The 71811-nt window shown below is 29.9% G+C and overlaps 7 protein-coding genes across 13 annotated transcripts; 1 reads left to right on the top strand and 6 right to left on the bottom strand.

The window, feature by feature from the left end:
• Positions 1-3738: 3738 nt before the first annotated feature.
• Positions 3739-5562, bottom strand: LOC114167168 (ethylene-responsive transcription factor ERF061). Its single transcript, XM_028052162.1, has one exon. It carries the CDS (start codon positions 4987-4989, stop codon positions 4003-4005), a length of 987 nt encoding a protein of 328 aa, XP_027907963.1. The 5' UTR covers positions 4990-5562; the 3' UTR covers positions 3739-4002.
• Positions 5563-17867: 12305 nt separating this feature from the next.
• On the bottom strand, positions 17868-19474 carry LOC114173083 (probable protein phosphatase 2C 8). The gene is made up of 3 exons (XM_028057303.1): positions 18652-19474; positions 18423-18528; positions 17868-18341 (listed from the first exon to the last, which is right to left on the bottom strand). Exons 1-3 carry the CDS (start codon positions 19285-19287, stop codon positions 18034-18036), a joined length of 1050 nt encoding a protein of 349 aa, XP_027913104.1. The 5' UTR covers positions 19288-19474; the 3' UTR covers positions 17868-18033.
• A 1139-nt stretch (positions 19475-20613) lies between these two features.
• On the bottom strand, positions 20614-30137 carry LOC114173082 (long chain acyl-CoA synthetase 4-like). Its single transcript, XM_028057302.1, has 19 exons — positions 29716-30137; positions 28938-29001; positions 28740-28829; positions 27435-27491; positions 27047-27095; positions 26328-26404; positions 26166-26205; positions 25986-26080; positions 25431-25598; positions 25179-25289; positions 24991-25078; positions 24704-24770; positions 24354-24429; positions 24151-24268; positions 23329-23574; positions 23088-23227; positions 22299-22481; positions 21921-22040; positions 20614-20860 (listed from the first exon to the last, which is right to left on the bottom strand). The coding sequence occupies exons 1-19, from the start codon at positions 29865-29867 to the stop codon at positions 20825-20827; spliced, it is 1977 nt and encodes a 658-aa protein (XP_027913103.1). The 5' UTR covers positions 29868-30137; the 3' UTR covers positions 20614-20824.
• A 7399-nt stretch (positions 30138-37536) lies between these two features.
• Positions 37537-41337, bottom strand: LOC114173319. Of its 2 annotated transcripts, none has more exons than XM_028057617.1 (7): positions 41133-41337; positions 40474-40546; positions 40324-40379; positions 40131-40220; positions 39898-40037; positions 38136-38190; positions 37537-38012 (listed from the first exon to the last, which is right to left on the bottom strand). In XM_028057617.1, exons 2-7 carry the CDS (start codon positions 40538-40540, stop codon positions 37815-37817), a joined length of 606 nt encoding a protein of 201 aa, XP_027913418.1. In that variant the 5' UTR covers positions 40541-40546; positions 41133-41337; the 3' UTR covers positions 37537-37814. The 2 variants fall into 2 exon arrangements, with proteins under 2 accessions (XP_027913418.1, XP_027913417.1); XM_028057616.1 differs by having other exon boundaries at positions 37537-38015.
• A 2803-nt stretch (positions 41338-44140) lies between these two features.
• On the bottom strand, positions 44141-47015 carry LOC114169888. 6 transcript variants are annotated; one of them, XM_028055297.1, is made up of 8 exons: positions 46812-47006; positions 45968-46037; positions 45739-45847; positions 45567-45649; positions 45049-45112; positions 44824-44941; positions 44454-44608; positions 44141-44359 (listed from the first exon to the last, which is right to left on the bottom strand). In XM_028055297.1, the coding sequence occupies exons 3-8, from the start codon at positions 45799-45801 to the stop codon at positions 44276-44278; spliced, it is 567 nt and encodes a 188-aa protein (XP_027911098.1). In that variant the 5' UTR covers positions 45802-45847; positions 45968-46037; positions 46812-47006; the 3' UTR covers positions 44141-44275. The 6 variants fall into 6 exon arrangements, with proteins under 6 accessions (XP_027911098.1, XP_027911089.1, XP_027911115.1 ...); XM_028055288.1 differs by lacking the exon at positions 46812-47006 and adding an exon at positions 46578-46764; XM_028055314.1 differs by lacking the exon at positions 46812-47006 and adding an exon at positions 46112-46554.
• A 12232-nt stretch (positions 47016-59247) lies between these two features.
• On the top strand, positions 59248-59655 carry LOC114174644. Its single transcript, XM_028059472.1, has 2 exons — positions 59248-59547; positions 59635-59655. Exons 1-2 carry the CDS (start codon positions 59248-59250, stop codon positions 59653-59655), a joined length of 321 nt encoding a protein of 106 aa, XP_027915273.1.
• An 8394-nt stretch (positions 59656-68049) lies between these two features.
• LOC114174041 (putative E3 ubiquitin-protein ligase UBR7) lies at positions 68050-71689 on the bottom strand. The gene is made up of 6 exons (XM_028058782.1): positions 71474-71689; positions 71156-71284; positions 70265-70423; positions 69530-69790; positions 68478-69143; positions 68050-68311 (listed from the first exon to the last, which is right to left on the bottom strand). Exons 2-6 carry the CDS (start codon positions 71234-71236, stop codon positions 68222-68224), a joined length of 1257 nt encoding a protein of 418 aa, XP_027914583.1. The 5' UTR covers positions 71237-71284; positions 71474-71689; the 3' UTR covers positions 68050-68221.
• Between the last annotated feature and the right edge of the window lie 122 nt (positions 71690-71811).

The raw sequence follows: 71811 nt of genomic DNA on the forward strand, positions 1-71811 counted from the left end.
CTGTTTCTATATCTCGAATTCGTGAGACTGAATCTTCAAGTTTCGTTTGTTGAAGAATCGCCATGACTACATTCTTCGCCATTATCTTCCTTTCTTCCTTCTTCTTCTTCTTCAGCAGCTTCTCAGACGCTCGTGTTCCCTTCCACATTCACTTTCACCGCACCAACTCCAATCCACTCTCAAACAATCCCAATTCTCACCAAAACCAATGGCACCCCAAAAACTCCAACCCCAAACCTCAACCCCAAAATCCCAACCCAAACCCAAACCCAAACCCTAACCCTAACCCAATGCAAAATTCTAAACCTCTTCCCTTCACAGTTTTCAATTTTGACCCTCGCAATCCCAGAAACCCGTTGGCGCAGTCCTCACGCATGGACTCGCGAAAGTCGCGTCAACGCCCCCAGAACCCACTGCCACGTGCCGGAGTGAGACACGTGGCACGCGGCTGGACCAGATTCGGGGTGGTGGAACCCACCTTGTTTCGCCAGCGTGGCATGGGCATGGAGAGGAGGTTTTCTCCCCGTGACCAACGCATCAACGACTCTCACACCGGCTTCGTCAGAAGGATCCGCAAGTTCTTGAATCGCTTCTAGTTTTTATTCATCATATACATTCTAAACACCTACGTATTTCTAGACCCTATACGTTACGTAGTCATGTATTTATTTACGTATGTATCTCTTCACTTTTCATTTTATCTCTTCTTTTCTAAACCTTAATTAATCATTCCTATTTTATACATATATATATATATATTTATATATAACACAGAGGATTACGTTAGCTCTTCCTCATCGCACTTTTATGCTTTCGGATTCTTCAACTCTGTAATTTCAGGATGTATTTCAGTGAAGTTAAAAAAATAAAATGATAGTATAGTTGTAATTTCATATTCTTTAATTTTTTGAAATATATTCACGTCTTCAAAATATAAACTTAATTTTTTGTGTAATTAATCATCAAATAATTATATACATTTCAAAATTTATAGTTTTTGTAGTTAAGGATAACGTATTTATCTCACTAATTCTGAGTAATAAAGTAGAGAATCAATTATCTCATCTCTATTATTATTCCTCTACGTTATCACTAAAAGAAAAAACAAGTTGAATGTTTCTACTTTCAGATTTAGTAGGAGCAGTTTTAAATAGCTAACTCAGTATCGATCGGTATATATTTAAAACATGAAATTGATAAAAAAAAAAAAATTTACTCTCACCTCACTTAAAAATAATAAATATATGAGAAAACTATTATAGGTTTGGGCTGAAACTTTTAGAAGAATACAAAATGCAATTAAATTTTTGGGCCGTGAGCCCATGGAAGTGTAAGTAATAGGGCACTCAATGCCCATTTTATTGAACCCGTGACACAAAAGTTCAGAAGATGGCTCAAGTACGAGAGCAAGACCTAATTTAAAAAAGACCCAAACATATTTGAACTTAAAATCTGGATGTTAAAAGAAAGAAAGAAAAAAAAAAAAAAAACACTCTCCATTTTATATATGTATAATTAAATTATCATAACTCTTATTTAAGAGGGAAACATTATTATTAGGTGTCTGTTTGCGCTAGTTTTTAAAAAAATCATGTCAATAATCAACCATGTGCATGCACAAACAAACATGAAGAGCTTAAATTCGTAATAGTTTTATATTTGAAGTATTTAATTATTTTAAATAAAAGTTTGTCTAATAGTTTTCAACTGTCAACTTTGAAATTTTGTGTACCGAAGAATTTGTTGATATAAATCAGCTCCAGACTCGGATTTGTACGAGCAAAAGTATTTGTTGTAAGAAAATACAAAATCGTGATTGCTTCAGATGCGGTATTCAGTCTCTGGTATTCAATTCTGCATCAGAAAATAAAATGATAGGATTGCATTTGGTGTGACTAAATATGAATAAATAAAAAATAAATATTATTAGTTTTATGATATGGTATGATACATGGATGCTCCTGATTCAAGACATGATGCGTTATAGAATTCGTTCTTCGAAAACATGTTCCACATCCAAGACATGTTCCACAATAGCCCCAACCTGCGAAAAACACGTGCTCCACTCCAAACATTCCGTACAACACATCACTCTCTGTCTTTCTTCCTTCCCTCATTGGTTTAAACAAATTCCATCCTGTCAAATTAAATAAACTTTGTTTTAAAAGTAAAGTTCCTTATTTCTAGCATAATACCAGTAGAAAAAAACTAATTTTTTTTTCTTAGTTATATATCACTAAATTACAACATACAATGAAAGACAAAATCATTTTATAAAGTAAAATTAAACTTAAATTTCACTACCGATATTATAATGATTAATATTATAGTTTGAATTTAAATCTATTATATAACAAGGTATTCAAGTTTTTCTTTTTATCTCTCTTTTCAATGTCCTCATGCATGATGTCATTAGTGTAAAAAAGTGTATTCGACATATCACATTAACTGAAAACAATTAAATTACAATTTAACTTGGACTTAAATTCCAATAATTTATTGTCAAGGATCACCATTTATTGAGATGCATTAAATAATACATAATACCCACGCAATTTTTGTGATTAGTACAAATTTTCAATTAACAAAAAAAAGTGTGTGAAAAATATGATTGTAAACATTCTTTAGTGATTGTTATAAGAAAGTGTTCTATATGACGATTTCAAATAGGCATGAAAGATTGTATAATTGCAGAGAAATAAGAAGAATTTTATTATATCATCTTGGGTGCTAAAGATATTAAATCACTTGTTTCTGTGAAACATATAATAACACGTCAAATTTATAAACTCCAACGAAATTCAACTTTAATACCAAAGTTCTTAATAGAATTTATAACTTAATTTTGTAAACAAACAAGTAAACCATTATTGTATAATAATCTAGTTTCATTTACTCCAATAGAAAAAAAAAATCAGAGAAAACTTTAAGATCTAGTAAAAATTGAATTAATCAACTCTTAACTTATGCTATTTTTTATAGAGTTATTATTCATCTAAATTTGTTGGACATAACAATAAAACATGAACTAAATTTGGATAAAAAATTGACATCACCTTGGATTTGAAATTTGGAAGAACCATGAGACATGGATATTTCTTTACATGTGTTACTCTTTCATGTTTATTCAATATCAAACTCACATATAACTTTTTAAGAATCTTCACCTCAAGTGTGAATCTCTTTTTATATGTTAAGAAACATTATAATCACAAATATTTTACTATCGGTCTTTATTTATACACACATTTATGTGAATTTGTCATATAAAACTTACCTAGAAAACCATATCCTTTGAGCCACTAGAAAAGATTTATCACAGAAAGATTTTGGTGATCAATGTTACTTAAAAGAAAGATCACGAAGAGTGCGAACTAAAGTTTGTTCAATAGAAGTAACCCACGATCATTTTGTATAGAATTTGTACTTTGAAGATAAGTACGAGAAGGGGAAAAAAAACAAAACAAAACAGCAGTGAAGTGAAGCATAGGTTTCGCACATGGACAGACACAAGGTGTTTGTTAGGGAAGAGACTCATAGTTAACTACGATAATTTCCAACATGTTATAATCTTTCGGAAAGAGCAAGGATTTTCATATGAACGATGAACCTGTAAGCAATTAATGTTATGAAATTAGTAAAATATGTTATCATGATACAAGTTTAACATTATTAATCAGAACTGAAGTGAAATTGTGCAGTATGAATCATGGAGGGAGAAGAAGAGAAGAGAAGAAGTGGTATGAATAGGAAAATTTATAATGCAGGAAGAGCCGTATCACAAGAACTGCAAAAGGAAAACTCCTGAAGCGAGCCTTTGAGCAAAAAACCAAGGCCCAAACTGCAGCCATAGCAATTCCACTCAAAACGCTAAGAAACCCCTCTCTCACCGGACAAAAACCAAAACAAAACCACACAACACTAATATTTTCGTTTTCGTTTTCGTTTTCGTTTTCATATTATACACATCAACGTTCCACTGCTAATCTAACAAACACTCTATCAAACGGCCAGAACTTCCCAAATCAACTCGGGATCGAACGAAGGTAACCTTGCCAGAGAACAACCTTCGAACTCTGTCTCGTCCGTTACCATCATTGGATACTCCATCGAAACCGAGGTCGGCGAGTTCTCCCCCTTCCAAATCCCGTCCTCCGAAACGGTCGGCGAAAACAACTCGTTCGCCCAATTATCGCAAAAAATCGACGGCGGCGACAGCGGCAGCGACGATGACGAGGAGGAAGCAGAGGAGTTGATCTTCTCGCTCTCCTTGCGGTTGGCGTGAGCGGCGGCAGAACTGAGCTTCTTGGCGGCGATCTTTTTGGCTCTCTCCCTTTTCACCTTCTGGCATATGGCCTGGATTTTGGCGTCGACGGAGCTCTTCAAGGCGTTCAATCTGGCGGAATCTCCGAACCCTAACTTGGTTGGGTCTTTCAAATTGGGGAAATTCAAACGCGCGTACTCTCCACGTAGTTTATACGCGGCGCGGTCGTAGGCATATGCGGCTGCTTCGGCGGTGTCGTACGTGCCCAGCCACACTCTCATCCTGTTCTGGGGAAGTCTAATTTCGGCGACCCATTTGCCCCAGTGTCTCTGTCTCACTCCTCTGTAGAGCTTTTTCTTGCAAGGGTTGGTCAAAGAAGAAGTCAACGAAGCAGTGTAAACAGAGTTTATAGACGGGTTTGACAAGGAAGTGGGAAGAAGAGACCCGTTGCCGTTGCCGTTCCCGTTCCCTCGGCTTTCTTGGTAGAACTTTTGGAGGATGTCCCTCTGGCGAAGGTAAACGGAAGAGCCCAAAGGCTCAAACCCCGAAGACCCGAAGGGTTCTAAATAGTCCAACACGGAGTTGTTGCTGCTGGTAGCGTTTGTTTGGGTACAATCTGAGAAGATTGAATCAAGGGTGTTTGAGCCACTTGTTAGTATCAGCTTTGATAAGGAGGAACCAATATCAGTTCCAAGCTGTGAGTTTCTTTCTTGCATTCCGTCCATGGTTTTGGCCAAACCTTAATCTCCAGTGTCCTTTTACCGGAACAGTGGCAAGCCAAAAGAGGAGGGTTCTGCAACTGATGTAACAATGTATACGAAGAAGGTCACTGAAAAAAAAAACTGGCCCCGCTTCGTAACTGTATAAGGAAAAACAAAAAATAGTTTCTGCAAGTTCTGAAGGGAGGTTTATGAGGAGAAGAGAAGAGCAGTGAGAGAAGAGGAAGATGAAGATGATAATTAATATAGATAAGGGGTTGCGGTGGGGTTTGGAACAGTATGCTATGGTTGGAGTGTTGGTAATTACCATTGGGCAGCGATTATTTATAGAAACAGGAAGCACTTTCCTACAGATTTTTTCAAACCAATCCCTGTTCACACAACGTGATCGTTTCATTCGTCTCAAATTGTCTCTGTGACCACCTTCTCTCCCAAGCTAAATTACTTCACTGCCCTCGCTTAGCTACAGGTACTTCTCTATCGCTACATCATTAACCATTGATTTGGATAATTATTGCAGCTCAGTAGTGCAAACTTCAAATTCAAAACCTAGTACCATCCTTGGAGCAAAAGGTACATGAGATACTTTTTTCCCCAAAGTTGTAGGAAAATTTTAGTTTAAATTAAACACACTTTAGAATCTTTTTTTTTTTTTTGCTTTCACTGCTGAGATTTATTTTTATAAGTTTCATATTTTTTGCGGTTATTTTAAAAATTATTTAAGTACGTTTATATTGTTGAATGATTGTTTAAAGCGTGTGTGAAGAAATAACATGTTAACTTTTCTTTATTGAGTTAATTTTGTCACATGATATGATTTGAGTGAAATGTATGATTTATAAATTACCTCAACCTTGCATAGGAGATAGCTTTTGGTGTAACTAATTAACAGAATTTGTGCACTAATTATTTTTGATGATGAGAGAAAGGGGAAGAGCATAGGAAATTGGCAAAAGTCAAAGGCAATAAAGAGAGGAGAGCAGTGGAAGCAACAGTGTTGTTCATTTAATTTAATCAAAGACAGGTATTAAAGACTCAAAAGAATTGCACTTGATCTTCACAAAAAGAGAATTTGCTGGAAAAGAAGAGGGGGCAAGAATTTTTATTGTATGGTTTATTAAGGGTTCGGATTTGACACCTTCGTGGTCCATGTACATATACAACAACAACAGAGGGTCCATGTCGATGACCTCTGCACTGCATCATCACCCAACGAGAAAAGCCTACTTTTGCAATTTATTGCAGCGATATATGAGAACGTGATGAGAGAGAGAGAGAGAAGAAGATACAAGTAGTTTCACAGGTCAGAAGATGTCATTCCAAAAAGGTCCTTTTCTGCGTCAGAACCACGCGTTTCCTACACCAACACGTATCATTGCCCTTCTCTTACCAGTAACATTTAATTCCCTCTTACTAAATCAAACTCACCTTTTTCTATCTTTCTACTGAATCAATATCACTGTAAAAAAATAACCATATTCATCTTCGATTTATCATCGCTGTAAATTTATCATCATCATTTCGATTTATCTCAGTGTGAGGAGCTAGAAACGATAAAAATATATTGATATATTTGTTATGGTTTGATGATAGGGGATGAAGAGCGGGTAATGTTATGTTGACTTTCAACGGTGCCAGCGAAAACAGCAACGTGTCTATGCCACCTATCTCGAAATGGAACGGTAGCATTGAATGTGAAAGCGATACTTTTGAAGTAATTTCCGGTTGAAGAGAGAAGAAGTGAATTAGTGAATGGTGACAAAATATTTTCCCAGAAAAAGGAAAAAAGAAGCAATCATGCATTTGTACAAGTAATAGAGGGTTTTTGTGAAAGACACACATGGGGAATCCAGGCATTACACACTGATGGGTGTCAGCCTCGAAGAAAGTTTGGTTACTCTTGGTGCCCACTATGAATCGTGTGTGGTGTAAGAAAGAGTACGTTAAAATCAAACTCAAATTGTGCGCATGCATTTCCAACCAAAGTTGTTGAATACTTAGTCACGACGAGGTAAAGTGAGTGGTATGGGGAGCACATGGTCATTGCCAAAGCCTCTTCATTTTTTCTTCTCCTAGAGTTTAGCTTCTCATCTCAACCAAGCTTTTAGACCCTAATTTTTCCTCTTTTTCAACTCAACAGCAAACCCTATGTTTATCCATATGTAAAAAATAATGTCTATATACGTGTCAACGCCAGGAGTGGACAAGAGAGCTCTATTTTATGTTTTTTCAAGAAAAAGGCCATGAATTTCCTCTTTTATAATATAAACTTTTGCAAGCTTCAAATCTTATCTTATATATCAGTCTTACAAGGTCGGATTAGACTTAAAATCCAACTTTTAATATGATATTATACATAATTTCAAAATTGTTTAGGTTAAAACATATAATTGTAAAATTTGACGTTAATTCGATTTATTATTTCACCTGTTAGGTTTATAGAGGAGTTTCATTGAGGAGATACAAACATCAATGAGACTTGAGTCTAACTACATAAGATATTGATACCACTCTCAACCAAAAATCTTAAGGTAATGAAATTTTAGGTCTTTATTGTTATGTAATACTCTGTTTAAATTCACACTTGAATTTTTAATATGGCCTGTTATTAGATTAGTATTGGATAATTCACATGATAAACTTTTGTAATTTAGTTATGGAAAAGATAAGGGGAGGATTATGAATTGAGCGGAAGGCACGGATTGATGATTGAATGGAGAGAGAGAGATTGTTGGAAGTGTGTGATGATTAGTGTTGATTGGTGTGTGATGATGAGGATGATGAGGATGATGATGGATGATAGTAAAGAAATTGAGAAAGGGAGAAAGTGAAAGAAGAATGGAAGGCATGAAGGTGGGGACAAGAGAGAGCAATGAATGGGCATGGCATTAAAGGCGTAAAGGTGTTTGTGAAAAGGCGTGGTATGGGATGGTAGGCCTTTCTTTGAAATGTGAGGGACAGCACTCGTGAAAGCTCCCAAACCCTTCCTTCTCTTCAATTTATTTTTCTGTACCTGCATGTGACTCTTCTCACTCTCTCAACCCTTTCTTCAACTCTTATCAGATCATGGATCACCGTACGCGTGGCAGATAATCCATGAAGGGCAATTGCGTAAATGCGGGAGCAGCAGAGAATAGAAAGGGAACGCGTGGTATTGACTGCGAAAAAGGTGTGTTTTGGCAGTATACGATTTTATGTACCTTTTTCTCATTTCCTTTCATTAAATGCAAAACATGGCTGTATACGGCGGAAAGTTGGGCCGCGCCGCGCCACTCTCTTTTCTCACTTCCTTTTCTTTTTCTTTTTCTTTTTCTTTCACACCCTTATCTCCTCCACTCTTCCATATCCATAACCACACACAAAAAAAAAAACATCCTCAATTTTTTTCTCAGATTAAAACAAACAAAAACCTCCTCCGTCTAACATTTTTTGACTCTCCTCTCTGTATTGTCTTATCCAAAAAGGCATTTTCCGTTTTGTGTACCATGGTTGCTTTTTCCTTTCGTCACAAAGGAAAATTAGGATAGAGAAAAAAAAAAGAAAAAGAAATCGTTAATATATTGAAAATCATGTTTTTCAAAACAGTTGACTGATTGTGTTTAATGAAAATCCATATTTGGAGTGAAAATATTGGTTGTGTTGAAACTGTCGTTGTCGATTTAGCTTGGGAATTTAAAAAGAAAAAAAAAAAGTGTTATTGGAGTATTTTATTTAGATTGGATAAAATATTAAATGTAGAGATATGTTATTTTATGTATTTGAAGGAGAAGAATATAGTTGTGTGTGGATGAAAATGAGTTAGGGAGAGAATTTCAAAGAGGTAGGTGCCGTTGGGAGAGTGAAAGCATGGCACGTCGAAGGGTGTGGATAAGATGAAGAGAAGAAGGGTCCAAACTGAGTGAGTTAGGTGACTCGGTCACAGGTCTCCACCTCCAACTCAATAATACAATCCACCTCTCTTTTTCTGTTCACATCATAAATCTTTATCACTTTTACCAATTAATACCAAAATGTTTACCCAAACTAACTTTTTAAGCTTTCACCTGTTAAGTATAAATTACATCCCTTTCTTAATAAACTGAACAACTTGTAGGAATATCATTTTAATATTTTCATTTGAATTATAGTTTTGTTTATAATATAACATTTTAATATTTTCATTTAAAATATTGGTTATATTAAGATATAATATAACTTTTAAAAATTATTATAATTGAAATATTTAAACTTTCTTGGCGAATCATCTTACTTAGTAGTAGAAAGTTTTTTTTTTTCTCAAAAAACATCTAGTATTCTTTTTCTCGTTTTTTAGACTTTCTTTTTGAATTTAGTCACAGTTGAATCATACAAACAAACAAATAAAGGTTTAAAGACTAAGTCTTGTCACTCAAAGACTTAAAAGTTGTGTGGTGGTAAGTACCTTAAAAATAAGTTTTCTCAATGAAACCTAAGAAATTACTTAATCAGAGAAAAATATATGATGCATTTAGGATTAGATTTATCATTTAAGATTAATTAAAAATATAACAATACAAATATTAACAAATAAATAAATGAGAACTTATTCACGCCAATATAGAAAGATTTTATGATAGTTAAACAAAAATAAATGCCATCTTTAAATAATATAACACATCCTAATACAATTAGGTATAATCAAATATTGAAAAAAATAAATGATAAACACAAAAGCAAATAATTAAGAACAAAAAAATTATTTTAGTATATAAATCCACAAGAAAATTCAAACATAAGAGAAACTAATCAAAACTTAAAAAAAAAAAAAAACAAATATTGAGTACTTTAACTAAAAAAACGATCACAATATTCTTTTACTAACCAAAAAAATTCATCCCGAAATTTTGAAGTCCCGCATTAATGCCAACGGTTCAAAGAAGAATAAACAAACCGAAGAAAACACACACAACAGAATATATGATCTTCATTACATATACAAAATTTTAATATAGATCATTATTTTAACTCTATTTATTACTTGCCCAAATAAAGAAAATGTTGAAAACAAAAACAGTGAAGGATAGTTTGATTGTTTTTTAATTCCATGTATCCGAACAATTTTTTTCTTCAAAAATATTATTATTCAGACATGTAACAAACTTTTACTCATATTTCATATATTTCTTTTTTAATTTGAAAAATTAAAACAAAATACTCTTGAAAATATTTAATAACCGATAGAAACAATGTAAAAAAAACCATTTTCTTTTATTTTATAAGTTCTTCTATCATTATATCATTATAATTCTTTCCTTTCGTTTAATTTAGTTTTATTTAGTTTGATGGTACCCATTTTTGTTCGAATATGTTAGTTTGATACTCACTTTTAAAAAAGTGTCGATTGAGTAATAACTTCTAAAAAAATACTTAAATTAGGTTCTTTTCAGAACAAGATTATTAATGTCGTTAACGGTGTTGATATTTAAAATAACTTACAAAATTAAGTATTGATATTTATATTAAAATTTAGTGGTAAAAGGATAAAAGTCATGAATAAAATTAACGATGTTAATAATTTTTGTCTGAATTAAGATATTTCTTCAAAAATTAAAATTTGATTAATATCTTTTTAGAAACAAATATCAAACTAATACATCTAAAACGTCAATAGATATCATCGACTAATTAAACTTTTAATTTATAATCATAAGACTTAGGGTGACGTGCGTGAGAATAGTAGTTGGTGAATGTCAAACGTGTCGTTGGGCTCTGTTTATCGTTCCCAAGAAGGCATGGTGGTGTCCAAAAATAGTATAGGTGCTTTCCATGTGTACCAAAATTATTGGAAGCATTATCAAACATTGAAAATTCAATAAATCTAACTAAATATTCAAATATTGTTTTTTAATATGATAAACTAATATCTTTCGTTGCACTCAACCCAGTCAGTTAATAAACGTCATTTAAAAGTATCCTTCGATCTTATTTTGTATATTTTTATATCGTGAAGTTCACACATTCATTTAATAAAAATTAACTATGTATTTTTTTTCTTCTAAAATTTATGTTCTTCCAACTTTTAAGTTCTTAAAGATGATATTATCATATTTTAAGGTATTATTCGTTTCAGATTTATTTTTTTAGAAGGTATTTTGGAGTTTTAAAGAATAAAATATATTTAAATTGTCATTAATCTAAATACTTAGATAACATGAAATTATTTCGTGTTCCAAATCAATAGTTAAGATCTAAAAAAATGTGTGTTTATCTTTGATGGAGGGTAAAGAAACTAGAATTCATGTTTAAAATTTTATTTTTTGTTTATAAATCTTTCAATCTATTTTAATAATTTAAATATGTTTATAAATTATGTTTTAACGTTGGAAGTCTCGTGTGTGTGTATATATATATATATATATATATATATATATATATATATATATATATATATATATATATATATATATATATATATATATATATATATAAAAGTGACTGTAATTCTCACCTTACAAGCTGATTTTGTCAGAGTCAGGTTAAAGTCTATCCTAACGATATTTTTTGGACATGCTGTTATATTCGTTATCGGACCGCTAACGGACCGTTGGTTTTGTGAGATTGAGTTAGGCTTAAAATTCACTTCTAACATTTAAAGTCTAAAAATTTTAATTTTATCTTTAAAATTTGTTTCAAATATTAAAAAAAGAAAACATATTTAAATTATTTATGATTATGTATAAAGACATTAAAATATTAACGGAAAAAAATATATTTGAATTGTAATTATCTTGACTCTTTTAAAAGTTTATAAGGGAATTAAGGTGAAGTTGGAAGTGATGATAAACGAAAATAAGTGAATTAATTTGAAAGAGAATTTAGTTTGAAGGATATAGTGAAGTAGGAACGAGTGGTCCATGGCGGTTTGACCTTTGTTTCCATGCAGCTATGAGCTGTGTGTGTTTATACCATTTTTTTCAAACCTTCTTCTCTCATTACTGTCTTTTCAACTCTGACTTGGTCGGTTTGACAAAATAAACTCCTCTCTCTACTTTTCTTAATCCATTTCTTTCAATTAACTTAGATATCATTTTATAATTCTCTGTCAACTATGAGAATTAAATGGAAGAACACAACGTTTCTTTTCTTCACCAAAGTCAACTACAACAAGACCTGGTCATCTCGTCGACTCCATTTTTTTCCATTTTTTCTTTTAATTTTGGGACATGCAATGCAACTTTTATAGATCTCATCATGTTGTCAACGAAAGCTTACTAAGAAAATGCAAGATAAACTATAATTAATGTTAGGTTTAGAGAAGAAAAGGTTTACTGAGATATACAAGATATACAACATTAATGAGACATGATTTCAATGAATTTATGGGTCTTTATTTTTATATAACGCTACACTTTCTCAATTTTATTTCTCCGTAAGATATTATTAATTTAGAAGGCACAAAATTATCATCACAACCAACTTAACATACTTTTTAAATACAAATATAGGTATAAACAAGTGATTTTTTTAAAAAATTACCATAAACTTATTTAAGTTAATGCAAAGATGAATTGAAGATGTAAGGGCTTCTATTTAATTGGAGAGGCTATCTGGTAGTAAGTCGTAGTTCATAAAGTCGTCGTTAAATTGAAATCATTTGATTTAATAACAAAATAAGTGATAAAAGATTCTAAAGTTTTTTTTTTTAAATGAAAAAAAAAAATATATATATATATATATAATAATAATAATAATAATATAATTTTAGTTGTTGTGATCTGATAGAAGTCCCAAATCGAGATACGTTGACTTTTGAAGCTTGAAGAAATCATGTGGCCTACGATCAGCGCCGACATCACGTGGTCTGTTCATAAAAACATTATTTTCCAACAACCTTTTGTTTTTTGAAGGTTCGTTTTTAACAAAAAAATTCGTTCAATAATTATTAATGTCCTGTTATGCACTATAAATTGCCGCCTTAAGTCAATGGGTAACTAACTATTTTCTACAAAAAATAATGTATACATATTTTTTCCCACTTTTTATTTTCTTATTTAACAATTCTAAATGTGTACACAATCTTTTTTTCTCGTCAATTCCCTTGTTAGTAAAAACATTGCGTATTCATTTTATTCAATCCTGGTCCAAGTAAAGTTCTGTCTATGAATTTGGCATCTGAACCTGTGAATCACGTATAACAAACATTGAGTAAATCATTTTTCATTTTCTAACATTGTTTCAATTGGTTACATTAGTTTTTAAAATCAACAAAATAGTAATTTCATTCATATAACGATAAACTATTAATTAATTTAGTTTTTTAAAATGAGATTAATATATCTATTAAAAAGCCTAATTCACGCATTTTAGTATATAAAGTGATATGAATTAGGAACACATGTGAGTCTCATGTCTCATGGACAATTGTTTTTGATTCCTTAAATCTAACTATTGAAGAAGGAAGAATCATGACCAGAACAAAATTGTAACTATGAATGGTGCTTCTTAACAATGGAATCTAAAATTTTAAGTTGGAAAAATACTTTTAAAAGAGTACAAGACCTCATCATGTTACATGTGACATTAATAATTTGATGGCAGAGATTAAGTGAGGTAGATCACAATTAAATTATGATATTTACATTGTTTTATTCTTAGGTCATAATTGAATCGTGATATTTGAATTGTTATACTTTTAAATAAAAAAAGTTATATCCTAATTAATAAATATAAGTTTTGATAAATGTTTTATCCAAACACATTAATAAAACATTCAAAGACATTAATATGTTATTTATGGTTTTCAACATACCTAACTCTATTAAGAAGAAATTTGAAAAGATGAGAAACATTGGAAACTAAATCAAAGCTCGTGATAAAACCAAAGATCAGATGAATTTGTATTGTGCCAAATTATCATAATTCCTAACAAAAAAGATCACTTCACCAAACAAAGTCCTTAATACGAGGTTATGATAAATTTAAGCAAGTTTATCGGTGTATTTAATTGAAAATTAATTTTATAAAACAAGTAGTTCTATAAATATGTCACTTTTTATAATAGTTTTATTAATAATAATTACTTCAGAGACATATTCAAGATTCAAAAACATTTTTTTTGAAAATTACGAATATTAATCAATTTTTTCAACGGCTAAACTTGAAGTCGTTTTGATTAATAACATGTTTTATTGGTTGTCTGATAACATTTCTTTGACGGGTACATTGAAAGACTAGTGAATAGTGATTGCTGCAGAGGTGACAAACAAAGAGAGAACATTTTAAGAGAAAAGGAAAAAAAAAAAAACATAACATTTCGCTAATATAGGACTTACTTTTGTTCTTACGAGGTTACAAAAACAAACGAACCTAGTTATTTCAACGCAGACACTTGAATCTATAGTTATTATTTTGTGAACGGATATTCACTGTTTTTTTTTTTTAAATGTGAACTTATTAGAATCATTAGATATGTTAATATTGTTACAAATTGATGAAGCTTTTACCTATGCGGAATTCAATGTATCTTATTTAAAAGTTTTGTTTACTTTGAATGCTGATTGAACTGTCTAGGCACTTGGATTTCCAACGAACTATTTAGGTATTTGATTTCTTAACTAACTTGATTTCATGATTGAATGGTAAGAAGAAGACAATTTAGTAGTGAAGTAAAGTATTTAGGTTTAGACAATTCTGTGTCCAAAATGGTTGTTGACCTATTTTCAAAAGATACATTACACTATGTTATTTATTTTATTGTATTTTTTTTTTCTTTTCTCTCCTTGGTTTATAACAGGCACAGAAAAAACCAAAGTTTCGTTCTTTTACCAAACATCTTCTTCTTTACATTTTTTTTTCTATCAAAGTGGGCCAAAGCCCAAACTTCAATTAAACAATTAAATTGTTAATTTATGTTTACTTTGGATTAGAAAACGGGAAAATACAGGCCTTCAAAACTGGGATCCAATCACAGGATACTGTTGTCCAGTTTTAAGAAGCAGCGGAATCGATCCACATAAATATTGATTTTACAAAACGCACAAAAAAAAGTTGATTGGACACAGGTGAGGTCTTTCTTTCTACACCTCCAAGCATTTCTTCTGCACCTCCAAATTTTTTTTAAATTCTCAAAATACTCTTTGACTATTTAAGGAAATTCACGGACATCACACCCCCAAAAATATTTCCGAAAGTCAAAATATATGATTCCGAAAATCGACTTCCGGAAGTCAAAAATCATTATCGGAAGTTGACTTCTGAAAATCAAAAAACATTACTGAAAATCGACTTCCGAAAATAAAAAAAATTACGGAAGTCAACTTCCGTAAGTAAAATTAAATCAATTTTTAAACATTTTTAATTTTTTTAAAATCTATATTTTCTAACTTATTTTATTTCAATTTTTAAAAAACACGTATTAAAAATTATAAAACATATAAATTTTAGAAAAATTACTTTAAACAATAAATAAAATATTAAATAAAAAATTGAAAAACAATTTAAATTAAAATAAGAAAATTTAAAGTTAAAAAAAATGAAAAAAAATATATATATATATATAAACGAAAGTCGGACTTCCGTGTGTATATATATATATATATATATATATATATATATATATATATATATATATATATATATATATATATATATATATATATATATATATTTATTTATTTATTTATTTATTTTCTTTAACTTTAAAGTTTTGTTATTTTAAAATTTTTAAAATTTTTTCAATTATATATTTTTTATATTTTTAAATTTGAATTTATTTTTATATAATTTATTAAAATTTTAACAAAAATAAAAAACAATTAAAAAATCATATTTAAAATAATAAATATAAATAATATATAAATAATGACATTTAAAATTAAAAAAAACGAATATATATATATATATATATATATATATATTTATTTATTTTTGTATATATATTTTCTTTTTTATTTTTTTAATTTAAAGTTTTATTATTTTGAAATGAATTTAAATATTAAATAATATTAAATGAAGCAATTTTTTTTATTTTTTTGTTTTTTTAATTTAAAGTTTAATATTATTTTAATTTTACTTATTTTTATATTTATATTTATTTTTCATTATATTAAATAAAAATAAAATTATATATATAGATATTAATATTTTTTATATTTTAAGAAATATGAAAACATAAAAAATAAATATAATAATAAACTAAAAAGTTCATTAAAAGTTAAAAATATAAGTTTTAAAAAGAATTAAAAATATTCAAAAAAAAAAAAATTACCTTACGGAAGTCGGAGAATTTTTCTTTGACTTCCTGGAAGTCAAATATTTTTTGAATTCTAGAAGTCGACTTCCGGTGATACATTTTGACTTCCGGAAGTCATTTTTGACTTTCAAAAATTGACTTCCGATGATATATTTTGACTTTCGGAAGTCATATATTTTGACTTTCGAAAGTCGACATAATTTTGGAGGTGTGGTATCTGTGAATTTTCTTAAATGGTCAAAGAGTTTTTTGAGAATTTAAAAAAAGTTTGGAAGTGTAGAAGAAATTTTGGAGGTGCAGGAAGAAAGACCCACACAGGTGTTGTTGAATGATTAACAAGATGGGCCATTTCCCAACCACTTGAGCATAATGTTTACGGATCCCTTCAAGGCTATTACTTCCTACAGCCCCAATAACTATTAACTGCACCACCCGCACAAGTATTAACTGCATACCAACATTATTAGTGAAAGACTACTTATCTTGCCTCATCCACTGCTTACAGGAAGAAGAGAGGGAGAACATTACACACAGAGAACGTGAAAAAGTTCATTTCAGAACATATTTTATGTGTTTTGGAAAATTCTTTCCAAGAACACATGTCCAGAACACATTTCATGTGAGGATATTTTGAAAAACTTGTTCTAAAAGATATTATATACGTTTTGGAAAGTTTATTTCAAAAATTGTACTTCGCATCCTGAAAATATTATTGAAAAGTTTTGAATAACTTATTTAAAAGTTTTCCGATAGTCATTTTACGTAAAATGGTCATTTTGAAAATTTTCGGGGGCTGGGCAAAGATATTGTGGGGGTGTAGGAAGGAAAAGTCTCCCTTCAATCCTGTTTGCAATTTGTTGTTGTTGTTCTTAGATTTAATACAGGCTTTCTTTTCATTTTGGGCTTTAGCCTGCCTATTTACAAAATATTACATCGAACGAAAAAACAAAGAAAAGAAGAAGTATCCAGTACAATATGATTTTTACTTTTCTTCAAAATTGAATAATCAAATTTATAATTTTTTTCAATTTTTAGTTTCGGATTTGAACCTTTACTGTTAACATTGTTGTATATTATTAAATCTTAGATCTAACATTATAATATATTTAATTCAAATAGTAAAAATAAAACGATTAAGTTAAAGAAACTGATTGATGAGTTTTTATATGTTTTTATGATTAGGAGGGTAGCCACGTCGTGCGTTTGTGCGTGCTTGATTTTTTCTGTAGAATCCTACGAGGAAAGTAACGTATTCTTCTTCGTACTCTCATTCAGATAAATTTCTGGCGTAAAAGAATAATTAAGAAAAAAAATACCTCAAAGAATATGCACACAGAAAACCAGGCAAATAGGAAAGAAATAATTTGAAGTAAAAAGATTAACACCAAAATACATATATTATATTAATTGAATCTGATAAATAAATAATTATTTATGGTTTTTAAAAATTAACCAGCTGTACTATAAGATTTAACAGGCACAACACACATTGCTGTAAACCAGAACAATCACGGTTGACTTTGGTGTGTTGATCGGTATTTAAGTCAACACATTATATAACAGACATGCAATTACACCATAAGTAATTGTAAAATTTCTATATAATGCTTTTGTAAATGATAAAAATAATGTAAATAAATTCTAAACTATCTCCCCATATGTTATTCATTCTTCATTTAGAAACTAATATAAAATTTATTTGTAGAAAATGAATTGCTTTGAAGAAACAACTGTGTAGTGATGAAGATGAAGAGAGAAAGTGTTTTGAGAATGATTGATAGGTTTGAAAAATTAGAAGTAAGAAGTTAAAAAGAGAGAAGTGATTGAGTATTACATGGAGTTCAGGATGAAGTGATGTTGTTGAGTTGGATGACTATGACACTGATGTTGTCTTTGCTTCCACGAGCCATGGCCAACTCTGCCAACAACGAAGCAGCTTCTGTTGCATTGCTTACAACAACACTCTCCTCTTTCAAATTCCTCTTGATTTGCCCATGGAGGCAGCTTCGTACCACCTCACAAACAAACTTGTTAGAAACCACATCCCATAACCCATCACTTGCCACCACCACAAACTCATCACACTCTGTTCTCTCGTACACCATCGTCTCTGGTTCAGATATCACAAAAGGTTTCATCGAATGATCCCCTGCACACAAACACACAGCATATCAAAAATTCAAATGAAAAAATGAAAAAAAAAAAAAAGTTCGTTTCAGAAGCTTATTACCTATGGATCTGGAAGTAGCAAGAACTCCCAAGACACGACTTCCGTTCCAATTAATCACTCTTCCACCAGCAGCTTCTATTCTCTCTCGTTCATCTGGACGATCAGGCTGATTTGATTATGCGTACACACATTCCACAAAGTTAAACAAACTATTCACTATCTTAACGTGCAACAGCAACAGCAACAGCAACAACAACCAGTAACTAACTAATAATTACTAAATAACCACCTTATGATCACGCGAAAGTGGTACAGCTACACCGCCACGGCACAGCACCGCCCTCGAGTCACCGCAATTCGCCACCACGATCTCCTTCTTCCCAACAACAACCACCGCCGCCGTTGAGCCTGTGGTGTTTCCGCCACCGTCATCGTGCGCCTCACCTCCAACTCCGATCTCCTTGTCCATCTTCATGAAACACGAACACATCACCTCGTACCAATCCAATCCCTTCTTCGCGTTCTCCTTCACCTCATCCGCCAACAGCAGGTGCAGCCTGTCGCGGCAGGCGTTCGCCACCAACGTCCCGCCGTGTCCGTCGTAAACCGCGAAGAAATCGTAACCGCCACACCACTGCCCCGCCGCCACCAAACCGGGAACCACCACGACGGCGTCCTCCATTGCGCGCCGCCTCCCGATCACTGATATGGAACCGTGTGTTGCGGGGGAGGAGGAGGCGGCGGCGGCCTTGGATTCTTCCATGGTGGGAATAACCACCGCTACTTGGCATGGACGCTTTCTCTTCTTGGGATAGTCATCGTAACATCGTTCAATTTCTTTAGATTTTTTGTTCATACTGCTATCTGTCGAATCCATTTCACTACTGATTAATTCTGTTGTGAATTTGTCTTTGAAACAGTGCATGTGTTCACAGTGGTAACGTACTTATGGCTCGTTCGTGTTATTTTATGGGCTTGTTCGTGTTATCGTAATCTCATACACTGAAGGCACCGGCTTATTTTCTTTTCTTTTCTTTTGAAGTTCTCTTCCTCTTCTACGAGGAAACTATGGGTTTTGTATATATGATTGAGTTTACCGTGACACGAATCAGGTCGCTCGCCAAAGCTGAACACATTATAGAAAATGAAATCTGGGGACTACACGTGTGCTTGAAAGTTGAATTATACAAGTAAAACGTGAAGGGATAAGATTTCTTATGTGATCCAATCACAGTTACAAACCTTAGAATGATAAAGGTTGTTAACGTTTTATTATTTATTTTACATTAGTACAATATAATTATTAATTGTTTATGACTTAGCTTAATCTTATTTATCTACTAAAATTTGTCTTTTAAAGTACAAATATTAGCAAATACCAGTAAAAGAGTATAAATACATATTTTTCATCAACAAAATTAAAGTAAATTTTGAAGAAGTTAATGTTAAAGAGTTTCCATAATTAATGTTAATTTTTCATTTTTTTCTTAAATACTTTGTATGAAAAATATCTGACACCTGAAATATTTCTTTTTAGAAATTAGCCAGTTCCTTGAACCAGCCGATGTACAATCATTTATTGGAATTTGCGACAAAAGAAATTATAGATTAATTGCATAAAGACATGTAAAGTGAATAGTGAAGGGAGGGGTGTACTGTGGGCAAAAGAAAAAGAAAAATATGGACAGAAAGACGGTTGTCTGTCTGGTTTTAGGGAAGTGAATGTGATACAAAAAGTGGGAATTGCTTTGGAAAAAGATGCATCAAAAGATGGAGATTGAAGTTAGCATTACCTTAACGTGGCTGTTTCAGCAGGTGCCACTTATTCATAGCTACAGTTTCATGGGCGTGCAAGAAACAAATATCCAGACTCATTGATTTCTCGAGAAGCATCGTCTCATTTTACAAGACGTTTGGTTTAGGAATTACATTACACTTTCCAAAATCAATCAGATTTTTATAATCATGAAAGTTATTATTTAATATATTGACAGCGTTTAATTATTTACTTATTTTATAAGATTTTATTAAAAACTGATTTAAATGTCATTGTATCGACGTGTAGAGGAAATACAGTTGCAAACAGTGTTTTCCTATAAAGAAAGTGCTGCTGCAGAGTAATGGTCTAATAAAGCCAATAATTTGCATAAAATAGTTTTAAATTCCGTGTCAGTAGTTGAACAAAAGCTACGCATGGCGTGTTATCAGCCATTTGTAAATGAATAACCATATATGTAAAAGGATCCGTGAATACTCAAAAGTGCACGTCTAGAGAGAAAAAAAGAAATGTATGGGTGTGAAGAAATTATAAATTATAAATACAAATACATTTATACCATTGGGGTATCCGTATATTCATCGTATATACAGTCACCTAAGGGAAACAATCGAAGGAAGAGAATAACTTGCTGAAAATAAATTCTCCGTGACATAAACTCCCAAAGCACCCTCTGAGCCACGACTTACTTTGCACTCTTGTACATGTTGTCAATAGCACTCTGCGCACAAAATAAAAATGGTGCTGTCAGTACTTTTATCACCCTCCCCCATAAAGAGCCTCATAAAGTTAAAATGTTGACTCTGAAACCCTGAGATGGTGTGCCAGAAAACTACATTTGAAAGAACAGCGATAGCACAAGCAACTAACTATATGCTAAGCACTCAATTTAAATGACCTATTCATTTCCAGAGAAGGCCTACACAGATACACCAGCATGCATGTATCCAATACGCGTTTGTGTGTCTTTAAACAGACGCACAACACACTCAAAATTCCGTAGGATTCAGCTACGGTATGCTGTCAGATTTCACATCTGCTTGCTTGTACACAATAACCATGAGTAAACATCTGAGTAGAAGCAATGTGAGTGTGGACATAAATTGCAAGTTAGATAAGAATATTTTAACTTCTAGAACCTGCATGTGTAGCTTAGTCGTATCACACGATTACATAATCTAATCAATGTTCCACAAAATCCCACAAAATCGGTTTGAAAGGTGAGGTTTGCAACCACACATATATACTTTAAATTAAGTTGAGGTGTTTGCACACGAGACTCTAAGTACTCTAATATGTTAAAGGGTGAGATTTAAGCCTAACTCAAACCCCACAAACCGGCTTATAAGGTGAGGTTTGCACCTTACTTATATATTATGAAATTGTCTTATTATTAATCGATGTGGGACTTCCAACACAGATTTTCTCATAAATTGTGTACATAACATTTTAAACTATGACATTTAAGTATTAGTAAGTAGGCCAAAGTAACATCCATCCCGACACAGTTATACTTGAGTTTCCACAGGCAGGTGAAAAAACACTATACAACCACAAGACCATATTGCTTAGATCACACTGACTAATAGCCCATACAGCCAACAAAATAGGAATTGATTGAGATTTCTCAACCTTTTCTATTTGTTGTTCGGTTATGAGTAAAGAAAGGAAGAGGAGGAGGGGGGTGGTGGGGGAATAACCTTCAATTTATGAAGGCTGTTCCACTTTAAGACTATTCAATATGAAGTGAAATGAAATCCTGAGAATTTGACAACTTGTACCTGATAAAATTTAAGCAACTGTGGCCTCTTCTTCTTATATGTTGGAGTGATAAGGTCACGTTCCATGTCAAATGGAATCGGGTCAAGATGAACTCCTTTTATAAACTCGAAACCTTTCAACTGCCAAATATATTTCATCATCCCACAAAACTTCAGTACATCAATACATGTACTTGTAGAAACATGTTTACACATGAGACAAGATCATTTAAAACAAGTGCAAGACCAAACAAAATATTTCATGTTAAATATTATTACTACCCAAAAATAGTTATTAAACAACTTTAGATTGATGTGAAATTTTATCATACACACAAATACTCCAAATACAAAATATGATGATAAGAAAAGCGAAATAAAAAATAAAAATAAAAATACCTTTTTTTCCTTTGCGATCTTTGAGAGCTCTTCAAGTATGTAACTTTTTGCTCTAGCATCTTCACAGAGAGAATTGAAGTCCTTGGATATAGCATTTTCTTGTGCCCATTGTTCAAGTGCTTCCTTTCTGGGATTAACAACAGCAACAAGGAAGGCTTCAAAACTGTTTCCATAAACCCATATCTGAAATAGAGGAGAAAAAGGTTTATATCTTCATGGAATAGAACATTTTCACCTCATTCAATGAAAAAGATAATTTAGAACCTTGTTTCTTTTTTGCACTGGACTAAACCTTTTGACATCATTATTCATTTGTATGTCCAGATGTTTGAACAAATAGTAGCACAGATACATGCTCCAGTAGTTGTCTTACCTCTTTAGAAAAATATCACACTGAACTACAGTGCACACTAATATACATCAACATGCACCAATACCAGGTCAACATACAAGGGTACTTGCTGATGTGAAAATTTATATACTGTTAAAAAGAAATATTTCTAACAATAAGCTACAATTTGAATGTGTCTAGCGATGAAAGAAAAATATCCAAGCCTATTTAGTTTAAACGTCATGATAAAAAATATCAACCTGAGCAAGAGGGTTAGTAGGCCATGATTGGTCCCAAAGTTTTGTAATTCTATCATCAACAACTGAGGTTATCAGCTCTAGCAGTATGAGTAACATTTCCTACTCTTCTACATATTTTTCCAACTGGATATAAGCAATAAATTCGCTACAAATAAGGACAGAAAAACCATTGGAAGGAATAGGGTTCTCAGGACTTACAGATTCGATACAGGAAACTTGACCATAAATGTTCTCCAGGTTTTCGACAGCAACATATTCTCCTTGTGAAAGTTTGAATATATTCTTTTTCCTATCAATAATTTTCATGCTTCCATTAGGTTGCCACTCTCCAATATCCCCTGTTGAAGGTATCATTTGTGAATAAAAGAAAATTTGTAGCCTCATAGCTAATATAAGAAATTATCTATAAACCTCAATTTTGGAAAACATAATAAATAACCTGTATGGAACCATTCATCGATCAGAACCTCTTTGGTGAGATCTTCACGTTTGTAGTAACCTGAAAACAAGGTTTTACCCTTTACACAAATCTCTCCCCTTGGTGTGCTTGCTAGGGCATCATATCCCATTTCAGGAACAGATTCCAGGCAAACATCAACATTTGGTACTGGAGGGCCCACTGTTCCAAGCATTTCCATTTCATTTGGTAATGAGACAAAGGTTCCCGCACAGGTTTCAGTCAGGCCTGTTCGTATTTTAACAGGACCACCGAGTAAATAAGCACAGTAGTAAACGTATTCAAATATGCAACTTTAATAGCTATTTGACAAATATAAAATGGCTATAAATGTTCTGAATTGAAAGTAGTACAAAATTTTTACGTAATTGAAATTCACTTGAAGTAAATCTTTCAACATTTACAAGTTCAAGATCAAATGAACTAAAGGGTAAAGAAGTAAAATAAGAAACTCTTCCTTTAAAAATATACAGTTAATTGATTTTCTTTTCAACTCCCATTACTACGCTATCAAATGCTATCTGCTTTCTCAAATTTTACTTGATTACAACAAGGGAACAAGTATAAAACTGGTTCCATTCTACCTAGTGTTATTTTGAACTGTGACAAACACTCCTTAAAATATTATTAACATATGTAATCCTCGGATAAAAATAAAATACTACTATCTTCTGATAAAAAATCAATTTCAACTAAGAGCATATGCTTTTGTGTCACCATCACATGGAAATCAAATTAATGACATTTTTCTTGAGAAGTGATAGCATGGTATAAGTTTGATTTTCATATTTAAAAGGAACACACCATATCCTTGTAGGACATGACAACAAGTCACCACCCGTAAGTAACCTTCCACATGTGCAGATAAAGGTGCTGCTCCAGACAAAATAAGACGAACTCTACCTCCTAAACCCTGTTTTACCTGATCATGTAGCAAAGCCATGATTAGGAATAAAGATCCAGTAATACTGAGTGGCCGGAAAGTTTAGATTTATAAATTTCACTACCTTATCAAATACAATTTTATCACAAATAGGGGATGCCTCTCCATGTGTAAACCCTTTCTTCATGTTATTCAGCTTGCTGAAATCAAATTTCGGAATTTGCATTGTCAGAGTATAGCAGAACTGATTATAAAAAATAAATAAATAAAATATTGAAGTGTCCACTAAGAGACCAAAAGAGATTTAAACACATACATAGTAAAAACGAATATTAATCTAACATGAATTTGTAAGCGAAATCAATCATGAACAATCTTAGTGCCATAACAATCATACAGAGAATCCACGACAGTTTTTTGCATGTTCACGATGTCACGCAGACTCAAGTATTTATTTACAAAAACAGCACTTACTATGAATAAGCACAGTTGAATAATGTCTTCTTCAAGAAGCCCCCAGAAGCAATCTTCTGTGTCAAACCTGTGTTCCAGATCGGGGTTAAGAGTCATAATCCAATTTTCTCCATGTTGGGAGGGGTGGGAAGAAAAATGTAAAAGAAAAGCAAGAAAAATGCTACTCCTATATTAAAAAATTGTAGAGTAGCTTTCTCTACGGAAATAAAAGTTTGACCATCAACACTGTATGATCATGGGAAGATCATCAAACATGTCAGCAATCACAAGAATTTTCAAGAGTTTACCTGAGTACACTCTATCGAGCACACGGGGAACAGCACAGAAAACAGTTGGTTTTAGTTCCCCAATATCTTCAATTAGCAATTTGACATCCTAAAGTAATTGTGTAAATGATGGTCATATTCCAAATCCAGAGTTCAATTATGATATTAAATCTCCATTCTGTAATGACAGATATACTACATATACTCACCCCACGCCAAAAACCTATTGAAGCACCATGCCATATGAATGTTTCCTCAATGACCCTATCAAAGATATGTGCAAGAGGCAGGTATGATATGTATACATCCTTCTCACTCAACTGCAAAGAAGGCAAGAGGAGGGAGACTATGAGAGTCAAAGAAAGGATAGCTATGCATTCAGTATCCTAAAACGTAAAATGAAATTGCATATTCATGTATCTCCGAGTATAGTGCAGGAGTTGTGAAAGAAAACAACATACTTGTTCATTGACACTCTCCAACAGTCGCTTAACACCAGCTAAGAGAGTAATAATACTCTCATTTGATATCAACACTCCCTTGGGGTCACCAGTAGTTCCACTAGTATACATTATTGTACAGATGTCACTCCTTTTCTTAATTGGAAGATCATAACTCTGATCTTGACCCTGTGGCATATATTAAAAATTGAATTAGGAACAGGAACCACAAAATACCAAAGAGGTGAAAGATATGATTACTTCCTACAGGAGTGACTGAAATTAACCAGAAAAATAAATTTGGATGTATTTGTAACTACATAAATTGGCCCAGTCAAATGCTCCCCAAATTTCCATTTACAATATCATCCTTGTTTTTTCATTTCCAGTGCACAAAAAGTTATATTCATTAATTGTTTTATATAAGTATTATGCCAACTGTAGGTGGATAAAGCTTGTGATACAATTTTTTCTCTGTGTAGTAATTACAAATGTAATTGTGGAAGGAATGCTTTTATTTCTATGTTAAAACTTTCAGAAAAGAAAGAGTAATAGTGTACGAAATGAATAACCCACCACTTGTAAAAATTCATCCCACGAATATATTACCAACCCAAACTTCTCAACTTCTTGCCTTTGTTCAGGTGTAACCTTTCCGAAGCTTACAATAGCTGTAACAAAGATGTAAAAGTGAAATGATTCTTCCTAAAGCATAAGCACTTTAGTAAATAAAGGAGAGAATCAACAAAAACTTACTCTTGAGATACTTTGTTGCATTTGGAAATGTCTTCAGTAGCTAAAATTTTCAAAACAAATATATGGGTCAGATTGACTGCTTGCATGATAAGATTGTACAAAACTCTCTAATCTTTCCTAAAAGTTAAACTAATTTAAAACAAAGGATTTCAATAGAAGAACCTCGGGTATCTTCTTTTCTTCCGCAAATGCAATTGAGACCTCTGCGTGGCTTATAATAAATTCTACAGCTCCAGCACCTATTTCATTCCGAGGAGAATGTCAAAGCAAATGATAATTACAAGTTTAGAAATTGAAAAACAAATAACTGTAAAATGGGATATTGTTTTTGTAAAATTGGATATTGTTTATGCACTATTTTAATTTGCCGAATTGCAGTAAATTTTTATGAAAATACTTTCTTTTGATAGAAAAGTTATAAGAATTTAGTTAAGGGACGAGTTTCAGTGAAAGTTCTTTACTTGCATCATTTTTCAAAAGGAATTTATTCATAAACTAGGTGAGATTTCAAAAGGTATAGATTAATGAATTTATTTGTTCAGAAAAATTACAAAATATAATAAAAAAAAATAGACACAAAAGGTTTTGATAAATGTTTGCATTTAGAACTTATATAACTTTTTAAGATGTAATATTGTACATAAGTTTCTAAAAAGTTCATAAATTAGGAAAGTTTTTATTTGTTGGAAAAAGTTACAGAAAAAAATGCTACATGACCACCAAAGTTGCAACTTTTCACACAACATCAAAGCTTTTGAGATTACAGTTCCTAGATAGTAGCAACTCTTTGTACAATTATAGATGACAAAAGCAAATTTTAATTGCATTTGAGTATAAGCGTCAACATGGAGTAGAAACAAGATAACGAAGCGGTGACATACCCAAGGTATCATATAAAGGTACACAATAGAGTCCATGAGCATTGCAGGCCTGCGATTTTTTGCCAATATGTCAAAAACCATTGGGTGAATGAACCAGGGATACCCATAATTGGCACAATATAAGCATAGAGATATAAGTAAAGAATTGGAACTCTCTGCAGAGAATAGATATTCATTATAGGAAACGAAGCTTCATTCCAGAAATATCTTATTCTCCTTTCAACTTAATGAGGGCTGAAAAACTCACCACCGAGTAAACAACAAAGTAGATTTAGAAATAATAATAAATACTCAGTACAAAATACAAGCAAATGTCAACACATGAATACTGCAGAAAACTCCCACATATAGGGTAACAGAAGGGAAGGGAATTCAAAATAAAATTTACCTCCATGCTCATAATCCATTCTGCTGAATTGGCACCATAAATACCACATTTTACACCCTGCAAAACCAGTAATATATGAATTAAGCTCAAAAGAACAAAATGCTAGAAAATATAAATATTATCATATCATATGCAAAAAAATAAAATATCAAAACATGTATAAACAACGATCCAATATGCAAACTTATGTGCAAAAGGGAAATCTGTCATATGCTAAGCACTTCAACTCATGAAACCAAGTTTTTGAATCAATACTGAGATTCTTAAATTTTGGGTTTTGACCAAAATGAATATCAAAAATTAGTCCATAGAATAAGCTGGAGTTAAAACTATTTTCATTGTATCCCTACTAGACAAAAAACTATCTCCAACAAACACCCATAGCGTTGATGATTGAACATCTTCAGCATAAAGTTAACACGAGTCTTGAGCATAAAGTTAACATGAGTGAACATCTTTGAGTGGTTTGATAATCACCAAATAACAAGTGACCCGATAGACCCAACATATTATAATTTGGGTTTTTGTTGTCCAACAAATACCCTATTTCTGTTATAACTAATCATATAAGATATCCAACACGGTCCATGCTCGTACAAATACCAAAATTATAAAGCAAGGTTGTCAAATTTGAGAGTCTTCATAAACTAAGAGTTACCTAAGGAAAAAGAGGATTAAAAGAAATCTGTTGATGACATAAATGCATAACGTAATACTTTTTATACAACAATAATTCACTATTTCAACTTAATGATAAAGAAAAGTAGCAAAACACAACAATAAAGTATGATATTATACTAGTTTTAGATACGATTAAACTTGAATAAATGGTCAAATCTAACAGAAATTCATAAAAGCATAAGTTCTTAAAGTGAAAAAACATTTAAAAGAGGAACAATTTCTTCAAATAGTTTTATCCCTAATAAAATATTGTTAGTGCTGTCAATGAATGGCAAAAACTACATTAGTTCCATACTCAGTTGACCTGAGATTTTAAAGAGTTCGTCTGAGTTTACTCTGACATTGAGAGTAAATTCGTTTTCTTTACCAAGGACTGTAAACTCTTAAGAGGTTAAGAGTTAACTAGAAAGTCTGACAACTTTATTATCAAGAACATGCGGCATTTGAAATATGTCAAAGGTATGAAACCATGTTAATTGCACATTAATCTTGTTTGTAAATAACGAACAAGTGAACAACCCAACATGCACTTTGAATCCAAGAATTTGGGATAGCGTAGTAATACTACTGAAAAATGTGGGGAAAATCTTTCATTTTTCGGTAAGAAAGACACGGCTGACTTACTTCTCCATAACCACAGCTACGGATGGAATTCCCAACTTTAATCACCTGGTCATATACTTCTTTGTATGTTAACCACTTGTACTTACCTGCCTATACAGTCACGAAAAGGGAATTCAAGTCAGTTAAAAGCGAAAAATGGTCAACCAATGTCAATAAAAATTCCAGAACACAGAACTCAATCGGTAGTCAAAACATCACCTTCCCATCCACAATTTCCCGGCGACCAAGCATTGGACTAGTTGGGTATTTCTCAACAGACAATCTGTAACAGTACAACACACTCAGAACTGAATTGACTAATATTTTATCAATACAAGCCATAAGTTCCGTTGAACCTAACATTGATCTGGATCAACACATGTCGTGGACCAAGTCCTAAACCAGGTAAAAAAATTAAACGGAACGTTCAAGTCGTCTTCACGCACATGAAAAGCTCGCCAACATTTATTAAAATTTTGAAAATAAAAAGAAAAAAAAAAAAAAAAAGGTACCGACAATGCAGGCTCTGGTACACGGAATTAATACTTTCACTTTCCAAATAGATAGCTACTAAATCAAGTAAAATTAAACTGCATACTTAGGTTCTCTTCATGCACACGAAAGTCCAACAACATTTAATTCATTGTTGCAAAAAAGTGGTGAAACCGAAATATGTACTTCCACTGCCCCAAATAGATAGCTCCTGCCTAACTCTGATACAGATCAGAGAGCTCTGCATGGCAAGTTGGTATACTAATTCAAGAGATTCAAATAAACTATCCGATTTGTACGTAATTAGAGAAAATACATCTTCCGACTGTGAACGTAAAAAGCAACGATCATTACTTCGAACACCATAAGCTTTCCGGTAAAGTCTCACACAGCAATTCCAGATCATATATCCACGAAAGTAAGTAGGAGCTTACTGATCTGACATTTATGCATCAAAAATCGACGAAGAAAACGAAGAGTAGTGAAATTAAAGTGACAAGCTCACCGGAAAACGTCCCAGCAGCAATCGAGGCCTTCGATAGGAGCAGGGAATCCATCCTTGGCGAAGAGGCTACGGTACACGGGTCCTCTGGATGGCCTTCCTTCACTCGCCTCCTTCGCTTTCTCGACCTCAACGATGTAACTCTTCTGTGCCATCACTGTGGCAATTCCTCCGAAGAATCACGGTGAATCCGAAACTGAAGTGTTTGAAATTGGAAGGGAAAATGGAGAGAGAGCAGAAGAGAGTAACAAATGGAAAGAGATTTTGTATGAAAGTTGGATGAAATTTTGTTTGACTTGGACTAAGAGAAAAGTAGTGGTGTGGTGGTAGAGAAGGTGGATAGCTCTGCCTCTATTGCGTTGGCGTTACTCTGCTTTCTAATAGACTTCACAAAATTAGGTTTGAGCTGGTCAACAAATCCTGAACCAAATTTTTGCATTAATTGACTTCCCTACTTTTCTTTATATATATGCCTCCTTCTTTTCCTCATAAGGCAGTGTTTCAATTTCTGGAAACTATATTTTCAAACTAATATTAGTCAACATTATGGAAAAAATAATTACAAGTTTTATTTTCACTTTTATAAAACAATCCATTAACTCTATCTTTCTATTTTCTTATTTTATAATTACTTTTAGAAAATTATATGTATGTATTTGGGGCAATGTTGACAGTATCATCAATAAATGTTAGAGTGATGCTAAAAGTATCTCACTTTTCTAGTTGTACTAACATATTAATATTAATATTTACTACGCTTTTAAAACAAATTAATTATATCTTAACTTTTTTTTGAAAAATACGTCAATTATATCTTTTTCTTTTTAAATATTAATTGTATAAATAACCTGTGTCACGTGTTAATATATAATATTTTAAATTTTATTTATTATTTTATTAATTATTTATTTTACAAAAATTATTATTGTCATGTATCAGATTTAGTGTGACATGTTAAACTATAAGTGTCACTTGGAAAACACTATCAAGTATCAATATCAGATATTTTTGTTTTGATTTGAATTTAATTTTATATATATATATATATATATATATATATATATATATATATATTTGATTTAATTTAGTTTAATCTTTTTAGGAAAGAACAATATTATTTTTATTTAAATTCAGATCAAATTTATTATTTGGACAAATATTATACTGATATTTTTAATAAAAATGACTTTTCAACATATTATATTATTATATATTAATAATTCATTTCATCACTAAATTTTAATAAATAAAATTTAGTATAACATTTATATAATTAATAAATTTGATGATCAAAATTAAAAAAAAAACCAAAATTATATAACCAAATTTATTATTAATATAAAAAACATGAATTAATAATATATTAGTTTTAAACATTTTGTATAAAATTATTTATATTTAATTAATTTTAATCTAATAAACAAAATACGAATTAATAATATAATAACAAAAACATGGATTAGTTAGTTCTAAGAACCTGACTCCTAACAACAAAATTTTTATTAAAAGAAAATAAAGAATGTAAACAAATAATAACCGACGCCATTAAAGACTTTCACAGTAAAATGAGTTTTTCTTTTTTTTATCTTCCTTCCTAATTAAGAATAAGAAAGAATTAAGTTGTTTTATTCAAAATACTTAACAAGAAACATAACATCGTTATTGATGAAGCCTTACACAATACAGTCCAAAGATATCGTAATGTCACAAGAAATTCACCTGCTCTTAGTCTTAGGGAACTAAGACACGTTTCTTCGTTAATACGGTGTAATTTAATATATATATATATATATATATATATATATATATGATAAATTTTAAAAAATTCATATATGAATAACTCATATTTATATATCAGGACTTTAATATGAAAAAATTATATAACACGACTTTAAACTTTTTACAATAAAGTTATATTAATCATACTAGTAGTTAGAATAAAATTAAAATAAGTAAAATTTGGGGAAAAAAATAATTTCTGATTAAATATCTTCATTAAAAAAAAGAAGGAATTTGTGTAACTGAATTGGAGAGTGAGGTAATAAAGTGAAGTTAGGTTATGAGATGACACTAGATTGTGCATGCCCACACGCGGTACATGAGGTTTTCACCTGTATTTTGAATTAAAGTTTCATTCGATAAATAAATGTGTAACAACTTGGTGACATGTTGTGTCGGAACTTTCCTTCAGACCCATCACAACACAACACAACACGTCTTCGACCTCAGTTGCAGAACCTCGAAACAATCACAAAGCATTCCACAACTTTTATTATTGCCATTATTTTCCTTCCTCTGTCTCTCTCACAGACGCAGCAAGAAAAATGTGGGAGCACGGGTTTGATTTCAGTCACATCCATTCATTCTTTAACGTCATGTTTTACTATTTTTCATTTTCTCCTATGAAACTACGTCGTATGCAATAAACAATCTTAACCACCGTATATTTTCTTATTCTAATGTAATCGCATGACGCTCCGGTCACAGTGACACCTATTAAACATCTATTTTTAATTAATACAATAATTTTAATTTTGATCTAAACAAACTTAAATTCTGATATATTATATTTTTACAATTTCAAATAATGATAACGTTAATTTAATAAAAATTATTTTATAAAAAGAAGAAAAAATATAAATAGAAATCAAAGCGATCAAAATTCTTAAATATTGAAACAAAATTATTAGTATAAAACCAAACTATTTTCTTCCATCAACTCCATATAACCGATCATTAAAGAATAATTTAGTTAACTTTTTAAGATTTTTATGATAGACAAAATTCAATGTATATGTTCTAGAGGTTTTTAATGGGAAAAAAATGGTTAGATATTCTTGATTTTTCATCAAAACATTTACCAGTTATTCTACTGTTTTGAAAAAAAAATTAAAATTTTTTATGTTGGAGATTTTTATATTGATAAAAAATTTGGATACAAATAAAAAGAAATGGTTTTGAACAAGGATCACGCATTTGGGATCGTAAAAATATGGATAAAACAATATAAAATATATACGAAAAACGAACCTTAAAATATCCTTATGTTGGATTCATCTCCATGTATATATTTTCCGACTTTATATTTATTCGATATTAGTCAGAATTTGAGCATGGATTGATATAAAAATAGAGGAAACACAACTGATATTAAAATAAAAAGAAATTAAAAATATATATAATTTTTAAGGCTTTTATGAATTTGGTGTAAAGTTTTTATGAATTTGGTGTGAAGTTGATGTTTGACAAACACCTTTCTCAACCAATCTTCTTTGGATAGTTTTCCGAAGTTTAGCAAAACTATTTAATATAGTATTTAGCAAAATATTAAAAAAAAACTGGAGAAAAGTATTATGTTAAAAATGTGATTAATAACTAATTTTATAAAAAGTAGTTCATTATTATGGCTATCATTATTTCATAATTAATACTTACGATTTTAAGTTTAAGACGAAAGGTATTGTATAATCATTTTACTGTAAGAATTATTCCATTAGATTTTTTTTTTCTTGTGAATCAAGTTTTATTTAAAACTCAGGGGTTTAAATTGTACAACACGTCGATATAATTTAATGAAGATGTGTTAAATTGAATATGAATCTTATAATAAAAATGTTCATGAACATTTTTTTTATTGGAGTATCGCATCTTACATAAAATTTAAAATCATGTATTGAATAAGATTATGAATTATAAAATTAGATTAAAAATATAAACTACTATATAAAACATGATTATAGTACTCTTTTACTAAAGCAGAAGTTACAATAAAATTTAAAAAATGATGTAATATAATAAGCTTATAAAAGATTAATTAAAAAGTCTTATAATAAATTATAATTATTATTTTTTTCTTCGTTTTTGATGTTTAAATGGATTGATTGTGTAGTCCATTTCAGTCTTGTCCCATACTGTTATTAATCTATCTATTACCTAACTTTTTTTTTGCTTGGAAGCTTTATTATCGTATCTAACTCAATCTTGTGCTTTTAAATGTCATTGATTATCGAATTGAGAGGTATCAAACACATAAAATATTATAGAAAAATGATATTATAATTTATATTCTTGATTTTTATTATTTATGTAATTTAGTGTGAGTTATTAATTAATATATTATTTTTTTAAAAATTAATAATTTATATTAAATAACCTCAGGAAATAAATAATGACAAAACAAAGAATAGAGGTAAAAAAATAGAGTCATGATATTATTTTTCAATATTATATAATTAAATATAATGTGTCTACTTTTTCTTTAATTAAATAATGTTACTTTAACTTGGAATAGTGTATGTGGCTATAAATGTTTGGCCATGATTTTGGGATCTCACCGAATAGTCACAGCGGAGAGGGGAGGTTATGGCCTTGAGTTTTTTTTTTCTTTATTGTGCTTGGTTTAATATTTTTGCATTTTAAAAAACATTATCAAAGAGAGTACACAAAAAAATAAAAAACTTAATTTTAAAATAAGTTGATTTATTAAATGTATGATTATATATATTTGACTTTTGTGCTAAGTATATTTGATTTAAAATAACTTAATTTTGATTAAATAGGTGATTATATATATAGAGAGAGAATTTTGATTAAATAGGTGATTATATATATAGAGAGATAGAGAGGGGAGGGACGGATAGATTTATTGCAAAATAACTTTTTTTTTAAGTTGACTTCATTTATTTGACTCATTGTTAGTTTAATTATTGAGATCCGTAGATCGTGTATACAAGATTTTGCATGATTTATAAATTATTTATATTTAATTTATCAAATTTATTTCAAAGTATGAAACTTCCCCCCAAAAAAGGTCATATATATAAGATTAATTACCTGTAAACATTTAATTTATCTAAAATTTTAGATACATTACTATCAAAATGATATTATATGATGTAATCCCTATATTTACAAATTTATCTTTTCACAAAAGTATAAAAAAAATACAAATGTGATCCATTAGGTAAGGAAATATGTACTACGAATCTGGTGTATTAAAAAAAATAAGAAAAGTAATGAATTGGTTGAATAAAAGAAAGTAATAATTAATTTTTCTTTAAAAAATACGTAGTAAATTAATAATAGCATGTTCATCTTTAAAATATATATATATATATATATATATATATATATATATATATATATAATAAAAGATTAGTTAAATGTCAATTTAGATCTTAGTTGTTCTAGTATCCAATATTTTAAAACATATAAAAAATTAAAAAATCAGTTTAAGTCATGGTATCTTTCACGTTTCTATTAGATTAAAATAAGAGTTACAATAAAAAATAATATGTATTAAATATCTTTCTTTGTCTACATCATGAATTATTATGATGAAAGTATATCGATTCTTATTGTAAATAAATTGTAAGACAACAAGTTAAAATCTTTTAAAAATAGGTTAAAAAATCAACGTACTAATGTACATAAACATCTTATCAAGAATAAAATTTCAAAATATATTAAATATTTGGTTTTAAAAAATATGAAATACCTTAAAAAGGTGAATGAGACAGTGACAGATAAAACTTAACTTCAATCTGTTGGCAGTGTGCTATAAAGACAATATGGGATAAATGTGAGTAGTTAGTTGCGTGACGTACAATGAGAATTGATTTTTAAGGGCATGGATTATTAATTCCAACTTATTTTCTATATTAAGTTAATGCATCATCAACGTGCACACGTTTTTTGACAACTTTTAATAAATATTTTAAGGGAACGATAAAATAATGTTATTAATAAGTGAAAATTAATTATGAAATAAAAATGGAAGAAAAGTTCTACAAGAAACTTCTTGATCTTGATAATTTTAAATATTATAAAATATATGTTCTCTGTTTGAATTATATTTTATTGTCGATTATTTTAATTTTATTTTAAGCAATAAAATTAAATGGGTAGGGTCCCACCTCAGTGTAGACAGAAGCTCCACCACGGGAACTTTGATGTAATTGTCAAACTTTTCAAATTCAGGCACACAGAATTGGACTGTGCTAATGTATGTAGAGCACTCAACCATTTCACTAGTACTTCTTCGAACTAAACACTCTTAAAATATAGGTTAAAATACATGTTTTATCTTCTTTTTAGTTGTATCAATTCAATTTTAATGGTTTCTTTTTTTCAATCATATTTTAATTTTCATCAATTTTATTTAATTTGATTATTTTTTATTTTTTTCAAATTTTCAATTAAAAAATAGAAGAAAAAAACAATCCTGTTAAAATAAAAAGAAAAACAAAGAAAGTGTGAGGAGCGCGTAAAATTATACATTTACAAATAACATAATACAAGAAATGATTCTATATCCGTTATATTTAAAATTTGATATTGTAAGTAAGATTATCTAATATTATCTTATATCTAACAAATTCTATGAATAAAATTTCTATTTTTTTAAAATTAAAAAATAGGAAAAAGAATGTTGCTAGAATAAGAGAAACAAATGAAGTATTGTTGAACACATAAAATTATATTTATAAATAGAAAAATACAAATAAATGAACCTAAATATTGTGATTAACATATCTAATGATATTTTACTATATCTAAAAAAATCTATTAAAAAAATAACTTTCCACGATCAAAATTTTAAAGTGTGAATGTTTTAAAATTAAAATAAAAATAATTATCAAAATAATTATTTTTAAAATGAGGATATTTTCAAAAAGGATATTCTCATTTCAATTTCATATGTGCCTTTTCTTTTATAAATAACTAGCGTGAATATAGACGCTTTCGCGTATGTATATTTTTTAAATATACGTGATATTATAATATTATAATATTATTAAATTAATATATAAACTAAAATTATATTTATTAAAAATAAAATGAACAATCATTGATAAATAAATAAAAAGAAAAAAAAATAAAAATAACCAATTTTATAAAAAATTTATAAAAGTAATAGTCAAAATTTAAAAATTTAATAAATTATTATATTTAAAAGGTAAAATTAATATTTTGAAACATAAACACAAAATGGAGAATTCTCTTTATATATTGTTATTCTTTATATATTGTTATAGATATTTTTAAAGTTCAATAACATTCCAAAATAAAAATATATAGAACGATAAATATACTAATAACAATTAATAACTAATTGAGCAATACAATGAAAAAGTTAAATCAAAACAGGGACAAAACACCATGGGCTTCTCCGTATAAATCCAATACTCAAATTTGGACTGGCTGTTAACAAATTTTACATAAAATACATTATAAAGTATTATTAATTTTATGTACAATTCTCAAACTGAAAACTTTTTTGTAAAATAATTCCAGACAAGTTCAAATTGCCTAATTTTAAATTAGTTAAATTTATTTTACATCAATTATTTACCATGTTTATATCTAGAATAAAATAAACCAATATAATGTGTAGTTTTCAGTTATTTAGGTTTCAAAATTTTAATCTATTTTATCATCCAAGAGTAAAACTATCTGTTTGAGTCCAATTCATTCAAACTAATACAACTTAAACTAAAAGTCTTATGGTTAAACAAGATTAAATCAATTTGTTCACTACTTCAAGATTGCCGGTGGAGTAAATTATAATAAAATTATAAATTAGACATGCTTAGAAAATAAGAGTTCACGAAGAAATAGAATTACACAAGCATGAGCTGAAGAAAAAAATCATACTCCACCGGCAAGAAAAAATCATACAATTTCAATACATAAATAAACAGTTTTTATATACTATTACTAAAATTACGTTTACTAGGCATAACTCTGATTTTTTTTTTCCTGGCATAGAAACTTCAATTCTTAAAAATAGAAAGCATAATCATATTTGCAAAACAGAAAGTATTGAAAACAATAGCGTAATTCCCAATCATGCTGGTACCGAAATGGCATTAAGTTGTAACTCGTATAGACAAGAGCAGAGCACACATAATAATCCAAGTGAAAACATTAAAGTCATGGACGAAACTTAATATACAATGTGTGGTGCGGCCGCCAACCGAAGAACTAGTGTTGGAATGAAAGGGCACTAAAGAATTTTTCATTTGCACCAAAAACCCATAAGTAAGGACAGAGCAGGCCGAGACACAAGATCATCAGAAGTGGATGCATCACTCAACATCTTAGTTTCCAAATCGACCTCTTCCCCACGGGAGCCTCCTATATCCATTTCCATTACGCTGCACAGCATTATTCTGCATCGACAGAACTCTCATTCTTTGCTCCTTCATGTTTGCAAACAGCGAATCCAGCGTCTGAGGCTTTTGCTTTGGCATTATATCCACATTCTCCACCTGCTTCTGAGAGGAAGGAATTGGTTGCTGCTACAAATTTATAAAAGAGAGATATCAGATTACAGAACCTACAGATAAATAGCACAAACACTAATCTTGAATATTCACATAATACAAGTTAGAAAACAGATAAAACTAGTAAAGAAATACCTTAGCAGCAAAGCCTCCATTAACAGCCCTTCTTTGACCAACAGGAACTCGAAATCTGCACCGAGGAAAAAAAAGAGTGTAATCTAGATGGGGAAACAAAATAGAAAAAGTCAAAGTACTCCATCAATCATCGCGTAACATCAGGATGTCCAGCACCACGAACTATCATTTGTAATAGAAACAGATATCACTCAGTAATCTCTCTTACTACAGAAGTTGCGTCACTTACCATCAGATTCTAACTAAATCCAACTATTAAGAAAGAAGAAAGTATATTAAGCAAAAAGAGAACACCAGTCACATAGTTGAAGAACATCTCACTGTCAGTGAACAACTTTTCAGATTTTTCACAGAAACCCGTCACTTGTGGTCTTTGGCATTGTACTAGAACTCAACAACTTGTGCAGCTGTGTGATATTTTACAATAACCCATAAATGGATATTACCATGGAGGCTGTTGTATATACAAAATAGAGCACTTAAGGATTTAAAGCTTCCACAAGTATAGTGTAAAGAAGCAAGAAAATTTATCTGCATGGTGACTAGTATTTCCTCATCAGCAAAACACTGTATGACACCTCTGCAATGGACTACAAGCTTGAAACAAATATTAAGAAAGTGAATGCCACGACCACACGATGTTTACCAGACCCAGAAGAACTTCCCATTGATTTGATTTACTTGAATGCCAATAACAAAAAGTTTCCTTCAATGCCAAATCCATGAAAAGACTCCAGATTCTTAGTCACATTCTTTTCTTAATCGCACAGAATGAACGGTGTTCTTTTCAATTATGTGGCCAATGGCTGACAAAACTATCTTAGAATGAGTCAACGCAAGACTATGAATGTGGTCTTTGCAATTCGTGGAGGATCCCAACTGAAAAAAAAAGATCCCGAGTTTGCGTTGTAGTGCACGCATCCTTGCAGCATTAGCTCATTTTGGAGAAACCATTAGGTGATAGACCCAATATCATTTCAAAGAGAAGTTTCATAGCAAATACACAGATCAGCAAGAATCAAAGCCAGAGTACAAAGGATAGTGACAGCCAATAAAAGGGTAGCAATTCTCACAATGAAGAAGTCTAAAGGAGACTGACCACAAATGTAATGCTTAGATGAGCCCATCCATTCAAAATGGCTAATTCTCAAAAAAATAAACATGCTAGTTACTTAGTGCCACAATCACTACACTTGCTTCTAAACAACTGAAATAGTTCATGGTTGGTTTTTCCATGTGAGTCAGCCACTAACTATTGACAGTCAGGTGTCCAGACATCTTTTGCATGTGGCGATACAGCATACCCTTGTCCACACTAGGATGAGACACTTGATAAATACTGTTAAGCTATCTTTTCTAGCAACGGATTCCACCGGACAAGACTCCATTTAACCAGTAACCCATTTGCATCACCAGCTAACTCAACCAATATAGGTCCAATTATCTAGCATGAATATCCTTAGTAACATTCAACATAACCCACTCAAACCATGCAGGAGTTTGGACAACAGTTTTACGAGATTTTAATGCAACATTCAATTCAGAATCCCAAAACATAGTTGGCTTGCATTCATGATGTATAAACTTGCTCCTTTTGAAGAGAAAAAAAAATCTTAGATATGGAAGGCACACTGAGTTGGGCCATGCTTTACCTGCAAAAATCATTTTACAATTTAAGAATGCCACAACACATAATATCATCATGAAGGGTTAAATTATCACAGTAAAAAGACATCATAATACAGTTGAAGAAAATAAATACCTTGGTTTATTCCAGTTGGGTACCCTATTACGGTTAGGAACTCTATTCTGCAGAGGAGCAGTAGCAGCTTTTCGCGCAACATCAAGTGCAGCAGGAAATTGGTTCCCCTTGAAATTAGATCTTCTTTTCGCAAGAGCCCCCTGATAACAGTATTTAAAAACAAAAAAATTGAGACGTGTACATAGGCAGAATACAAAAACTTCAAATAACCATATTTTCAGAAACCAATGCACCTGTCTAAGAGAAGATCTGGATTCCATATAACGCTGGACCTTTGCAGTCTTATCTTGAGCGAAATTGTTTGAAAACTTCTGAGCTTTGTTCTGTAAAGTTGTAAGAAGAAAGTGAAACGGTAACCTCCGGGAATATTTCAAAGCAACGACATAAAAAGGAAGTGGAAAGCAATTTTCCAAAACAGATACGTACCGGAACCCTTCTTTGCTTCTTAGTATTCGTATTTTTAGACATTTTGATTATGTCATCTATCATATCAATATCAAAGAATGATAAATATTAGATATGTCAGAAAGAGTGAGAAGAAAAGCCAACATACAAAAGGTTCTTTTAAAAGCACACCTAATGTCATGTCCATCTTCTTTTCTGTAAGCGCTATTGCCTCGGTAGTAAGAGGTTTGGCTGCCATCTAGTACTGCACGGAGAAATTTAGTCATATAACAAAAAAAAAGATATCCCATAAAATAACAACTAAACAATGTCAACCAAATATCAAAACCACCTTACAAAGAAGTCCATCAAACAAGACCAGTTACGAAAGAAAATAGGGTTTGTCAAGAACTTCAGTCAGAAATTGTCAAGAAATGGTGAACAAACAACAAGAATCGATTACATAAGACATGAATCATCACAAGGAGGAAAAATAGCGCAAAGGAATCAACAAAATGACCTAAATACAAGAAAATGAGCAAGAAACACGTTCCGCTATGGAATTCTAGAATAAATTGATCAAATAATTCAATCATGGAATGAAATCTAACAGAGATAACAGAACGAATCAACGTGATGCCTCCTCCACGACACCGTAAGAAAAACCCTAATATCAATAATTACACATCCATGACTCTTCACAAAATCAAAAAGATTATCATCCTGTTTCACTTTTCGCTCGTCACGAATTTTCTATTAATGAAACATATATCCGATTGATAGCAAAATTTGTACATTGAGATTTCAATATTTTGAGAACAAAATGGAAAGGTTGGATAAAAGAGACTTACTCTTTTGCGACGGTAGAATTCAACAACTGAGGTTAAATTTGCGATCGGAGATTGTTAGGGTTTTCGTCGGCACTCAAAAGCAACGAAAGAATAGAGAAAGAAGGGGAGGAAAGAAAAAACGAATGTAAAGGTTTACGGAAAAGAAGAGGTTGCGATATTTATGCTATGTCGATGTAGATGGCGGTGCCTCACATGAACGCGTTATTTATTTGCTCTCTGCGGGTCCTTGAAAACAAGGGTTTTGGGTATTATTTCCCCACCCCAATTAGAACGTGACACGTGGTATGATATTGTTATTTTAAGGATTAATTGGATTTTAACCACAACTCTTCTTCTCTATTTTTGAATTGATTACTCTGTCCTCCGCTAATTTCTAATATTACTATAGAAAGAAATTAGAAAAAAAAAATGTTATATTCAATAAACGTATTATTATATTACCGTATAAATTGTCACCAAAATAAATAAACTTTTATAACAAATTAAGAGAAAAGACATTAAGGAGTATGCTATTAAATTTTACGAAATGTGAGATTAAAATGATCTCGTATTACTTTAGAAAATATATTTAAATTACATGTAAATAATTTTGTTTTCAAGATAGCATTTTTATAATACTTGTGATAATTTTAACAATGTAACTGAAGTACATGGTTGAGATAAAAAAGGATATACCATGATTCAATCATAAACTATTATATGGAATATCATTATTAGTTTCTGTAATAACTTTAAAAATCGTTAAAGTAAATTTGATCTTATTGATGAAGTAAATTATCTTATAAATGAAGACGTATAAAATAATTTTTCATATCTCATTATCACATCAGTTGTTTGCTTTCATATGTTTTCTCGTTTTTCTTCTTGTAAAATTCCTCCCGTGAAATTTACTATGCAATAAGATCGTTCGGTACGTAACTTTATAAAATATTAGGCCGTCAAATTATATATTTTTATATTTGTTATATAAAAATTATTTTTTTATTAAATAAAAAAACTTTTTATATTTTTGATTTAAACTATTTTCATAAATTTCTAATCTTTTTAATTTATTGAACTCATATATAATAGGTATTCTAATTTATATTTCAATTCAATGTTATTCATTATGTGTAATGAAATTTGTAATACAGTGTCAAATATACTTATAAAATTTTACAAATTTTATCATATAGCAGAAAACACAAAATTCATAAATTTTCATAATTTAATAAAATTACTAAATTTTATAATTTAAAAAGGTTATATTAATTTGTGGATAAATATAATTAGGATTCATGTCAATATCATAAAAGAATTCCAAAATCAAAATTATGGTTCATACTAATTTGGAAAAAATTTAAATGAGGAAAATTATCATAATAGAAAAAAAATCATAAATCTAACATACATAAATCATAATAGAATATTAATCTTCCTTCATGAGAAATATTGTGATGATTCGTTTTTAACCTCTCTAGTCTCCAATCTTTATATCCAGATTTATCTTTTTACCTTTTTTTCTAATTGTTATGTTTTATCGATTACTTACTAACCAAAAAACCTTATAGTCGAGAGACAATATCTTAATTTCTTTTGTTAACCAACATCCATCAAATTAATTTTTATTTTATTTTATTTTGTAAATAATAAAAATATATTAATAATCAATGTATATAAATAAAATAGTGAGAATTTTTTTAAAAATTATTATAAATAATACAATAACATATAATATCATTTCAAAATATATACAACAAATAAAATTAAAAATTTATGAGGAATCATGACTCCCCTATGTCATAGTGAAGTTTTGTCGGTGTGTAAATATACAACTTTTAATTTTAACGGTCACCAAACCATTTTATCTTATATGGTTAGAACTATAGTGTTATGTTCATTTTACACTCTTAATACATTTTATAAGGGTCATCTTTAGGGATGACAGAACATGCTGAGTTTGACCGACTAGCTCATTGATATGTATGAAAAATATGAGTTAGGTCGAAGATTTTTACTCGTCAATCTATTTTGGTCTAGTCTATCTAATATGTTGATTTGACAGAGAAAACACGAGTCAAATGAGCATGATTTGTTGACCCATTTTTTTTTAAATAATAATAAAAATATTTTTTATATTATATTTCTTAAAATGTAAATATATAATAGTAATATAATTTAAATTATTAATCCTTACAAATTAAATTATAATAAAAAGTTCTAATATGTAAATGTAAGAGTTATTTAAATTTATCCAATTAAAAATATTAATTAATCAATTAAAAACTTAAAAATTATTTATATGATTAAATATGTTTTATTTATTAATATTTTAGTATATGTACAAATAAATTTTGAAAAAAAAAAGTTGTGGGTCAGCCCACCGGCCCATCTTGTGATGGGATGGGTTGCAATTTATGATCCATTTTAGGACACAGCAAGTTAACCCAACCTGACCTATTATTGATAAGTCAAAGGCGCAACAACGTAAAATAAACCAGACCAACTCCTCTCTTAATCACATATAAGTAAAACTATTTAAACTAAAAAAAACTTTTATAAAAGTTTATAAATATTTTGATTGATATAATAGATTTAGAGAAATTATAGAATAATACTCTTACAAAAGTACTAAATTACTTATAAATTTAATTAGTAATATGAACTTATGTTAAAGATAAATATTTAATTATGTTTAATATTTTTTTTATTCAATTGAGTCTTGATTTTGTTTAAAATTAATCTTTGATAAAATTGGTGTTAACACACCTTAATAAATATCACATGTCAGTTACCTAACGTAGTATAATATTTTTTTTGTATTTTCTTTTCTATTATTTGTAGGGTAAATATATAGTTGAGCGTATATGATCTGTCGTCGAAACCAACCAATATCTCTAACAGTTTAAGGCATAATAACTCAACTTTAGCTTCCATTTATAAATTATATAGATTTGGAAGATCTAAAAGGCAAAGTTTAAATTTTTTTATAACGAGTGGGTAATCCTGGAACTGGAATGAGCTAAGAGTGACAAAATGATCTGTCTTTATTCAATTACTGCTACTTATATGTTATGTACAACAAAAACAAAAATGTAAACAACAAAAACATATTTACTCGTTAGCTTTCAAGTCATCTTGAATTCACCAAACAAGGTGCAATGTTACAAGTGTATTGAACTATCAGACTTTGATGAATCAGATTCCAATTTGCAGTCAACGTCTAAAGCTGATAACCACGAGTCCACCTGAAAGAGGAATCATAGAGTGAAATACTTAATCTACTTAGGATGTGATTATGATAATGATTAGGAGTAACAAATTATCTTAACTTATACACACCTGTATTTTAGAACTGCTTGAGCATTCATATCGTAAACCATGACGAGTTAAGATATAAAAGCCGTGTCGCGTCTCATCATCTTCACGCTTAAAACTCGGTAGTTGGTCAATTTCAACAACATCTGATAGAAGTGTTGAGTCGTGAGGACTTAGATCTGCCATTTACTTCCTTCATCAGTAGTTGTAAATGAAAGCCAATAATCTAAATCTAGATCATAAATAAATTTGATAAACCCAAAGGAATTTCGGCACCAATAAGCTATTAATCAACCCATTTAAAGATGTTACAGCAAGAACTACAATTTTGCATACAATATAGGACATGGTAGCAAAAGAAGGAGAAAAAGAAAGAAACAGGGAACCATATTACCTGTACACAACAAATATATGTATAGACATGCACCATAAAGAACAACAAAGCGAGGAAGCCAATCATCTATGTCAATGTCATCTATAGGTGGAAGTTCACCTGGAAGTGCTGCCCATCTCTACAGAGAAAAACTAAAAGCAGATTAATACCAAGCCTCTAGGTAAAATGTTAAATAGATGCAGAGGCTGATGTAAAGTAAACTAAAGGAGGCTGTTCAGTAAGTACTTTTCGAATGTACAAATAGCCACATAGACGAGCTGAACGCAAGGTTTCATCAATATTGTCCAACCTGTGAGAAACAAAAAGATTAAAAATTTACTGACATAGAAAGCACATTTATGTCTCTTAAAGCATGTAAGAATTCCCCACAGAGGAAAGTATTGGATTAAGATTCAACACCGAATTTCTGTAGTCGTTCAATGTAGTGATTTACTAATTTCAACAACAAGATGAGTAGATCCCACTATTGCAGCGGGAAGAATAAGTACAGTGACATAGGAAAAAATGAAAGAACAAGGGTAGTTAAACTTCATCTATCCTTACAATGCATGTAATCACACACACGTATAGACTACAAATCTATGGCTAGCATCTGAATTCCTAGCTTTGTTATATTCAACGTGATTGGTTATCCAATCAAAACACGAGAAGAAAAGTGACACTAAGCAGAGTGCTACATGAGAACTCATATTACATTGTAAGAAAGAAAAGACTGCAGTTGTCCAAAGCTACAGAAAACTCACCTAGCTCTCAATTGAGCTTCCCTCTCTTCTATGTCAGCAAGTTCTGATCGAAGTGACTCTACCTCAGCAACTGTTAGCACTACCTACAAAATATAACTTGTCTAGGTAAGATGTAACAAAACATTCACCAATGACAAAAAGCCGCTCTTTACAAAAGATCTTGAATGCAAACCTTTTCCTGACCACCATTACTGGAGCTCCATGACAGCCTCGGAAGAGTAAACAATTTGAACATGGAAACTATCCTTAATATTCTTCAAGTCAATAGATGTCAGTGAGACCTAAAGTAGGCTTTACCGTGTAAGCTTTATCGAGTGGTTGAATTCAAATACAATCAAACACTCCTAATGAAGTACCAAAAAGAGTTAGCAGTTCCAGGTTTTGTTAAACAGATTCTACACCTGATGTTGGAAATCGAGAATGATTGGGGATGACCTTTGCTTCGCAAGGGACATCATCCATTAAAGAGACCTGCAAGAAGTGAAGATAAATCCATATCAGAGGAAAAGTGGAAGACAGTTATGATAACTGCAAATGTGAATTACCCTGATACATGAACAACGCCAAATCAGATACAAATTAAATCCTCTGCTGACATCACCATTTGCACCACTTTTCTTTACCAAGACAAATATTAAAAGCCAGTTTTGCTGAATTTAAAGCCTGGATTCCTTTTTCTTAAACCATGTGAGCATAACACACCGGCCAGCACTAGAATAATACAAGGACGGTTCCGAACATAAATAAACACAAACTAAAAGGGAAAAAGCAAAACACCGATTTCCCCAAACTAAAATATATGGATTACGGTGCTCAACTAAAATAGTTTGAAGCAAAGACTACATGAAACGATTATTATCCCCATAATCCTCAATCCCATTCATCAACTCAACAGAATTAAAAATACTACAGGATAGGGGAAATTTTTCACCGTTTCACCTTGAAACGAAACGAAAATAGAAATCTTAAAAATTAATAAATAAATAAATAAATAAATCGAAAGCGACTGACAGGCACAACGATCAAACTGGTTCATGTCATATTTGCTGACTCAAACCATATTCTCAACCAGCGAGGATCGAAGATAAACTGGTGTGTTCATAAATAAGTTATTTTAGGTTGGGAGAAGAGAGTGAAACTTTGAATGTAATTAAATTAAACAAGTGGTACAAAAGGTTGAAGATTATTGTTTTAGGAATATTAATTAGCAGAATTAAATTTAAGAAGAGAGAAGATAATTGGTACCTTTGGTGGGCACAAGAAGAAACGAGGAAGGTAACAGCAAAACGCATTTCACCCAAAAACCAACGACAAGGACGGGTTGTTGTGTTGTGGTGGGTTATTTGTGTACAGTGGTTTAAGAATCTTAGCTGTTTTCACCCAATCACAGTTCTGTCTATTGGACGTTAAATTGTTGCACAAGACACGACACCACACTCCTTCGTAGAAGGCCATAATCTTCTGCAAGTACCTGCTTTTATAGTCTTTAAGGATGATGATATTGATAATTGGCTTTTTAATCTTTAAAATCATAAGATAAGATACTATTTAAATTTAATTTAAGTACCATTCTTTCTTATCTCCAAAATATTAAAAAAAATCCAGAAACAAGAATGAATAAATAAACAAGGTGTATATACATTTTATATCATACATCAGTTATTATAATAAATTTAAGAATCAGTTAATAAAATAAAAGATTTTCAATATTTTTTGCAGTAAAAAAAAACATAACCCAAAGATAAATTTGATAATATTTCAAACAGTAAAAATATGTACGTATTTTAATTTTTGATAAGATTAAAGATTAAATAGTTTTATATTTTCAATTATCATTTAAAAATCAAAATAATCTTCGCTTATCGATTGTAAAACCTAAAACCGTTTAAAATTTAGATATCATCTCATAACGTTAAGAATTAAACTCATTAACCTAGTACCATATAAAGTAATTAAATTATAACTTTCCCCATTGAAGAACTCAAGTGGATAAGATAATTATTTAGAAGTACCTTTTATTTATTAGAGGTACCTCGCACATATAAACTTGGATGTGCGTAAATATACAATTCCTGGCTGTGTTGTGCAATAAGAGCAGAAGCAGAGCCTTCAGAAATTCAAAGAAATATAGTTGTTGGTAATTAGACAAGTCAGTGCACTGTGCCGTAGATGAAATTACTAACTACATAACCAAAACTTGAAACTTCTTTTCTCTCGAGTCAATATTCAATTTCAATAAGGGGGAAAATTAAAAAGATGTACAATCTTAATCCTTTGCGTATATCAATTATTGACAAAAAGAATCATAAACTTTGAATAATGAATTTTAGACCCACAAAAATGAGTTCCCAGTATGTATATATACTTTCCCTTGAGCACACTCGATTAGACAGAGCCGCCCAACTGCACAAACACAACAGTAAATGTTTCTATTAGTATAAAAAAATCAACAAATTATAGATATGGATCCACGATAATCACATAAGAACATCAATGATCAATAATTAAAAAGAAAAATTGTTCAAGCAAAATCCTAGAATGGTCTCAGAAAGTGTATGGAAACAATGGAAAAAAAAAGACAGAAGAAACCACAGGTCATGTAAAAAGACTTAATTAGTAACACATTTCAACGAACCAATTAAATAATTTTCTCTTATAACTTTTGGTGACATCGTTTAAGTGATTTTAAAATATAAAAAATAAAAAAATAAAGTCACTTAAAAGATAACACCTCAACTCGTAACAGAAAATTGTCAAAATTTAACTATTAAAAAATATTTTCTCATTTCAACGGTGATTCATGTCAGTGGCGTACCAAATATTTGGTTTACATGCAAAGGTGAAAATGGTAATATTATGGATGACCTTGCAAGGAATTTTACATACCAAAACTGCCTCAATCTCCTCATTGGACAAGGGATTTCTCTTGGGTTGAAGAGAGGCCTTCCCTCCAAGTGTGATTAACGGTGAATTGCCATTACTTGTTGAAGACAAAGCTTGAGTCTCAGGTGCAGAACCTGCAAGGAAATTTATTAGAAAATTGTACAACTGAATTATTGTGTCAACAACACGGAAACTGAACAACAATTGATATAACAGTCTTCACAAATATCTAACTATTATGAACACAAAACAGTAAAAGAAAACTCCAAAATTACATGATAACCAGTTAAGGTTTCTGATCAACCAAACTTGGTTTCTAGAATAGTGCCTTTTCAAGAGATTTATCAGCAGGAAAAAGAAGAAGCAAGTTTAAACCAGTAGTGTCAAATACTATGGTCAGATAATAAAATATTTGTGATGATTGCGGGTTACTAAGTATGGAGGTTTCTGATATTTGAATAATTCAGTACTAGACATTGGAAATACGCATCATTAGCATGAGCATAAACGTTCTTCATGGCTTCTAAGATGCCTCAATAGTTCATGTGGGCAAATCCAAGACATGTACTGTATCCGCATCAGAGGTTAATTTTAATTTCCAATCAAATCGAGCAAATAACAACATGGGTAAGCCAATACATCACAATAAATCAAAAAAAAAAAAATGTAAAGGAATGGAACTGCCCCCAAATGTAATTGCAAAACGTAAATGACATAACAGTGGCAATTTGGCAAACCCTGCGAACAAGAAAAAATCACGCATTTTACTTAATATCGAATTTAACCAGATAAGAAACAGAAAATTTTCCCGAATGCGAAATTTAAATGGTGTGAGGTGAGAAATTGCAGGCAAGTGATCGCAAAATTGGGTTAATGCTTTGTAATTATAAAATCTGAATGAATAGGAATTGGATAGTGAATAGCGAAGAAAAAAAAGAAAAGGGAATGTGTGTAATGAATTACCAGAGGGTTTGCCATGTCTCTGAGGAAACTTGATACGAGGAATTCTTTTCATAGCATGCCCTGCACCCATTGCTGATTACCCAATCGAAAAAGAGAACTTGCAGTATTCCTGATTCCAATTTTCACCAGGTTTTCATCTTTTACACTGTTAATTTGGGCTTAATTAGTTTTTTTTTCTATTATTATAATAAGCGTTGTCATTTTTTCTGTATTTTTTTATTGTTATTATTTGTATTTAATCCTTTTTTTTTTCTTTTTAGCAGTAGCTCAATGTTAATGAGGTTTTTTCTTTTTGCACTCCCATGAGTTTTGGATGTATCCTCTCCTCTTTAAAATGAGTAAGTCGGATAGTTTGTTTTGAATTTTTTTCCAAATTTTTAGAACATAATTTTGATAATAGAATTTTCAAAATAAGATTTTTGGAACTGACATTTTCAAACAGAATTTCCATGATAAAATTTTTAAAATAAGATTTCTAAAACACATTAAATGTACTAGCGAAAACATAGGTGCGACAACGCCCGCCTATGTTCGTATTTTTTAATTTTTATAAGAATTTGAGTTAAGATCAATAATATTTGCTTTCGAAATATATATAATAAATTTTAAAATAGTTATTAAATAAAATAATTGTTAAAAGTAAGTTTTTTTAATAACGATCAAAAGAAAAGAGATTTGAAAAAAAATATTAAAGATAAATTAATTATAAAATAATTAATTTTTAAAATAATAATTAAGGATAAAGTTGGAAAACGAAAAGTGGACACAAAAGAGAGAATCTTCTTTGTATACATCCTCTTTATATATTGAATGAGACACAAAAGTCGGTCAAAACTAATTATATTTCTCTATGTATACACAATGTTCCCTTAAAATAATGTAACATTTAGATTTTTTGTTTCAATGTATATAAATTGTTTTCTTGACAAATTTAAATATATACGACACAAATCATACTTTAATTTACAAAAATTATAATTTAATAGAAAAAAAATTGATGCATGCGTTTGAATTTTTTTTTTTCATACTTTTAAATCAACATCAATTTGAACCGTGGAAATATGTGAAATAAAAAAATATAAGTTATAGAAAAATTAAATATTAAAGTAAAAAAAACTAAAATATTTATAATAAAAAGTACATATTAAAGTAAAAAATAATAGTAATTAAACAACATTTTTTTATCGTTTACTTTTAAAAAAATTGAATTTTTATTGATTAACTGCTCACTAATTGAATTATGTATTTTATTTTTTCATTTTTCTTCAATAATCTCTTATAAACACCACGTACACTCTATTTTTTAATTCAATCACCACCATTGAGACAATGATCGTGAGCTTCTCATCCCCATCACTACTATATAAGGTAATGTCGCCTTGCTCTTGTCATCCCACATTACCACCTTCACTGCAATTCAAACACCTCACACCCCACCCAACTGGTGTTTTTTTATTTGAACCTTAACTCTACCTAACATATTATCATTCTCTTATATGTCTTTGCATTTTTCTCATCTCTTTATATTTTTTGCTTCACTACTCCCATTTCATCTTTTTTTTTTCATCGTCTCATAATATTTTTCTTCAATATTTAGGTTTTTACCAATTTCAGAACTCTATGTTTTCCACTTTGACAAAATAGTTATTTGTGTGAAAGATGAATACAAACTAATTTAAGCTTGTCCTTTGAATGTTTTCTTTTTATTTAGAGTATACAATTTTTTTATGTTATTGTTTATACACTTGCTATATCTAATTTGAGAAAAAATATTATGTTTCAATTGTTTAAGAGGGACCTCACAATTGTGGTGTTGGTGTTCAAAAAACTTTTGGGTGTGATACTTTATAAGCACATTACAAAAGCGACTCTCTTTTTTTGCTATGTGTTAATTAATTATGAAAGTGTAAAATTTTCTCTTAAATTTCCTCTTTCTTTTTTGAAGGGATTTAAAAATTTAGCAAAACTAAAGAGTATTTCAGTTCAGTTCTGTTTAATTCGGTTCGGTTAGATTTAGTTCAGTTCGGTTCAATTCAGTTCGGTTTGGTTCAGTTAGGTTCGGTTCAATGCAGTTCGGTTTGGTCCGGTTCGGTTAGGTTTGGTTCAGTGTTGTTCAGTTCGGTTCAGTCTGATCCGATTCGAATCGGTTCAGTTCAATTTAGTTCAATAAAGAATATATATAATGAATTTTTAAAATAGTTGTTAAATCTAAAATTAGAAAAATAAAATATGTACATAAGAGAAGTTTTTAAAACAACTATTGAAGACAAAAGAGGTTTTTAGGTTAACGGTTAAAAGTAAACTATTTATAAAATAATTAGTTTTTAAAATAATAATTAAGGGTAAAATTGGAATAACGAAATATGGACACAAAAGAGGGTGTCATCTTTATATATTGTTATAAATGAAAAAATTAGTCTAACTAAACTTAACTATAATTATCTGTATTGTATTAAAGTAACAAAAAAAACTAAACTATTTATAATAAAAATTAAATATTAAAGTAAATTTTTTTTTTCATCGTCTAATAATATTTTTCTTAAATATTTAGGCTTTTACCAATTTCGGAACTCTATGTTCTCCACTTTGACAAAATAATTATTTTCGCGAAAGGTGAATACAAACATTTTTAAGTTTGTCCTTTGAATGTTTTTTTGTATTGAAGGTATACAGTTTGTTTATGTTATTATTTATACACTTGTTATATTTAATTTGGGAGAAAACATTATGTTTAAATTGTTTAAGAGGGAACTCACGATTGTGGTGTTGGTGTTGAATTTTTTTTTGGGTGTGACATTTTTTACGCACATTACAAAACGATTCTCCTTTTGCTCTATATTAATTAATTATGAATGTGTAAAATTTTTTCTTAAATTTCCTCATCTTTTTTCAGAGGTATTTTAAAATTCAGCAAAAGTAAAGAGTATTTGAATTCACTTCAATTCGGTTCGGTTCAGTTTGTTTGAGTTTGGTTTGGTTTGGTTCGGTCCGGTGTGGTTCGGTTCATTGCGGTTCAGTTCGATTTAGTGCGGATAGGTTCAATTTAGTGTGGTTCAGTGCTGTTCGGTTCAGTTTAGTGCGGTTTGGTTCGGTCTGGTCCAGTTTGATTTGGTTCGGTCTAGTTTGGTTTAGTTCAGAGTGATTCTATACGATTTGAACTGGTCCAATTCGGTTCATTTCAATTCGTTTCGGTTCAGTTCAGTTCGATTTGATTCAGTGCGGTTTGGTTCGGTTCAATGCAATTTTGGTTCGGTTCGGTCCAATTCGGTTCGGTTCGATTCAATTCAGTGCGGTTCGGTTCGATTTGGTTTAGTGGGTTTCAGTTCGGTTCAGTTCAATACAATAAAGAATATATAATGAATTTTTAAAATAGTTGTTAAATGTAAAATTAGAAAAATAAAATATATACATAAGAGAAGTTTGTAAAACAACTGCTGAAGACAAAATAGGTTTTTAGGCTAACGGTTAAAAGTAAATCATTTATAAAATAATAATTAAGAGTAAAATTGGAATAACAAAACTTAACTATGATTATCTATATTATATTAAAGTAACAAAAAAAACTAAACTATTTATAATAAAAATTCAATATTAAAGTAATAAAAAAAATTCATCGTCTTATAATATTTTTCTTAAATATTTTGGCTTTTACCAATTTTGAAACTCTACGCTCTCCACTTTGACAAAATAGTTATTTCCATGAAAGGTGAATACAAACATTTTTAAGTTTGTCTTTTGATTTTTTTTTATTGAAAGTATACAGTTTGTTTATGTTATTATTTATACACTTGCTATATTTAATTTGGGAAAAAGTATTATGTTTCAATTGTTTAAGAGGGACCTCACGATTGTGGTGTTGGTGCTCAAAAAATTTTGGGTGTGACATTTTTTACACACATTTCAAAATGACTCTCTTTTTAATCTATATTAATTAATTATGAAAGTGTAAAATTTGTCCTTAAATTTTCTCCTCTTTTTTTTTTGAAGGTGTTTTAAAATTCAACAAAAGTAAAGAATATTTATGTTCGGTTCTATTTAGTTCAATTCGGTTCGGTTCAATCCGATTCGTTTCATTGCGGTTTGGTTCGGTTTAGTGTTGTTCACTGATGTTTGGTTCGGTTTAGTGTGGTTCAGTTCGGTCTGGTCTGGTTCAGTTTTGTCTGGTCTGGTTGTGTTCGGTTCGGTCTGGTCCGGTTCGGTTCAGTTCAATTTGTTTCTGTTCGGTTTGGTTCAGTGCGGTTCAATTCGGTCTGGTCTGGTTTGGTTTGGTCAAGTCCGGTTCAGTGTGGTTCGGTCCGGTCCGATTTGGTACGGTTCGGTTCGATTCGGTTCAGTGGGGTTCGGTTCGGTTCGATTCAGTTCAATTCGATTCGGTTCGGTTTAATTTAGTTCAATAAAGAATATATAATGAATTTGTAAAATAGTTGTTAAATGTAAAATTAGAAAAATAAAATATGTACATAAGAGAAGTTTTTAAAACAACTATTGAAGACAAAAGAGGTTTTTAGGCTAACGGTTAAAAGTAAACTATTTACAAAATAATTAGTTTTTAAAGTAATAATTAAGGGTAAAATTAGAATAATGAAATATGGACACAAAAGAGGGTATCCTCTTTATATATTGTTATAGATGAAAAAAGTTAGTGTAACTAAACTTAACTAGGATTATCTGTATTATATTAAAGCAAAAAAAATAATTTTTTTCATCGTCTTATAGTATCTTTCTTATTTAGGCTTTTACCAATTTCGAAACTCTATGTTCTCTACTTTGACGAAATAGTTATTTTCGTGAAAGGTGAATGCAAACATATATAAGCTTGTCCTTTGAATGTTGTTTTTATTGAAAGGATACAGTTTGTTTATGTTATTGTTTATACACTTGCTATATTTAATTTGGGAAAAAGTATTATGTTTCAATTGTTTAAGAGAGATCTCACTATTGTGGTGTTGATGCTGAATAAACTTTTGGGTGTGACATTTTTTACACACAATGCAAAATAACTCTTCTTTTGCTCTATATTAATTAATTATGAAAGTGTTAAATTTTATGTTAAATTTTCTCGTCATTTTTTGAAGGTGTTATAAAATTCAGCAAAAGTAAAGAGTATTTATGTTCAGTTCAGTTCAGTTCGGTTCAGCTCAGTTCGCTTAGTTTCAGTTCGGTTCGGTCTGATTTGGTTCGATTCGATCCGGTTCGGTTCATTTCGATTCGGTTTGGTTCAGTGTGGTTAGGTTCGGTTCAGTGCAGTTCGGTTCGGTTTAGTGCGGTTAAGTTCGGTTCAGTTTGGTCTGGTTCAGTTCAGTTCAATTCGTTTCAGTTCGATTTGATTCAGTGTGGTTCGGTCTGGTCCGATTTGATCTGGTTCGATTCGGTTCAGTCTGGTTCGGTTCAGTTCAATATGATTTGGTTCTGTTCAATTCAGTTCAATAAAAAATATATAATGATTTTTTGAAATAGTTGTTAAGTGTAAAATTAGAAAAATAAAATACGTACATAAAAGAAGTTCTTAAAATAACTGTTAAAGACAAAAGAAATTTTTAGGCTAACGGGTAAAAGTAAACTATTTATAAAATAAATAGTTTTTAAAATTACAATTAAAGATAAAATTAGAATAACAAAAATTAGACAAAAAGAAGAAATTGTCTTTATATATTATTATAGATGTACAAATAACTTTGAAATAGGAGTTTCGAAACAAGCTTTGCTAAATAAATTTTTTAGAATGTTTTTATAACGATTTTGTTCTTCTTATTTTTTTTAACAACATGTTTTCTTAGGGATGTGAGCATTTTTTTTTTATTATTAATAATATGAGAGTGCAGTTAGTAATAATGATGTGAAGAAAGCAAAAGCCTGTAGTGAACTTATGCTGTCGAGATGGAATGAGATTATGTCCATGAGATTGATTACTCAGTGGTTTAATCTATAATAATATATAAAAGGATTTTTTTTTATGTTTATATTTTAAAATATCAATTTTATCTTTTAAATATAATAATTTATTAAATTTTTAAAAATTGACTGTTATTTTTACCAATTTTCATAAAATCGGCTATCTCTACTTGTTTTCTTATTCTTTATTTATTAATAGTTATTCTTTTATTTGTTCTGATATATTTCACTTTATTTTTAATAATATAATGTTAGTTTATATATTAACTTAATAACATTACAATAATATCACCTACTAATATAATATTATGCATATTTAAAAAATACATCCACACATGCGTGCGCTTGTATTTACGCTAGTTCTATAATAAAAAAGAATGAGTTAGACTGGAAGTTGGTACATTAAATCGGTTGTTTCCTTAAGTTAAAATAAAATGCAGTTATTTTATTTATTTAGTTTTCATCATTCTAATGTTTTCTAATATGAACAAATAAATATACAAAGAGAAAAATAATAGTTGTAAATAATAAGTTTAAATATCATATCAATATTAATGCCAAACACAAAACTAGTATTTAAATAAAATTCAAACAACATAAAAAATCAAATTTCAACAAGTTAGATACAATTTAAAATCATATAACTATAAATGCAAATTAGTATCTAACTTTGAGTAATTGTTGTCTCTTATTCTTTTATAACATTAAAGTTAGAAGTCTTTAATTGAGAAATTCAAAACATATTTAATATTAACTAATGAATTATTAAGTAATAACTAATATATATATATATATATATATATAGAGAGAGAGAGAGAGATAGAGGGGGGAGAGAGAAATTAGTTCATGTAACTAATTTAAAGTCAAATGAGTATTTTAAGATTCTCTTAAAATAGTGGAAGAATAGTATTTGATAAATACACGAAAATCAAGACTAAAACCAAGTTCACTATCAACTGTGGTGATTGAAATGTTAAACACGTTACAAGGCATTTTAAACCGGTTTTAAAACTAACTCAATACATCCAACTTACATAAAAAAAAAATTACATTAAGATTTCCCCTCGGTCATGGAAGTAAAATTTTATTTATCAACAAAATAATTACGAAGTATATTATCTGAATGATAAGAAAATATTTTTATCATAAAAAGAAGAATAATAAAATACAAATATAATATCCAAACATCAAATCTTTTATACAATAATATTTATTAAAAAAAATTATGTAACTATAGAAGGGATTTAAGGTAATTTTTAGACTTTATTATTTTAATAAATCTTTTAATTTTTTTTATCCATCTTCGAGTATGATACTATAGTTTATTAGAAATAACAAGTCTAGGTCATAAAACAAGTATATGAAATTGACATCAGATAAAAGATACATCTAGATTAAAAAATTCTATTAAATTATTGTATTTATAAACATAAATACTTATAGGTTAAATACTATTTTAATAAAATTTAGAAAAAAAAATGTATTTTCGCTCTTAATAAATATGTTGACCCAGTCTGAAGTCTTGTCTAATCCAAAACTGTTCCATAATTTCTACGTAACCCATTTTTTGTTCCATTCAGAAGGCTCCAAACCCTTTTTCATCAACAAAGACAGATTACGAAAGGTAGAAAAAGTAGTGACTTTTTCAAGTAAAAACAGATTTCAAAACACCAATCTAAATATGAGTTTTTAATACGTTCAAGATCTTTCGGGAACCCATTTGATTCAAATCGTTGTCTCTCTCCACCCTAATCAAGAATTCATATATACCGTAATTTTATTTTACTTTTAGATTAGGATTTCAAATATATTTTATCACACCGATGTATATGTTTATTATATTTATTTATAATAGACTAAATATTAATAATTATTTAATATTAGTGATTTGATAGACTTAACGGATAATAATTTGTTTGTACATATTTCAAATGAGTTAATAACATTTCTAAAGATAGACGTTAAATATAATTCAATTTTATAAAACTAATTAAATAATATTTTTAAAAATAAACTTTAAATATAATTTAATATTATAAAATTAGTTTGTAAAGTAACACTTATATTTATTATATTTTTTATGTCCATATTTGATTTTTAACACATATTTAAAAATGATAAGATGATACGACAGGTTAAAAATTTTAAATTGTTAATCTATTTTGGTTCGATCTGTACAAGTCAATTTGTTTGACGTGTCAGTCTAGTCTAACTTATTTTTAATCAGTTAATAATAGATTTGGCAGACTATTATACTGATTCGTTTTGTCACCTTTATTTTTTATATATATATATATATATATATATATATATATATATATATATATATATATATATATAACTTTGCAAAATAAATGTTTTTCTTTATCAAAATTACTGATTTTTTTTTTCAAAAGTGAATCGTTATCAAAATTAATTAATAAATAAGTTCCAATATGATAACAAAAAATGTGATGTGATTAAAGTTGTAAGTTGAAAGATAGTTTAAGTTGAACGAGTCTCACACGATAAGCAATTAAGCAAATGAAAAAGTATAGTGACGGGAAAATAGGGCCTTAAACATCACCTTCATGCTGCCAAAACAGGATTAGATGAGACAGATAAATCTCACTCTCCTCAACTCGCATCAACTCATCAACGCAAACGACAAAACTCCATTCATTTACATCTAATTTCTTCCATCTTATGCTTATTCAAATAAGTTCCTTTCCTTCATATGTTTCACAAAATCCAAACAACACAGTTTTTTTTTTTTCTATTATATTTTTATTCATATTCTTTTTTATTTACTTTTCCACTTATAATTTAATGAAAGTTTGGTCGATTAGGATAAGATAATTTTATTATATTATTATCACGTTCAATAGTTCTGTATAGTTTAGAAATCGAGATATAAGAGAGTTTAATTATTTTTTCTTTTTTTATTCTGTAAGATATTTTTAAAAAATAAGATTATCATAAAACCGATGTTTCAAATCGAATAATACTCAGATTTATAGTTCAATCAATGAAATTAAACTTCACCAACATATCTCTCTTCGCATTGACGCCAAAAATTTCAGAAAACAAGTCATTTTTCGTTAATGTAACTCTCTTTCCAGTTTATTTAGTCTCACTCAAAATTTTCTTACACGTTAATCACCTTCGCTAATTTAGTTAATGAAAAATTCATTAACCACACTGTTGTTACATTATTTATTACCAAAAGATTGAAAAATTATATTTCGAAAACAAAAATGCGACCTGGATCATGACCTCTCAAACCGACCAATATTCTCACTTCCGCTTTGTCCAAAATATATAAGTTAAATTATTAATTAATTTAATTAAAAATTATAGAATTCTTAATTTTTTAATTTATATAAATTATAATAATATTATAACTTTTATATTTTTATTTTCATCTTTTATTTTTTGATGTGATTTAGTGTGAATCATTAATTAATAATTATTATATTTTTTCTTCAAAAAATATACATCAAAAAATAAAAAATGAGAATAAAAAAAAAGTTAAAGTATATTTTCCTCGTATAAACCTAGGTTCTGAAACCCACGATCATATCTCTTAAGCCACAAATTTTATGCAAACTATTTTTCAACTCGTTTTTTCTCAAATTAAATGCACCACAGGCCAACAAGATGAGTCAACTCACCGTCACCCTTATTCTTCCAACTGTGGCTATTAATAAAAAAATAAATTAATTTGAATATTTGTTTAAAAAGTATTGAAATAAAATTGATTTAAAAAAATGATGAAAAAGTTTAATTCACACGTAACGAAAATAAAGAAATTATAATATTATTGAATCACACATTAAATTCATTAATTTATTTCAATTGTTCCACGAAAGTACCTATAAATTAACCCAGTCTTATACTCCTCTCAGTAGCCAACTTCCTTCTCTCTCTCTCTCTCTCTGCTACCACTTATCACATCGTAAACATGATGCACACCATGTTCACGTTTCTCAGTAGAAAAGTAGAACAAAAACTCAAAGACACAGAAGCAGTGTACAGAGATGAGTTGATTAACAGAAAGAAATCTTCAGAGTCGAGCAAGAAAGTGAAGAAAAGTGTCCGTTTTGCAGATTCAGAACCTTCCATTTTTGGAGAACAGAAAAAGGAGAAAGGAAAAGAAACGATTAGAGTGAAGGTAAAGATGACAAAGGAAGAAGCTGCACGGTTGCTGTCAAAATGCAAAGAAGGAGGAGTTCTCGAGTTCAAGGATGTTGCACGTGAGCTCGTAACTCTGCCATTAAACCGAGTTAGGGTTGTGTCTTCTTTACATCAACCATAATTGCTCTCATTATATCTATGTATGTGTGTTTAGGAAGATTCTGTTAAATTCTGAAGTTTATAGTGCTATGTGAAAACCCTATGAGATGTTATGCAGAAAATTCATACATCAAAGTTTTGTTAGCTTTATCTTTCTGTACAGATTACTGATATTGTAATAGTAAGATTTTAGTGGTTTTGGTTTGGTTGTTTATATGAACTTTTCTTGTATTTTTGTAAAATTAGTTCTTATTTTAAAACTATTCTAGCTCTAGTTTTGTGTAGTTTCTGGCTTCATTTATGTTTTTCTCTTCTTTTATTTTTCTTTATTGAGAAAATCTCATAGTTTATTCTTTCAAATACTCTGCTTTGTTATGGTTTTAGATATCTGAATTTGTGAGTTAAATATGTTTTTGTCCCTTAATTTTTAGTGAATTTTATAATTTGTCTATTTTGAAATTTTGGATTAATTTAGTGTTTCATCTTTCGAAATACATGAACTACGTCTTTTTGATCAAATTTTGTTAAGTTTATTTGACATTTCAAACCGTGTTTCATGATAGTATTTAACTTAACATTAAAATAAAAATATGTCAAACAATATAAACAATTCAAATACAATTTTGAAATGAAAATGCGTACGAAACATCAAATAAATCTAATAAAATTTGATTAAAAATATTAAATTCACGTATTTCGAAAAATGAAAGATTAAATTTATCTAAATTTTCAAAATTAATTAATTTTAAAATTTATTAAAAATTAAAAAACAAAAATATATTTAACCCTAAATTAAGGAAAAAAAAAACATATTTAATCCTAAATTTTTTAACATTAAGATAAGTTTTCAACATTGCATAACACTTTCTTGAATTTCTGCAACTTTTTAGTTTGACTAAAGCGTTAGCAAATTTACCTTCACGAAAAGTAACACAAACTTGCGTTGACTTGACATCTGTGAACAATGATAAACGGACACCTCATTCACAGAATATTTGGATAACCTATAAATTCGGTGAGATTTTGGGAGAAAAATATTGTTTCACACTATTAAAATACAAAAAAAAAGTTAATTTTTATATTTGTAAAGAAAAAATAATAATAAAAATGTTAAGTGTAACAATTTTTTAATTAGATCCCATAATAACAATTTGAATGAGGATGAAGGAAGTTGTTTTATGGATCCTTTTCGTAGAAATAGAAGAAAAAAAAAAGTATGAAGTTTTAATTGATGAGCCGTGTGATGTGTGTGTTGGTCCTATCATTAATGGACACTGCTAAAAATTCAGCCACCCATATAACGTGTTAGTTCAGAGTTATTATTATTAGCATTTATTACGTTTCAATTTCTAATCACCCACATCACTAAATGTTCACGCTTTTATTGTTTGGAAGAGAACAGGTGGATTAGATGCAGAGGATATATTAATTAGAATTCTCTATTTTTATTTTTATTTTTTTATATATGAAAAGGACAACCGTGTTGAAAATTATGTCTAAAACATTATTGCTGCACACCATAAAATAATATTTAAGAAAATAATAATAATAATAGTGACAGTAATAAGACACCATTAAGAAATATATGTATATATTATGGCTACTAAAAAAGAAATTGGTCAGACATGATAAGGTTTTGTAGAGAAGAGTTTAATGTATTTAAAAAGTTTAAGGCTTTTAAGGCCCATATCAATTCTGTTGATCTTGCTGAAGCCTTTTTTTTTTTTAGAAAAAAAACCTAGTTGGATCTGTTAATTATTTCACTTAAAAACCGTATTTGTATTAAGATAATAATATTATAACTTTTTTTTTTCGTCTTTTATTTTTTGACGTAATTTAATATGATAGTATAAATCATTAATTAGTATATCATTATTTTTTTAAATAAATAATTACTCACACTAAACTAAATCAAATAATAAATGATAAAAATTAAAAAATAAAAGTCATAATATCATTTTCTTATGGGTTAAATATGTTTTTGGTCCCTCAAGTTTTAGTGAATTTTGGAATTAGTCCTTCTTTGAAACTTTATACCAATTTAGTCCTTCATCTTTATAAATGCGTGGATTTAGTCCTTCTTACCAAATTTTGTTAAGTTTATTTGATATTTTAAACGCATTTTATGATAATATTTGAGTTAACGTTAAAGCGAAAATGTATTAAACAATATAAACAATTCAAATACTATCATGAAATGCGCTTGAAACGTCAGATAAACTTAACCAAATTTGGTTAAAAGGACTAAATTCATGCATTTTTTAAAGATGAAGGACTAAATTGGTATAAAGTTTCGAAGAGGGACTAATTCCAAATTTCACTGAAACTTGAAGGACCAAAAACATATTTAACCCTTTTCTTATATTAAAAAGACATCACAAATATATTATAATAGGATATATCACAATAAGTTCAAAATAATAAAGAATCATCGTCATATTATGAGGTTTCAGATAATAAAATGACAGTTCTATCGTTAATGAAAAAGTTAAATAATAAAAATTTAATTAAAAAATAAAAATTTAAATATTCAAGAAATTTATATATTAAATTTTGAATAATATGTATCGTGAGGAAAGTTATGGAAATCAATATATTAAAAGAAATATATATCTTTCCATAGTTACTAATGGTATTTAAATTTAAAGTTATGAAAAATTTAGTTCGAGTAATTCTTGATGATCTTATTAAAAATTCAAATTATTTTTTTATTTTTAAATTTTTGTCCTTAAATAGTAAAAAAACATAAAAGAAATTGATATGTTCTAATTTTATTTTTTAATAATAAGAAAAGTAATCACAAAATAAATAGTTTATTATTTATATTATTAATTAGTGATAAAATATTCTATATAAATACAATTATACGTGTATGAACTTGAAAAATTATATTTTTGAATAAAATTCTACCATAAAATCATAAATGGAAAGTTGAAAAAACGCATTAGTGACAGCTATTATATCTTATCAGCAAAAATACAAGCATTATCATATTTGTATTTTTTAATATTCATAAAAATATGAATTAAGATAAATAATATTTACTTACAAAATATATATAATAAATTTTAAAATAATTATTAAAAAAAAGTTTTTTAGAATAATGGTCAAAATAAAAGAAATAAAAAAATGGTTAAACATTAATTATAAAATAATTAATTTTTAAAATAATAATTAAGGATAAAGTTAAAAAATAGAAGTAGACACAAAAGAAAGAATTCTCTTTATATATTATTATAGATTATAGATACAACTATCTAACAATCATAAATTATATTATTTTATTCCAAAATTCAAGTTGTTTATATTTAAATTTAACAATATTTTATTATTAAAAAAATTGTGAAATAGATATAAGAGAAAGAGATAGATCTCAAATGATAATTTTGGAAAATAAACTGCTAGCCATTATTCTTAGAATCCATACTTTTATCCTTTTTTTAAAAATATAAGGTAAAATCAATGGTGTCATCCTGGAATAAAACCTCTCTGATCTCTGGTTCAGTTTCATTATTTAATTAATATTTAAGAAATTTAATTTTGTGATTATTAAGACAAAACCACAAAAATTAACTCAAAAATAGTTATTCATAAAATTTTTAATTCAAAATCTTAAAACATAAAGATTCACACCACTCTCGAATCTGGATTTTCTATTGTGTCTTCATAATACACGGATTACTATTAATTTTGACGTTTTAAAATATATTAAAAATATATTAAAAATATTTATACACTATATTTTTAATGCTCACCTGAGTACAACAGCCAAAAAGTCAATAAAAAATTAACCCTCCTCCAAAATCTTAAAACATTAAACTTACGAGATTACATTTATATATGATACTAAACTTTCTCACTTTCATCTAACACCGCAATGAACACACCATCTGCCATAAATCTACCATAGTATTAAAGTGGTGAAAGAAAAACAAAAGAAAATCCTGAGTCGACGATGTTTGAGTATTCTAAAACAATGGAAAAAGAAAAGAAGAGAATTTACAGAGAAAGTTGTGGTGTGGCTAAGTGTAAGAAAAAGATGATGCGATTTCAAGCATTTCAGGAGCTTCCATGATGCTATCCAAGGAAGGTTTCCACCCTTCAACTTTCTCTTCTCTCCCTCTTTCTATCTCTGCCACCATTTCCTCCAATCTCATTCCTTTCTCTTCCTTCAGTTTCAGTATCAGCCATTTCAGCTCCTCCTTCGTCACCACAACTTTCATGCTCACACCATTCTTCTCTTCGCCGATTCTTCTTCCTCTTTCTTTCTCTGCATGATCTTGTTCTGTCTCCATGCAGTTCCCCATGATTCTCCAACTCTTGCTTTGATTTTCAATCTGAATTAGGTATTTAACAAAGTAAGAAAATCTGGTTCACGGATTCTCAGAGAATAGGGTTCACGGATTTTTTGTAGACACTACTAGACTCTTGGGAAAACGTTTATTTATATGCATATTCTTCTGCTTTTTGTTTTTCTGATACAGTGACGCGTTACGTTATTTAATTGGAGTTAAATTAATAGTTTTGTCTCTCTTTTAATATATTATTATTGTTATTATCATTATTATTATCATCGGTGTTTTCCCATTTGTCAAAGTTTCTTTTCAGAAAACGTAACACTTGTTAAACAAAATGTAACTAAATAAACTCAATAATTGGGGCTGCTGGCGGTGACCTTGACATTTGAATTATTTATTTGTCTGCAAAACCAGTTTGTGGGAAGAAGGTTAATTTTCTCTCTCTGCACATTCCTGTACAAATGAGAATTTGTTTCTGACGAATTTGATTCTTTTTTATTTTATTTTTCTCTGAATTTAAATTTTCTGTTAAAAAAATTTGAATTCGTTATTTGTTTTAATGTGTTTCTGTATAATTACCATTGATTTTTTATATTTTAAAATATTTTAAAAAAATATTTAAAATATTAATACAATATAATTTTAGTATAATTTTAATATTCGGCATAGAGCAATACCTAAAAAATTAATAAAAGACCTGAGCTCTTTTGTGTCATTGTTAATAACACTAAATTATTATAACATGTTAATTTCGTATTAATTTGATGAATTTATTAGAAATTACTATTTTGAATAAATGTTAATAATTTCAGAGTTTGAATTTATTAGAAATTGAACTTATGAGATAAAAGGTTATTTTATGTAGATATTAATCATATGAATTAATTAGTGAAAAATCCAATAAATACAAAATCTGTATACTTATCAATTAATAATTAATCTGAAATTTGTTCTGTTTTTCCTATTGGTTATCTATTAATAAGGCATGATTTACGTGTTCTCTCTTGAAATCTCTTTCAACTAAATATTATTACTTGTCTTCAGTCATACCCACCTGCAGTCAATGACAAACACCAAATTTTTTCTAATTACAGTTATGCTGCCAAAAAACACTATTTTACTCAATGGTTGAATTGAAAAAAAATATGATGATTCCACACTTTCTGAATTTTAAATGGGTAAAAAAGATTGAAGTTATGGTCATTTTGGTTGTGAAAAAGGTAAAAAAAAAATTAAATCTGAAATAAAATAAAAAAAATTGGATGAAATTGTCTTAAACCTTATGATTTGTTAATTTCATGTATTTTGTTATAATAATGTGCTTAAACTTTTACTTGTTTGATGACAGGAGAAAAACAAAAAGATGGGCAAATGACAGGTGTAAGGTTTAGGTGAGACGTGACAAGTGTAGTTTAATAATATATTTGATGAAAATAGTAATAAACTATAGAAACACATGCACACAATCCTATTCCTGACGCGGATAGGATCCACAAAACCTACTCTTGTCTCTCTCTGCCTTAAAATGTTTCGTTGACAAAGTTTATGTTCGTGTTGGAATCAGCCAATGGCCAAATCTGAACCAGAGATTTTTAGGTTACCCCACCTCAAAATCTCAACACAGAAATTGAACTTAATCACCCAGGTATCATAATATTGCACCAAGACAAAAATGACATAACAATTAAATGGTAATTCACATGAATAATTTTAAAGTTAATTACAAATGTACTGGTATTGTGTTTTCCCATCATACGAGATTATTATCTGTATGGTTGGAAATGGTCCATAATGTTAGGACTTCATGTATAAATTTAAGTTTCGTACAGAATAAAAAATCAAAAGTAAACACTTTATAATGAATAAGATTTTAAGTAAGGTGAGCTCTTAAGATTTTGAGTTAAAATTATTTATAAATTTTTTATGTAAATTTGCCTATGGTTTTATTTGTTGTTAAATTTTTTCAATAAATTAAAAAATTCATTCAATAAAACACAGAGATTAACAAAAATATTTGTATAATCTTCAAAATGTAAGATGGAGATCTATTCAACAACCAATATTTATATATTAAAACTTCTTTTAAATCGAATTAGTCAATAATTTAATTATATTGTCATCTAATATAAAAGTGAATCTAATTCGTGTATATATATATATATATATATATATATATAAACTTCTTTTAAATCGAATTAGTCAATAATTTAATTATATTGTCATCTAATATAAAAGTGAATCTAATTCGTATATATATATATATATATAAATAAAGTAATAATTAAATAAAACTTGTTGTTTAGTTTTATAATGATTTACAAATTTATGAGTGTTTAGAAAAGTTATTGTAGCCATATCTAAATTATGTTAACAAAACAAAAAAATAATGTCTTTTGTCTAATACGTATTGAACACAAGGACACATGATTTGTGAGGCTAAACATGAAAATTTCTTATATATCAAAAGTTTTTATGAAGTTCATTGAAGAGGCGGTGTAAAGTTGAAGTTCAAAAATGCACGGTTCAGCATCGTTTAAAGTATTTGAGAGGGTTTTGTAGTGAATGTGCGTTTCAGACTGGAAGCCGTACACGCATTTTGTTATTTATCCAAGTGTGAGGAGGTAAAGTTTTGTCTTAATTTGTTTTTTTTGGTCAAATGTGAGATATTAAGAAAATTTAATTTAAAAATGTTATGATTAAAAAGTGAATTTAATAAGTATTTATGGTTCGGCACCGTCTTAAGGGAAGGTCCAGCTCAGTATGTTATTGTGCCAAACGGACTACATAGCTAGGTGGCCTCATTGATGACCCACGAAATTCAATTTTCAATTCTTGCTGGAGATCTGTTGTTGTAGTTGTTGTTCACATGGGTTAGAGAAAGAGTGATTTGACTATGCTATGTTTGAAAGAAAAGAAATTTTCTTAACTATTTAATAAAATTTAAAAGAGAAAAGGGGAAATATAAAGAAGATGCAGTATTACAGAATTGGCTGGCAAATTGATCATTGGTTTGCGAGTAGAATGCGTGTATATACTCAGGTTTATAAGCTGTGCGTATGAGCATCCGCCACAACACATAACGATTGTGATTGAATATTCTTCCTTAGCAAATGATAAGTTGAATCTTGTTAAAACTTTTCAACACTCAAGTTTTGTCGTTTGATTGTTGTCGGAATCCTAAGATCGATGGTTGCTGTGATGCACAACACAACAGAGAGTGGGTGAGGAAAGAAAAGAAAATCACAGAGAGCAAAATTTATATTTGTTCCAATATTCAAAGGAAACATTTGCCAAACTTTCTGATCTGAACAAGTGAATTTATAATTGATTGGAATTTAATTGCTTACAATTAGGTTTCTCTACATTTAAACACGAAGTAAATGTATTCCTAGAATCTGACATTTTTTACAAGTTCTTGTTACTGGATCACCTACATCTATCCATGCATCAAATCTGTTTTACAAAATTGAATTAAACTTTTTAAGATTAAATTCTTACATAATATCCACGCACTCAATACCAAAATTACTAAACTGGAGCATAACCAAATGAGTGGTCCAATACTAGAGACAAATTTGATAGTATATTAAAATGTAGACTTTGAAATGTTATTCAATCGAATCGTGCAGAATCATGTCAAATCGATAATCAATGTCATGTCCACATAAAAAAGCTTCTGGCTCTAGAATTCACAACTGTCTATGAAATAGTTCATAACAATTTTTTTTTCATGACAGGACTCGCTTTGGGAGTGTTAGAAGGGGGGATGCCTTTTATTATGAGTGTATTCCCTCAGTAATTTAATATATTTGAGTAAATTGTGTTTTGGATCCTTGTAAAAAAACAACAAAATGTAAAGATATTTTTGCAGGTTTTTTTTTGTGGCGAGGACGCTAGGAATATAACGCCGGAGTTAAACCACCACTGCAGTTCACTCCTCCGTTAATGACAACGTGGAGGAGTCATCAACAGTGAAGCCGAAGAGTGGGGTGAGGTTGCTGGCCAAGTCATTTTTTGTCAAACGCCATTAATAACAAAAATGCACAGTATACGTTTACATTTTATAAAGATTAAATTAGGAATATTTTCATTAAAATCACTATAAATCTTACTAAATGAAGTCAAAAAATAAACGACTTTTGTTGATAGATATGTTAAATGCAAATCAACCGTGAGCAACCAAACGAGTCTATTAAGTTAAAAATGTTGCGCATTGTAATATAAAGTATCATAAAATATGCAGGCTTAAGTTTCGAACAATAGATAACACAAACAAATAAACTTTTCTAATAAAAGTCTGAAAGCTTCAACTGACACGGTCCTTGAACAGCCAAGATAACACACTCACTGTACACGACGACGCTTATTCTTAATCTCATCAAAAAACTGGTGGACATCAGCAGCGGTAATAGGCTTTGACGAGTCTGCAGACTCCTGTCACAGCATATAAAATAGTCAATCGCAACACAACTAAACAAGGCCACGCACCAGTCACGTTTTGCCTATAGATAGAACTCGGTTTACCTTCATATTCATAATTAGTGACAGAACAAGCGAACAAACAAGATATAAGAAATGTAAGCTATATTAACAAACATACCAGGAAAGCACGAAGCCCGTCCTTCATATCTTCGATACCCTTCAAGATCTCAACTTTCTCTACATGTCCCAGTTTGCTAAAAAAGCTTAACTCGGCACCTTCTTGCTGCTGCAATTTTTCTTCTCTCCTTTTCTTGGCCATTTGCTCATATTCCGCAATTGAGTCTTCTTTGTCGAGTAGAAAAGCTATGCGCTTCTGATTGTAAAACTCCAAACAATTTTTGCATTTGCATAGAGCATCTCTCCAATTTTTTGAAAGGAACATTGCTTTATTAGATAAAACTGGGGAAGCATCAACAATGTTAACACCAAGGAGACAATTATCATGCAAATCAGTGCTTTTGGGGCATTGATTTGGAACAATACCGCCACTAGTATTTTCTCCCTGAGACAGACTCTTCCCCAAAGATGTAGATTCAGAATCAACAGTAGCCTGTACTTCATCAATTTTAGGAGAATTATATGATGTGTCGCAAATTGGATTTTCAGTTCGACGAGTTGAAGGCATGTCTTCCAAAACAGCTTTGTCCTTTTGGATAGTAGGATCTGTCTGCTTTCCAGCTGCCCATATATCTTCAGGATATAGTTTTAGAAAGAAACATACCTCAGAGCATGCCTTACATATGAACTCATCATACATTGGCTCACCTTCCTCATCTTTGGGAATCTGATGTATACAAAGAACAATAAAAAATCAAAATGCTGCACATAAGAGTTATAAGAGTTATATATTCATTTATGTGTGTGTGTGTATCACAGTTCACAAATCTAGTTTTCCTTAAGACCGATTTACAAGAAATATAAATAGCATAAAGTCCAGAACTGATAGTATGCTAACACGCTGATTAACCTTAGTTTTATACATATATGAATTGTTATCAACAGGAACTGATAGTATGATTAACCAGAACCCTGGCAACTCTGCTTACAAAAAAAGAAGGCCTTACATTACTTAATTCCAAATAAGCATACAAATCTCCCTCTACACCAAGTACAAGAACGAAAAATAAAAAGATTAAGAGAAACCAAAACACCACATTCAGAGATACCAACCTCGGTAGAAGACTCAAGACCAAGATGCTCCTCATGAAACCAGTCCTCACACAGACAGCACTGTATCATCTCTACTTGTTCTTCCGCATCTGGATCTGGATAAGGACGACCACATGTACAATATGAACCTTTAAAGTTGTGATTGTATGAATTCCCAGCATTCTCTACATCTTTACTTGGGAAAATCTTGCAGTAGAATTCACCAAATTTTGAATTCCCACAATCACATCTAAAGTTTCTTTTTGTCCATAGCTCCACAATCTTCAGAACACAGCAATGAAAAAACCATGGATTATCAGTATGGGTATTGATCAACATAATTAAATTGGTTTTAAATTCAACCAGACTAGTGAACAAAGGTTGAGCTATTGCACATAAAATGTATCAGTCCTAGTATCATAACATACCCAATATAAGTATGCATGTATTAATCTTAATCATGGATCCAGCAGACTCTAGTTAAAATATTAAAATAATTAGGGTACAAGACAAATTAACAACTATAAATTTGAGGAAAATAGCTTGGGTTCCCCAGTACAAATTAGACATAACCAAAAAATAATTTCCTCTCAATAATTGTTGTCCTTATACCAAATCATACATATGATTTAACCAACGCATGTATTACTATCACAATGCCGTGTCAAATAGTAAACAACATTACAAAATCCATATCCATTTTCATATATTTTGTAGTAGAATCCAAAATTGTATAGTCCGGGAAAAAGGAACTACCTGATGACCATCGTGGCATGACAATGAACAAGCTGTGCAAACTCCAGCATTCCCGTCCGGAGTGCAGGTAAGGCAAGAGAAAATGGCCTGCCTTTTCATATATCCTTTGTTAAAGGTACACTCCTTGCCCTCATCACCTCCTAGAACTAAATCAGCTTCCTACGAATTGTAAAAAATTAATGAAAAACAACGATTAAGTCAACATTTAGATCATACCACATTCTGAGTAATGTATCACCAACACAACAGCAACAAAGTTAGCATTAAGTGGGATGAACAGCCGCTGTCTGATCACAGCTACCTATTGAAAACTATCACGATTACAGAAGACTATCCCAGCAAAGGGAATCAATATAATAGAATTAAGGAGAATTGGCGTACTCCATTGCTAGTTATCCATGAGATGTAGGAAAGCTAGCCATCATCGTTATACACTATTGGTCTCAAAAGGCATATTTGTGCTCCATAAGCAGCCCTTAACAGAATAAAGGATAGTTGCAAAATAATTTCATTTCAATTACAGTAATTAATCACGTCCTTTAACATAACTTACAGTATCTCTATAAACCAACTTCACAAATGCCTCCATAAAAATAGCCAAAACCCTAACAAGTGACTTTCACGGACAGACAGACATTTCAATATCCCTTAATTTAGTAATCAGATTCGCATTTCTTGTTAAAGGACAACAACTTAGGTAACGATAGAAGAAATGGCAAAAGAAAACATTATGACGCAAAATAAATAACCGTAGGTCCGTAACAAAGATCATAACAATAGGTTTATCAACCAAAGTAGCCGCAATCAAATAAAGAATCTCAAATGAGCATACAACACCATTTCACATAGATATGAACGTACAGCACAGCAGGAATGTAGGAAATGACTTACCAGCTCCCGTTCCTCAACTTCATCGAGGTACTCGCTGATTGTGACGGCTGGCTCAGCTTCATCGTCAAACGCACCGTCCATTTCTACTCCACAAACTTTCGTTCCGGTTTTGGAATTTCACGATCGCGCCTACATCATAACAGAAGTATAGATTTATGAAGAGAGACTAAAATATAAGCATGTTTAAAGGCAAGAGGTTCCTTCCGCGAAAACCTAGCAAGGATCCCTCGGAACAAGAAACCCTAAATTCCACGGAAAACAAAGGCGAAATTGAAAACAAAGGAGGAGAAATAAAGCGAGAAATAAGCACTATTTCACCAAATTTTATGAGCGAAACGCGTGAATGGAGTGAGTGCTGGAATTGCTGAATCAGGTTGTGTTGAAGCTGCGAAAGAATTGTACGGCGATGGTGGACGAGGCGCGAAGAGAGAAAGGTACTTTGGAGTAAGAAGGAGCAGAGATAAAGGAATACGTGCGTTTTGTGATTTATGTGTGAGCGAGAGGATTTGGGCTTTTATATTGGGTAAGGTGGAGTAAGGACCATAAGGACATTTTCCCGCCATATCTCCTGGGGATGCAGGGATTTTGGAGCGGATTAGTATTGATTCGCAAATTACCATATAGTCCCATACATTTTCAAATTTAAATTTCGTTAT

The sequence above is a fragment of the Vigna unguiculata genome, chromosome 2, assembly GCF_004118075.2.
Source record: "Vigna unguiculata cultivar IT97K-499-35 chromosome 2, ASM411807v1, whole genome shotgun sequence".
In the NCBI taxonomy this organism is placed as follows: Eukaryota; Viridiplantae; Streptophyta; class Magnoliopsida; order Fabales; family Fabaceae; genus Vigna; species Vigna unguiculata.

Excerpts from the sequence above, each read along its gene's own strand:
- LOC114167168 (XM_028052162.1), bottom strand. The coding sequence starts at position 4,989 with ATGGACGGAATGCAAGAAAGAAACTCACAGCTTGGAACTGATATTGGT.
- LOC114173083 (XM_028057303.1), bottom strand. The coding sequence starts at position 19,287 with ATGCACTGTTTCAAAGACAAATTCACAACAGAATTAATCAGTAGTGAA. Across the intron at positions 18,529-18,651 it reads CACTTTCGCGTGATCATAAG|CCTGATCGTCCAGATGAACG; the intron begins GTGGTTATTTAG and ends TAATCAAATCAG. Across the intron at positions 18,342-18,422 it reads TGCTACTTCCAGATCCATAG|GGGATCATTCGATGAAACCT; the intron begins GTAATAAGCTTC and ends GTTTGTGTGCAG.
- LOC114173082 (XM_028057302.1), bottom strand. The coding sequence starts at position 29,867 with ATGGCACAGAAGAGTTACATCGTTGAGGTCGAGAAAGCGAAGGAGGCG. Across the intron at positions 24,430-24,703 it reads TTCAACTGTGCTTATTCATA|CAAGCTGAATAACATGAAGA; the intron begins GTAAGTGCTGTT and ends ATTTGATTTCAG. Across the intron at positions 22,041-22,298 it reads AGATCGCAAAGGAAAAAAAG|TTGAAAGGTTTCGAGTTTAT; the intron begins GTATTTTTATTT and ends TATATTTGGCAG.
- LOC114173319 (XM_028057616.1), bottom strand. The coding sequence starts at position 40,540 with ATGGCAGCCAAACCTCTTACTACCGAGGCAATAGCGCTTACAGAAAAG. Across the intron at positions 40,221-40,323 it reads AGAAGCAAAGAAGGGTTCCG|AACAAAGCTCAGAAGTTTTC; the intron begins GTACGTATCTGT and ends ACAACTTTACAG. Across the intron at positions 40,038-40,130 it reads CCAGATCTTCTCTTAGACAG|GGGGCTCTTGCGAAAAGAAG; the intron begins GTGCATTGGTTT and ends TACTGTTATCAG.
- LOC114169888 (XM_028055280.1), bottom strand. The coding sequence starts at position 45,801 with ATGTTCAAATTGTTTACTCTTCCGAGGCTGTCATGGAGCTCCAGTAAT. Across the intron at positions 44,609-44,823 it reads CATATATTTGTTGTGTACAG|ATCTAAGTCCTCACGACTCA; the intron begins GTAATATGGTTC and ends AGTAAATGGCAG. Across the intron at positions 44,360-44,453 it reads CAAGCAGTTCTAAAATACAG|GTGGACTCGTGGTTATCAGC; the intron begins GTGTGTATAAGT and ends TTCCTCTTTCAG.
- LOC114174644 (XM_028059472.1), top strand. The coding sequence starts at position 59,248 with ATGATGCACACCATGTTCACGTTTCTCAGTAGAAAAGTAGAACAAAAA. Across the intron at positions 59,548-59,634 it reads AGGATGTTGCACGTGAGCTC|GAAGATTCTGTTAAATTCTG; the intron begins GTAACTCTGCCA and ends ATGTGTGTTTAG.
- LOC114174041 (XM_028058782.1), bottom strand. The coding sequence starts at position 71,236 with ATGGACGGTGCGTTTGACGATGAAGCTGAGCCAGCCGTCACAATCAGC. Across the intron at positions 70,424-71,155 it reads AAGTTGAGGAACGGGAGCTG|GAAGCTGATTTAGTTCTAGG; the intron begins GTAAGTCATTTC and ends TACAATTCGTAG. Across the intron at positions 69,144-69,529 it reads GTCTTGAGTCTTCTACCGAG|ATTCCCAAAGATGAGGAAGG; the intron begins GTTGGTATCTCT and ends TGTATACATCAG.